General features: G+C 43.3%; 2 protein-coding genes across 5 annotated transcripts in view; both read left to right on the top strand.

The window, feature by feature from the left end:
- ZFAND1 (zinc finger AN1-type containing 1) overlaps positions 1-22,671 on the top strand; it is a 23,830-nt gene extending 1,159 nt beyond the window's left edge. The window contains exons 2-8 of one of the 3 annotated variants that reach the window (XM_056522233.1): positions 3,376-3,418; positions 5,436-5,488; positions 12,445-12,572; positions 13,371-13,462; positions 17,478-17,599; positions 21,939-22,094; positions 22,437-22,670. In XM_056522233.1, the coding sequence (XP_056378208.1) occupies positions 3,376-3,418; positions 5,436-5,488; positions 12,445-12,572; positions 13,371-13,462; positions 17,478-17,599; positions 21,939-22,094; positions 22,437-22,607 (765 nt within the window). In that variant the 3' untranslated portion in view covers positions 22,608-22,670. Of the gene's footprint in view, positions 1-3,375; positions 3,419-5,435; positions 5,489-12,444; positions 12,573-13,370; positions 13,463-17,477; positions 17,600-21,938; positions 22,095-22,436 lie in introns of all 3 variants that reach the window. The other 2 variants (XM_056522232.1, XM_056522234.1) reach the window with 2 other exon arrangements.
- Positions 22,672-37,167: 14,496 nt separating this feature from the next.
- Positions 37,168-55,159, top strand: LOC130274195 (aquaporin-4-like). 2 transcript variants are annotated; one of them, XM_056522231.1, is made up of 6 exons: positions 37,168-37,284; positions 42,661-43,054; positions 45,149-45,313; positions 49,203-49,283; positions 52,816-52,959; positions 55,104-55,159. In XM_056522231.1, the coding sequence occupies exons 2-6, from the start codon at positions 42,689-42,691 to the stop codon at positions 55,125-55,127; spliced, it is 780 nt and encodes a 259-aa protein (XP_056378206.1). In that variant the 5' UTR covers positions 37,168-37,284; positions 42,661-42,688; the 3' UTR covers positions 55,128-55,159. The 2 variants fall into 2 exon arrangements, with proteins under 2 accessions (XP_056378206.1, XP_056378205.1); XM_056522230.1 differs by lacking the exon at positions 55,104-55,159 and having other exon boundaries at positions 52,816-53,312.
- The last annotated feature ends 16,930 nt before the right edge of the window (positions 55,160-72,089 follow it).

Below are 72,089 nucleotides of genomic sequence, written 5' to 3'. Positions count from 1 at the left end.
GTCCACTCTACATCTGGCTCCGGTGGCGTCCTCCTGAGCTGTCACTGTGCGCACTGACGGTAACGTCACGTTGAGGACGTCACTCGTCATAGCGCACAGCGTAACGCAGGAGGCAGCAGGAGCAAGAAGTAGCGCGGACCCTGGGCCCCGGGAACAGGTAATTATAAAGCCAGCGATGGGGGAGGCAATGGGGCCTGGTCAGTGGGGGGGAGGGGGGTGGTCGCGGTGCGGTGGGTGTTGCGGCACGGTGCGGGGGGTGGGGCATTCTCGGATTATCGGCAAGGTAATTGCCGATAATGCCCAAAATCGTGAATATCGGCCGATAATATCGGCCAAAGCGATAATCGGTCGATCCCTAGTTAAAACATCTTTATCCTTAAAACGTGTAATAAATAAATAAAGAAATAATGCTTATATATGTTACTCACTAGGTCATGCAGATGCTTTACATTTCTTTTTTTTTTTATGTGTCTAGGTTCTGTATTTGGCTCACAAATGTCTATGTGCTGCTGCTCACTCATTCTGATATCCACTGTTCAGGAAGAGGCGTGTCTGATGCAAGCACTGAGCCCACCCTCACTCACCATGCATTATCTTCCTCCCTGAGTCTGCTGTGCTTTGCTGGGTCTCTTCATCAATCACTGCAGGCTGCTCTGTAACCCCCTCCTTCTGTTTTCAGACAGGAATCTGATAGAACAGGAGTGAGCACAGAGGAGTGCTAGTCCCACTCTCACTTACTAAACTTTGCCCCTGCCTGTTCTTCAGGTGAAGTGAAAGGAAAGAAAAAAAAATAAGGTCGGGGGGTCTATACAGTATACAGTATAGCTTCAGGTTGATTGATCGATCACTTCAGGGGAAGCTGATCTGCAGTGATCTGCGGCTCTGGAAAACAGCTGATCTGCTGGGGTGCGAGGTGTCAGACCCTGACCTATCCAATATTAATAACCCATCCTCAGAATACATCATCAATAAATTTTTCCAGGAAAATCTAAAAATATGAAAAAAAAAAATTTGATAAAAGAATTTGTAAAGCTACAATATTTTTTGTGGGCATAAGGGGAGATTTATCAAAACCTGTCCAGAGGAAAAGTTGCCCAGTTGCCCATAGCAACCAATCAGATCGCTTCTTTCATTTTTAACAAGGCCTCTGCAAAACGAAAGAAGTGATCTGATTGGTTGCTATGGGCAACTGGGCAACTTCTCCTCTGCACAGGTTTTGATAAATGTCCTGAATTAAACACGTGTGTAGGGCTATAAATAGTGCTTGCAGCACGCCAATTTTAAACAGTATATTGTGTGAGTAAAAATATGAAATAACTCACATTTCTCAGGAAGATTCTTCCCGCTTTATTTTCTTATTTCCTATTGCACTGTGACAGTCTCGCAGGACCAGCGGTCCTGCGAGACTGTCACAGTGCAGTATGAAATAAGAAAATAAAGCCGGAAAAATTTTCCAGTTATTTCATATTTTTACTCACGCAATAAACTGTTAAAAGTTGGCGTGCTGCAAGCACTATTTATAGCCCTACACACGTGTTTAACCCCTTAACGACGAAGGACGTAAATGTACTTCCTGGTGAGGTGGTACTTAAAGGGGTATTCCAGGCCCAAACTTTTTTTTTATATATCAACTGGCTCCGGAAAGTTAAACAGATTTGTAAATTACTTCTATTAAAAAATCTTAATCCTTCCAATAGTTATTAGCTTCTGAAGTTGAGTTGTTGTTTTCTGTCTAACTGCTTTCTGATGACTCACGTCCCAGGAGCTGTGCAGTTCCTATGGGGATACTCTCCCATCATGCACAGCTCCCGGGACGTGACATCATCATTGAGCAGTTAGACAGAAAACTTCAGAAGCTAATAACTATTGGAAGGATTAAGATTTTTTAATAGAAGTAATTTACAAATCTGTTTAACTTTCCGGAGCCAGTTGATATAAAAAAAAAGGTTTTGCCTGGAATACCCCTTTAACGCACCAGGACGTACATTTACGTCCTATGCATAACTGCGAGCATCGGAGCGATGCTCGCGTCATGCGCGGCAAGTCCCGGCTGCTGCGCGGCAAGTCGCGCGGATGTCCGCCATTAACCCCTCAGATGCCGTGATCAATACAAATCACGGCATCTGCAGCTTCGCGGTACTTTGAATGGATGATCGGATCGCCTGCAGTGCTGCCGCGTTGATCCGATCATCCAGCATGGCGGCCGGAGGTCCTCTCACCTTGCTCCGGCCGTCTCCCGGAGTCTTCTGCTCTGGTCTGCGATCGAGCAGACTAGAGCAGAAGATGACCGATAATACTGCTCAGTGCTATGTCCTATACATAGCACTGAACAGTATTAGCAATCGAATGATTGCTATAAATAGTCCCCTATGGGGACCATTAAAGTGTAAAAATAAAAGTAAAAAATAAAAGTAAAAAATTTGAAAAACCCCCTCCCCCAATAAAAACGTAAATTGTCCCATTTTCCCTATTTCACCCCCACAAAGTGTAAAAAAAAATATATATTTTATATACATATTTAGTATCGCCACGTGCGTAAATATCCCAACTATTAAAATGTTAATGATACCGTACAATGAACGGCGTGAACATAAAAAAAAAAAAAAGAGTCCAAAATAGCTGCTTTTTTTATAACATTTTATTCTAAACATTTTTTTATAAAAAAGTTATTAAAAGTTTTATGTAAGCAAATATGGTATCAATAAAAAGTACAGATCACGGCGCAAAAAATTAGCCCTCATGCCGCCGCTTATACAGAAAAATAAAAAAGTTATAGGTCTTCAAAATAGGGGGATTTTAAATGTACTAATTTGGTTAAACAGTTTGCGATTTATTTTAAGCGCAACAGTAATAGAAAATTGTATTATCATGGGTATCATTTTAATCGTATTGACCCAAAGAATAGTCATTTTTACGCCGTGAAAATGAAACCTTCCAAAATTTTGCTAAATTGCAGTTTTCTTTTTAATTTCCCCACACAAATAGTCTTTTTTTTGGTTGCGCCATATGTTTTATGGTAAATTGAGTGAGGGCATTACAAAGGACAACTGGTCGCACAAAAAACAAGCCCTCAAACTAGTCTGTGGATGAAAATGTAAAAGTTATGATTTTTTGAAGGCGAGGAGGAAAAAATGAAAACGTAAAAATAAAATTGTCTGCTCCTTAAGGCCCAAATGGGCTTCATCATTAAGGGGTTAATTCAGTTGGTTTATGTGGAGTTGTATGGAGCTCTGAAGGTATGGGATTTTTTTCCCATGAACTGAATATGAAGGAACTCAATTTAGTTTGTGCCTTGGTGACTTTTTGATAAATCTCCCCCATAATGTTGTTCATAGTGGATTACCCATAAATTTTTTTTTTCGTGTTCTTTTCTAGATTTTCTTCCCTTTGTGTGTGATGGTTGCTCCAGAGTGTTTTGGTAAGTGGATTTCTGTAGACCGGTTTAAAGGTCACAAGTCATCTATCCTATAGTAACGTAAGACACATAGAGGGGCATTTATCAAAACTGAACTTGCTTTTTGTTCAGTTTAGAGGAAAAAAGTTGTGGGGAAAGTGTCGGCCATGCGCGCACCATATTTACCAATTGGCACATGGACTTGAATGCCCGCTGAATGTCGCAGAGCAGTGGTGGGACGTGCAACAATTGTATTAAAAGTTGCACAGACCTTAATACAATTGTCGCATAAAGACACATAGAGCAGGGTTGAATGGCCTGTGGAAGGTTGTGAATCTGGCCCATCTGACTTTTCTGCAACATTTTGCAGAAAAGTTGCACATGATAAATTAGTGACCACTGCACAAAGTAATGTAAATCAGATCACTTCGTGGTCAGAAAAATTAAACAGTCTAAATGAAATGTTGCAGGAAAAGTAGCCCGGTATCAGCCTGCGACTTTTCCTGCGACAAATTTTGATGAAGAAAGCTGATAAATTCTCCTCAAAGGGTGAGAGTTATGAAAAGTGGAGATGATGCCTGTAGCTAACAATCAGGAAGCTGCCTTCATTGAATAGTGAGATGAGAAATCATATTAAAGGGGTTGTGCGCTGCCCGGCCTTTCGGAGCTCCGCACGCAGCGTCCGGAAGTTCATTACTCTGACCGCTGTGTGCGGGCTTCCGTGTTCGCGGCCGCCGGGCGTGACGTCACGCCCGGCCCCCTCGTGACGTCTCGCCCGCCCCCTCAACGAAAGTCTATGGGAAGGGGGCGCGACCGCTGTCACGCCCCCTTCCCATAGACTTTGGTACAGGGGGCGGGTGTGGCGTCACGCCCGGCGGCCACAAACACGGAAGCCCGCACACAGCGTTCGGAGTACTGAACTTCCGGACGCTGCGTGCGGAGCTCCGAAAGGCCGGGCAGCGCACAACCCCTTTAATATGATTTACAATTAAAGGGGTACTCCACTGCTAGACATCTTATACTCTATCCAAAGGATAGGGGATAAGATGTCTAATCGCTGGGGTCCCGCTGCTGAGAACCGCCGCGATCCCCCGCGGCACCCAGCATTTTAAACAAACACCTGGTTCCTGCAGCAGTGGTCATGACATCGCAGCCACGCCCACTCGTAACGTTACGCCGCATCCCCTCCATTCATATCCGACACCCCCCCTCCCATAGACATGAATGGAGAGGGTGTGGCCGCAACGTCATGATCAGGCTCCGGCTCCGAGCATTCTGAATAAAATGTTCAGAACGCTGGAGCACCGGAGTACCCCTTTAACAGGTTTCCGTGAAAGGCGTTGTGTTCCTTCAGAGACCTCCTCAAAGCAGATTCCTCTCTAGTTCTATAGTCATTTTAAAAAAATTGTGTAGATAAAAAAATGACATTATACTTTTTTTTTATTAAATATTTATTTATTTATTTTTGGTCATTTGCCTATGGGGTGATGTATAATTTGTTAAACATGGCCACTGTCGCTTTACCACAGACACAACCCATCCTAGAAGACCTGGTGGGTGGCATCATGACAGAGCATAGGACTGATGTCCTCCCTCCTGTATCACTAATTAGGGTGTCCATTGTATTATATTGGGATAAATGTAGGCTGCTGGATGCCACCAAAATTATCCCAATGTTAAATTATACACTATATCAAAGCCTGTTCATAGGAAAATTTGCCCAGTGGCCCATAGCAACCACTCATCTTTTAGAGACCTTTTCAAAAATAAAAGAAGCGATCTGATTGATTGCTATGGGCAATTTTTTTCCGCATAATTAGGCCCTGTTCACACATTATAAAATAGTCAATTTTTCAGCTGTAAATGGCTTTAAAAAACTGCAGCTTCTTCTCCTTTACTGCAGTTTTTCTTGCTAAAAACAGCTGCAAAACAAAAAGGGGCCAAGTGTTGTTATTCCACATATTTGCCTTATTTTTTAATGTTCTGTTAGATGTTTCATTGCTGCATTAAATCACAAATGTTTGTTGTTTTTTTGTTGTTGTTGTGTTTTTTAGCCTTACACACAGAAGTAGAGATTCCCATGACTGCCCTGAGGTAAGTGAAGATATATAAGACAATGGCGTGTGGTTAAAGGGGTACTCCACTGCTAGACATCTTATCTGCTATCCAAAGTATAGGGGATAAGACGTCTGATTGCAGGGCTCCCACTGCTGCCCCCCCCCCCCACGATTTCCCGCAGCACCCAGCGTTCTAAACAAATGCAGGGTTCCTGCGACAGTGGTCGTGACATCACGGCCACGCCGCCTCGTGACATCACACCAATCCTCCTCCATTCATGTCTTTGGGAGGGGGCGTCTCGGCCGATGAATGGAGGGGGGCATGGTGTGACATCACGAGGGGGCGTGAAAGTGACGTCACGATCACGGCCTCCGGCTCCGAGCGTTCTGAACAAAATGTTCAGAACGCTGGAGCACTGGAGTGCCCCTTTAACCCCTTAAGGACATGCACCGTAAATGTATGTATAGAAACTCTTAGCGCACATCGCCATACATTTACGGCGCGGCTGTGATACGAGGACAGGAGGTGCGCTCGCTTCATTCCCAGTGGGTCCCGGCAGCTGTCAGCAGCCGCGGACCCGCCAGTAATAGCGGACATCAGCGATCGCGCTGATGTCTGCCATTAACACCTCAGATCACGGCATCTTCGGCAGTGTGGCACTTTTGATGGCTGATCTGATCGCCTGCGCCACTGCCGCGGGGATCAGATCAGCCAAGATGGCGGACGGAGGTCCCCTCACCTGTCTCTGTCCGTCTCCCGGGGTCTTCTGCACGGATCTGCCTTCCAGCAGACCAGAGCAGAAGATGACCGATAATATTGATCAGTGCTATGCCCTATGCATAGCATTGAACAGTATTAGCAATCTAATGATTGCTAGAAATAGTTTCCTATGGGGACTAAAATAGTGTAAAAAAAAAAAAAAAGTACAAAAAAAAAAATGGGAAAAATCCCCTCCCCCAATAACGTTTTAAATCACCCTTTTCCCCCATATTCATACATAAAAGCGTAAAAAAACAATAAATAATAAACATATTTGGTATTGTTGCGTGTGTAAATGTCCAAACTATAAAAATATAATGTTAATGATCCCCTACGGCGAACGGCGTAAACGTAAAAGAAAAAAATCAGCTTTTTTTGTCACATCAAACTGCATTTTTTTAAATTTTTATAAAAAGCAATCAAAAAGTCACATATACGCACATCTGGTACCAAAACAAGCTAAGATCATGGCACAAAAAATTAGCCCTCACACATCCCTGAATACGGAAAAATAAGAAAGTTAGAGGTGGTCAAAATAGGGCTCCCACCATCCTTTTTTATTTATTTTTTAATTTTTCAATTTTTTTTCTGTCCCTGCCTATTGGCAATCTATCCCTAACCCCCTCCCTGCTTTTAATTTTAATTTTTACTATATTAAAAATGCCTTTTGTCTGCCTGGCCGTGTGCTCACTACCAGGCAGACTTCCCCAGCAGGCACCACGTCACTGATGCCTGCTGGGGGGGGACTTCCGCCCTTAGTGCATCTACACAGGGTGCCTCCAGCTGTTTCATCACTACAACTCCCAGCTTGCCCTGACATTTATTGGCTGTCAGGGCATGCTGGGAGTTGTAGTATTGAAACAGCTGGAGGCACCCTGTGTAGATAAACTATTAGTTACATGCGGCGCTAGCCGTCCCCTCCGTCTCCCTCCCCCCCCCCCCCCCCCCCCCCCCGCGCCATACCCCGTTCCCTCCATCACAAACCCCATTACACTTACTGCAGAGTCCCAGCGGGCGTGCAGGGACAGCGGCGGCAACGAGGCGGCGGTGGGAGGAGTGGCCTCCCAGCCAGTGACCGGGGAGCCAATGCGCTCGCTCCCTCCCTGTCTGATTGACAGGCAGGGAGCGAGCGCAGGCTGAATGAAAAATGACCGATGCCCGGCCGCATCAGTCCTTTTTCAGGCGTGACGTCGCACCAGGCTGCAGCCGGCCACTAGGAGGGAGACCCCTAGGCTGCAGCCGGCCACTAGGAGGGAGACCCCTAGTGGCCGGTTTTCAAATGTAAATTAAACAATTTTAATAAATAAAAAAATAATAAAAGTATATTAGAGATATGTTGTAGTACATAAGTACTACAACATATCAAAAAATAAAGTTGGTGACGGTGCCCATTTAAGCATACTTATTTTGTAAAAAAAAGTTTGAGATTTTTTTTATAAAGCAGTACAATAATAGAAATGTATCATTTTAATCGTATTGACCCAGAGAATAAAGAAAACATGCAATTTTTACCATAAAATGTACAGCGTGAAAACGAAACCCTCCAAATTAGCAAAATTATGATTTTTGTTTAAATTTCCTTACACAGAAAATATTTTATTGGGTTTACCATACATTTTAGGGTAAAATGAGTGATGTCATTACAAAGTACAACTGGTCACGCAAAAAACAAGCCCTCATATGGGTCTAGCAAGGGAAATATAAAAGAGTTATGAATTTTAGAAGGCGAGGAGGAAAAAACAAAAACGCTAAAATAAAATTGGCTGCGTCCTTAAGGTGAAAATGAGTCCTTAACCCCTTAAGGACCAAGGACGTACAGGTACGTCCTTGGTCCTGCTCCCGTGATATAACGCGGGGTTACACGGTAACCCCGCATCATATCATGGCGGGCCCGGCGTCATAGTGAAGCCGGGACCCGCCGCTAATAGCGCGCAGCGCCGATCGCGGCGCCGCGCGCTATTAACCCTTTAGCCGCGCGCTCAGAGCTGAGCGGCTAAAAGTGAAAGTAAAAGCTGCCGGTTAACTCAGTGGGCTGTTCGGGATAGCCGCGGCGAAATCGCGGCATCCCGAACAGCTTACAGGACAGCCGGAGGATCCCTACCTGCCTCCTCACTATCCGATCGCCGAATGACTGCTCAGTGCCTGAGATCCAGACATGAGCAGTCAAGCGGCAGAATCATCGATCACTGGTTTCTTATGAGAAACCAGTGATCAATGATGAAGATCAGTGTGTGCAGTGTTATAGGTCCCTATGGGAGCTACAACACTGCAAAAAAAAAGTGAAAAAAAAAAGTGAATAAAGATCATTTAACCCCTCCCTATTAAAAGTTTGAATAACCCCCCTTTTCCCATAAAAAAAACCACAGTGTAAATAAAAATAAATATAAACATATATGGTATCACCGCATGCGGAAATGTCCGAATTATAAAAATATATCGTTAATTAAACCGCTCGGTCAATGGCGTGCGCGCAAAAAAAATCCAAAGTCCAAAATAGTGCATTTTTGGTCACTTTTTGTATCATTTAAAAATCAATAAGTCCTTTCAATGCATAAATGGTACCGTCAAAAACTTCAGATCACGGCGCAAAAAATGAGCCCTCGTACCGCCCCATACACGGAAAAATAAAAAAGTTATAGGGGTCAGAAGATGACAATTTTAAACGTATTAATTTTCCTGCATGAAGTTATGAAGTTTTCAGAAGTACAACAAAATCAAACCTATATAAGTAGGGTATCATTTTAATCGTATGGACCTACAGAGTAATGATAAGGTGTCATTTTTACCGAAAAATGTACTACGTAGAAACGGAAGCCCCCAAAAGTTACAAAACAGCGTTTTTTTTCCAATTTTGTCGCACAATGATTTTTCTTTTTCCGTTTCACTGTAGATTTTTGGGCAAAATGACTGACGTCATTACAAAGTAGAATTGGTGGCGCAAAAAATAAGCAATCATGGATTTTTAGGTGCAAAATTGAAAGAATTATGATTTTTTAAAGGCAAGGAGCAAAAAACGAAAATGCAAAAACGGAAAAAACCCCGGTCCTTAAGGGGTTAAGGGGTTAAAAGCAAAACAGCATTTGAATAATTCTAACAGTTGTCAGTTCTTATCCACCAGAGGGCAGTGTCTGCTATCTGTAATTCAGTACTATATACATGTTCAGTTACTTACCTATATATATATATATATATATATATATATATAACACTCAACGTGTGTGTGTGTGTGTGTGTATGTATGTATGTGTGTATGTTCCAGCATCACGTCCAAACGGCTGAAGATATTAAAAGGGTTATCCAGGAAAAACTTTTTTATATATATCAACTGGCTCCAGAAAGTTAAACAGATTTGTAAATTACTTCTATTAAAAAATCTTAATCCTTTCAGTACTTATGAGCTTCTGAAGTTTAGGTTGTTCTTTTCTGTCTAAGTAATCTCTGATGACACGTGTCTCGGGAACCGCCCAGTTTAGAAGAGGTTTGCTATGGGAATATGCTTCTAAACTGGCCGTTTCCCGAGACACGTGTCATCAGAGATTACTTAGACAGAAAAGAACAACCTTAACTTCAGAAGCTCATAAGTACTGAAAGGATTAAGATTTTTTAATAGAAGTAATTTACAAATCTGTTTAACTTTCTGGAACCAGTTGATATATAAAAAAAAGTTTTTTCCTGGAATACCCCTTTAACATGAAACTTGGCACACATGTTACTTAAATGTCAACAACAAACATAGGATAGGTAATTTAACCCTTACTCACCCCCATTTGCGAGAGTCAGGGTTTTTATTTAAGTCCCATACAAGTCTATGGGAAATATATGTTACTGCATAACTTCCAAACAGCTGGAGATATTTCGATAATACATGGTCACATGTTACTTATATGTCCCCTATGTGAAGGATGGAGTTTTTGTTTCAAGTCCCCTGCATGTATATAGGACTTTTGGTGTCTTACTCCACAAGCTCCGCATCTCCTGGTGAATGCGTCAGTCCGGCTGGTAAGCCACACCCTCCCTGCATGCCATTTCCCATCTCACAAATACACGCCCACCTTTTTAAGCCACACCCCTTTTATTTTCAGCTTACAATATCTTTACCACAATGGAGCCCCGCCTGAGGACGGGATATGAGGATTAGAAATGAGGATTAGCTATGGAGAAGGCATATGAGGACGGGATATGAGGTTGGGATATTGGAACGGGATATGGGGTCGAGATATGATGACAAAATATGAGGACAGGATATGAGGTCGGAATATGAGGACAGGATATAGGGACGGGATATGGGGTCGAGATATGAGAACAAAATATGAGGACAGGATATGAGGCCGGAATATAAGAAGGATAAGGTAGGAAAAACTGGGCAGCGCCGGGTACTCAGATAGTATCTATGTATATATATATATATATATATATATATATATATATATATATATATATATATATATATAAAAAACTCAATAGGGGACATGCATCACAGATTTTACACCTGTTTTGTGTCTAAATTTTGGCGCAAAATTTTGCGCAAGCATTTTTTTTTGTGTCTTTTTTTGCGTACATTCTGGTGGAGCATTTCCTCCAGATGTGTAGGTTTCGGTGTACCTTGGAGTGACAAAGTTAGTACGCACGAATTTATTAACTGCGTACATTTCATTTACCCTCAGAAATCTTGCGCAATGACCATATTTTTAACACAAATATAAGCCATCTTGTACAACACGTAGCAAGATGCTCTAAATAATCGATTCCATTTTTCAATGAGTGGATTGCGGAGATTACTATGCTTCTGCCACCAGTCAGATTATCTCTGGGATACTTAAAATCTTTTCCATGTACCTTTTAAAAAAAAAAAAAGCAATGTTTATGGACGCTTGTGATCCCCCTTCACCTGCAGTCTAATTGGATACTTGGGATAATACACCGGTTATAGTGCGGGTGAAATACTTTCCGGCACAGTTCATACCTCGAACTGTGTAAAATTCAAACTCCCCGCTGTTCTTGATGAGTGCAGGAGAATGCACCTGTGTAGTGTTACCATGGTGACCGTACAGCTAAGACTATACTGTAATGTGCCCGGAGGGAGAAGGAGGTACAATCCACTTGTCCCTCATAAAAATCCACTTGTCTTGGGACAAAATAATTTTAACCCAAATAGTATGTAAATAAGGTATTTTATTAATTAAAAACTTGATAGGCAGACCAGTATGTCACCCCATTAGGTGGATAGGATCCTTGATAAGTAAGTCCGCCCCATTAATGGAATACTGCTGTACAAAATAACTTATCCCGACCGCTGGGAAACCCCTCCCCCCCCCCCCCCCCCCCCCCGACCTCTTCTTAGGGGCCCCAGCAGGAATGGGGGCTTGTCCGCATGACGCAGCAGTCGACACGCTACCCCCCCCCCCCCCCCCCCCAATTATCCCATAGATACATGGAGGGGGCATTTCAGCAGCCATGTCATGCATGGATGGAACATTCCCTTCATGCCGTCTGCTGGGGCCTCATACAAGAGCGGTCAGTGTCAGTCCGGCTTGCAAGCCACACCCAATCTCACAAAGACACGCCCACTGTTTAAGCCCCACACCTTTTATTCTCTACCCTTTTTGTGCATCAGTCTGGCTTGCAAATCACGCCCAGTCCCACAAAGCCACGTCATCTTCTATTTTCAGCTTACAATATCTTCCTCACAAATCAGTCCCACCTGAGGACAAGATATGAGGATGGGACATAAGGACGGGATATGAGAACAGGATATGAGATCGGCATATGAGGACAGGATATGAGGATGGGACATAAGGACAGGATATGAGCTCGGGATAGGAGGACGGGATATGGGGTTGGAATATGACAACAATATATGAGGACGGGATATGAAGTCAAAAGCTTCCTCCTTTGTTGATTTTCCTCCCCAACAAGGATTAGGAAGGAAAACTGGGCAAACACCAGGTACTCAGCTAGTATAAATATATAAATATTCATTTTATCCAGCAATAGAAACAAATATGTCCGAGTAAATATAGGTCCCCATCTGCTCCGCTGTTTATTGTACATTTTTATTTCTTCTCTTGTTGGTTTTCTGAAAACAACAACCATTCACAGCCATTACTGCAGCTCCTACAAATGTTGTCACCCTGGTTCCCCATATTCCTCTATATCAAGTCTGGCCTGTGTGTTAATGGTTGCCTACACGGTAGCACATGATTCCCATTAATAGATGACAATGTTTTTTACAGGTGACTACAGGCCCCAGCAGTGCACAGTCTGGAGTCAGCACACAGATCCCTTGTTCTTACACAGGATGCATTGGGAAAGAATTGGTGGAGGTTTTATGTCCTTTCTGCAAAAAACATTTCTGCTTGAGGTTTGTTTGGTCATATACACATAGGCCCAGATTTATCAAAGAATGTCTATGGTAGAGCTATTTTCCCACGTTTATTTGGGTGGTGGGTTTGACTAGCCTGCATCTTATTTATCAAGAAGGTGCAGCAGGATGATGAATTTTGCGCAGCTCTGCTGTAGTGGGAAAAGCTCTACCACATACACTTATTCTAGACGCTTGTGAGGGAGGGAAGTAGACCCTTTCCCGGGGTCCTGAATTTGGCAGGTTAGGTGATTTTACTTACTTACACAGAGCTGCTGGGACATTTTTACTTGTATTTTAGACGATTGTGGTGTCTAAGGGGTTAAAGCCAGGCATCACCGTGATCGGTGATGTCTGGCATTAGAGATGGGTCCTGGTGGCAGATAGCCACCAGGACCACCCAGCTATGACCCGCACTCAGCTCCTGACATGTGTCATAGAAGGGGAGTGGGACGCTGTCGTCCACAAGAGGTTAAAGGTTCAATTGTGGAAGGTAGAAATTATTCTCACGCCTACTGGTAGGTGATGTAGCTTTGCGCCTAAAAAAGTACCTTTGAACACAAAATGATAAATACGTGACCACTGCATGGTCAAAAAGAAAACGTTCTACGGGTAGGCAAAAAGAGTAAAGCTGTCTATATCAAAAGGCGCATAAATGTCTCAAATATGCTGCTTGCGCTTGAACTGCGCCTTAACATAGACAAAAAAAATGCTCTAAAAGCAATTATAAATCTCCCCCATAACGCTGCATGCCCCCCACCACATTGTATTTCATATAGCGCCCTCTTTCTTTTCCAGGCATCGTCACCAGCCAGATCATGAATGTGAGAAACTGGAGGCTCCAAAGCCACGGATGGCAGCAACCCAGCAGCTGGTGAAAGAGATTGTGGGTATGTGAGTGTTCTCTAAGGCTAAGTATCCACTTGGTTATTTTTCTGGCCCAAAAAATGCAAGGAAAAATGACAGAAAAAAAGCCAAGACATTTTCCTGCGTTTGGCGTTTTTTTGGTGCGTTTTTTCTAGCGTTTTTGCCTTTGAGTGGAAATTGCATTTTTGGCCCCTTTGGCGTTTTTTTCAAAATTTGTTGGGTACTAAATAAAAAATAATAATAATAACATTTTTTAGAATTTAATTTTTAATACAAGAGGTATGCAGTAAAAACAAACTTCTTTCCCTGTGCCCCGGCTGTAAAAAGAAAAAAAAAAAAACGGCCAACTCTTTACATAACAGAGTGCTCAGCCTATTGCCGGCCGAGGCGGGACATCGCTGCGGCCGGCGATATGCTGACAGCTCTGTGACGTTCCGAGCCAAAAGAAGCCAGAAGAGCTGCAGCATCGGAGGAACAGGACCCGTCTCTGCAACAGGGAACGTAGGAAGATGAGTGAATTTTATTTTTTTTTTCTTTTTGCAGCCTTGGCACAGTGAAAGATGTTTGTTTTTACTGCATATCTCCTTAAATTTTTAAACCGGGACCAATTTATGTGGGCGGCAGGGACCTAAAAATGTAGAAAGGGGCCATTTAATTGTAAAAATGATATTTTTTATTAGTAATGTATTTTAATAATGTGTTTAATAAAGTGTATGTGTGTTTTTAACTTTTTACACTTTTTTCTTTATTTTTTTTACATTTTTTTAGGTAGTAATACTACTCCCAGCATGGAACAGCCTGTTCCATGCTGGGAGTAGTATTACTACCTAAAAAAAGGTAAAAAATAAAGAAAAAAGTGTAAAAAGTTAAAAACACAGGCTGTTCCATGCTTGGAGTAGTAGCACCTGTACTAATAGACAGATAGCCCCGGGTGTCACTTTTGACACCCGTTGCGATCCTCCTATATAATTTGTAGAAGCCGGCGGAACGGTCTGCTCCCCTGCACTGTACACTGTGATGTGAAGATCACAGATTCGTATATGCTGCTAAGAGTTGTGATTGGCTGGAACCATCCGGCCAATCACAACTCTCAGCAGCATATGCGAATCTGTGATGTGAAGATAACTTCACGTCACAGACTACAGTGCAGGGGACCAGAGAAGAGCGGCCTACTGGCCGCTTCTATAGCTTATACAGGACGATCGGAGCGGGTGTCAGGAGTGACCAGGCGAGTCTCCCTGGGGGGGGATGCGAGGGGACCTGGGGCAGCTCATACACAGATCCCTGGACTTTAAAAGGGAAGGGGTGCAGTGCTACAAGGACAAGAAGTACCGGGAGGCCATCGGCAAGTACCACCGGGCACTGCTGCAGCTGGAGGGGCTCCAGGGGGAGCAGAACAGCACTAGGGTGAGCCTGCAGCCCGGGAGATTATCGGAGGAGCCTTGGACGGTGGCGGAGAGCATCGAAATGGATTGTTATAACAGCTTGGTAGATGGGTGCTGCTGGGCATGACATGTCTCCTCTGTCAGCGGGGACACTTGTCTGCATGTGGTACAGATAATGGGCACTGACACAGTGATGATGTGCACTGGAGCCGGGTGTGATGCCAGTCCTGCCAAGCACCTGCATAGGATGCACCCAGTGCAAGAAAAGACTAGGTGCTATGTTTCCCTGGCTGCCATCCCCTTTTACTAGAGTAAAGATTGGTGCTGTTGTTATGCACAACCTGGACAAAAGTGCCTGGTAGTGATGGTACCTTGGTCAAAAGTGGCCAGCTGTGATTCCCTACTATTGATAGAAGTGTCTTGTTGTGATAGCACCTTGAGCAAAATTGCAGGTACTACTGCTCCAAGCATGGAGCAGAGTGTGCTCCATGTTGGGAGCAGTAGTACTTGCAGTTAAGGACAGATCACAGAATGTGTCACTCCTGACACCCACTACAATCATCCTGTATAAGCTATAGAAGCGGCCGGCCAGCCACACTTCTCTGGTTTCCTGCACTGTATCCTGCTGTGATGTGAAGTTATCTTCACATCACAGATTCGTATATGCAGCTGAGAGTTGTGATTGGCTGAAAGCATCCGGCGAATCACAGCTCTTAGCGGGAAATATGAATCTTCACATCACAGAGTACAGTGCAGGGGAGCGGAGAAGCGGCCGTGTCGTCTGCCTCTATAGACTATAAAGGAGGATCGCAACGCGTGTCAGAAGTGACACCCTGTACGATCTGTCTATTATAACAGGTACTACCCCCAGCATGGAACAGTCTGTGCTACCTAAAAAATTTAAAAAATAAAGAAAAAAATTTGAAAAAAGTTTAAACACACACACACACTTTATTAAACACTATGGGAGAAAAATGCCACGATTTCAGTGAAAAAAAAACGTCATAGGCTCAACATGCTGCAATTTTGAAAAGCTGAAAAAAAAGCAAAGTGGAAAAGGCATTTTTTTATTGACTTGCAGCTAACATCTGGCCGCAGCGTTTTTTCACTGAAAAAATGCCATGGGGCAGATTTGGCGTGGTGGAAAGTTTTTGGAGAGTCAGAGGCTGGAGACCACTGGGATAGATAATGATACCAAAATAGGTACATGGTGCAGGCCAGATGTTTTAAATTCTACATTAGCCTATGTTCACACATGGCAGATCTGTTGCAGAAACTTCAACCAAGCAACTTTTCTTCTGGACAGGTTGTGATAAATCTCCCCCATTGAGATTAACCACTTAACAACCTATGATATGTATTTTCATCATGGGGTCATTTAAGGATGTATGGAGGGGGCTCAGGAGCCGAGCCTGCTCCAGACCTGGCAACCGCTCACTCTGCTCCTACAACCTGCCATATGCCTTCGTGGTTGCCAGCACTGCTCCACTCCTACAGCTTAAAGGGGTATTCCAGGAAAAACTTCATATCAACTGGCTCCAGAAAGTTAAACAGATTTGTAAATTACTTCTATTAAAAAATCTTAATCCTTCCAATAATTATCAGCTGCTGAAGTTAAGTTGTTCTTTTCTGTCTGGCAACAGTGCTCTCTGCTGACATCTCTGCTTGTCTCGGGAACTGCACTGAGCAGAATAGGTTTGCTATGGGGATTTGCTTCTACTCTGGACAGTTCCCGAGACAGGTGTCATCAGAGAGCACTTGGACAGAAAATAACAACTCAACTTCAGCAGCTCATAAGTACTGAAAGGAGTAAGATTTTTTAAGTGAAGTTATTTACAAATCTGTTTAACTTTCTGATATGTATAAAAAAAAATTTTTTTCCTGGATAACCGCTTTAATACATTGTACACTGTAATACATTGATCTGTTTGAGCAATTGAATGATTGTAAATATAAATATATAATAGAAAAAAAGTATATCACAGCGTGGAGAATTGTCCGAACAATAAAAATATTGGCATAAAAAAAATTCCATAATAGGAAAAAAAGTCACATTTACACCATAATGGTACCAATAAAATCTGCAGATCATGGCCCTCAAACATCTTCATAGACAAAAATGAAAAAGATATAGGGGCCAGAATATGGCAATACAAAGCATGTTTTATTTTTGTAAATGTAGTAAAACATAATAAAAACTATACAAATTGGATATTGCTGTAAGTGTACTGACTTGGCCCCAAATTAACCTCACAGTATATTTTATGGTAAAACGAAGAGTGTCATTAGAAAGTTCAATTGGTCCCACAAAAAACAAACCCTCATATGTGTCTGTAGATGGAAAAATAAAAGTTATGACTTAGGAGGCGAGAAGGAAAAAGCAAAAACTCACAAATTTTCTAGGTTGCTAAGAGGTTAATGAAAAAATTAGGGTAGGGTCACACGTGCCATATACGCACCTGATTTTGCTGGCAATTGACTTCAATGGAAAGCAAAATATGCAGCAGCAAATGCAGCAAAATACGGCACCTATGACCCAACCCTTAGGGATGTGATTTATGATGTGTCTGCTATTGTTACCTATGTGTTTTCTGCTGTTTCTCTACACCTTCTGGCTGCTTCTTATTGTATAACATGAATGTGATTTTTTTAGATTCCAAAAATTCCACTCCTCCTAACAAAGTGCGCAGAGGGGCAAAAAACGCAGAGACTGCAGCAAAGGTGGCATTAATGAAGCTGAAGTTACATGCGCTGGGGGATAAATCTTTACCTCAGGTAAGACTATAGGGGGAATTATCATTTATGACTTTTTCAGCCCTATTTTTGGAGCACTTACTCCTGTATGCCAGTTTCAATTGTAGAAAATGTGTCATATTGTTGTGCAAGGTTTGATGAATTAGCTCATTTTTTCCTTGCAGCTTTTCAGCGTGTGGTGTGTACACAATCTATAAGAGAGGTTTTACCATCAAGATGAATAGGTCTAAACTTATGCAATATGTGAAATTAAACATATTTGCATATACAAGTAATTTGTTTTTAAAAGACGTCCCTGCCAATTTAGGCTAGATGTTCTCTTGTTTTTTGCTTGTCATAGGATACCTCCTGTAGGCAGTTATCTCTTCTGCTCAGGCATGCTCAGTTGCTCTGTTCTTATCACACTAAATATACAGCCAAATAGACTTCAGCATATAAAGCTGCTACACTGCATACCATTCACTTACATACTTATGTATGAGGGGGTCTGGCTAAATATTCACTGGCCAAGATGAGGTAAATATACATTATGTAATGCTATAACTTCTATATCACAGTCTGTAACACTAAATTCACATGGTAGGAGGGGAGGGAGGACATTATTCAATATAATAACACTGTTTACTGTATTAAAAGCTGGCAAAAAGAACTTTTACTATTATGGAGATGCAGCACAGGAATATGCATCTGCTCTAATAACTGCTGGGAAATGAAGGTGGTCAAAGGAAACAATGTCAAATGTAATAAGAGAAGGGTCTTGGTAAAAGAGGTGATGAAGAACCAAATGTTCACCCTGGCTGAGCTCCAAAGATCCTGTGTGCAGATGGGAGTAGTTCAGAGTGGCCAGAAAGAAACTTCTCCTCAGTGAAAGACACATGAAGGCCATTGCAAAAAAAATATGTAAAGGACTGTGAGAAACAAGATTTTCTGGTCTGATGAAATCAAGATTGAACTTTTTGGCCTCAATTCTAAGCGTCATGTGTGGAGTAGGGATTGACCGATATTGATTTTTTAGAGCCAATACCGATAACCTGTGAACTTTCAGGCCGATAACTTATAGCGATATTACGTGCATTATCTGGGCACATGACGGGGGGGGGGGCTGTCTTGTGCCCCCACATATAATTCCCCCCTGTCATGTGCCCAGGGCTGTGGAGTCGGTATATAAATGTTCCGACTCCGGAGTTTTCTGTGCTCCCGACTCCTCTGTATTAATATGTGAATGTATTTTATACATTCCTTGAAGGAAAGAAAGGCAACATACATGTCATTACCACAGGACTACTGGCTGGGAAGCCAACAGTCTACTGTATTGAACAGTTTGTGTGCTGATCTGCTGCTGAAGATAGGGCAGTGGGAGGATCCAGGAAGGGGCATTTATTATAAATCATGATTTCCCTAGTAGAATCCCATAGTCAAGTTTAAAGGGGTACTCCGCCCCTAGACATCTTATCCCCTATCCAAAGGATATTTTTATCCTGCTGCTGGGGACCCCCGGGATCGCCACTGCGGCACCGCGCTTTCATTACTACACAGAGAGAGTTCGCTCTGTGCGTAATGATGGGCTATACAGGGGATGGAGCAGCGTTACATCATGGTTCCGCCCCTCGTGACATCACGGTCCGCCCCCTTAATGCAAGTCTATGGCAGGGGGCGTGACTACCCCCACGCCCCTTCCCATAGACTTGTATTGAGGGGGCGGGCCGTGACATCATGAGGGGCGGAGTCGTGATGTAACAATGCTCCGGCCCCTGTATCGCCTGTCATTACTAGCTCTGTGCAGTAATGAGCAAGCAGCGGCGATCCAGGGGGTCCCCAGCAGCGGGACCTCGCGATCTGACATCTTATCCGCTTTCCAAAGGATAGGGAATAAGATGTCAGATCGCCGGGGTCCCACTGCTGGGGACCCCACCGGGATCGCCGATGCGGCACCGCGCTATCATTACTGCACAGAGCGAGTTCGCTCTGTGCGTAATGACGGGCGATACAGGGGCCGGAGCATCACTACATCACGGCTCCGCCCCTAGACATCACGAGTACCCCTTTAAGCTAACAATCGAGTTTACAAGTTTTTATAGCCTTAGCTGAATGGCAGTAGTTTTTCCAATGGTTTACAGCTTCAGTCTTGAACTATTGACCCTCCATTCCCTTCACTTATGCAAGGGTCTCTAGTCCTGCAAAAAACATATTTCCTTAATCCCTTATCAGTGAGAGGCTAGGTTACCCATGGGTTCCCTGTAACAGCAGGACACAACACTATGGAAAGTATAAGTATTGCCGCTCCTAATTGTGCGATGAATGCCAAATAGTAAAGCACATGAAAAGCATGCTACTTCACAGTCACTTAACGTGTTCGTTTTGCGGTTACATGAGGCACTGCATGCATTGGTCTTTATTCTTATAGTAGAGAATTCATTAATAATAACTTTTTGTGAATTGGGACATTTAAACTTGCTTTTTTTTTTTTTTTATTCCAATCTAAATTTAGTAGGAGTCGGAGTCGGTGCATTGTTTGCCGACTCCAGGTACCCAAAATTTCGTCCTACTCCGACTCTCCGACTCTGACTCCGACTCCACAGCCCTGCATGTGCCCCTCATATATAATACCCCTGTCCTGTGACCCCCACATATAATGCCCCATGTCCTGAATTCCTCACATATAATGCCCCCCTGACATGTGCCCCTCACTTATAATTTGCCCGGTTATACCGTGCCCGAGCAGTAGTCCCCTTTCTCACACGCTGCTCCATTCTTGCAGTGTGAGTGAGAGCTGCGGGGACGTGACCTCCGGATGCCGGCGCGATAATGTGATGTCATCGCGCCGGCCTGCCGTGGATGGCGTCCCCCTGGCTCTCACTCCCACTGCAAGAATGGAGCAGCGTGTGAGAAAGGTGAGGGAGTGGTGGAGCGAGACAGCTGACAGCTTCCGCTCCACCATGCTGTCAGCTGTCAGGGAGGGGCAACAATCTCAGGGGGGGGGGGGCATTGCTTCAGGGCCGTCCGGAGCAGCATTATCGGCAGGTTAGATGCCAGTACCGATAACTTTCAAAATTGTGAATATCGGCCGATAATATCGGCCAATCCAATAATTGGTCGATCCCTAGTGTGGAGGCACTGCTCATAATCAGTGAAGCATGGTGGGGGCAGCTCGTTGTGGTGTTTTTCAGTGGCTGGGACAGGGAGACTGATCAGGGTGGAGGAAAAGCTGAATGAAGCAAAGTATAAAGACATTTTAATGAAAACCTTTTCCAGAGTCCTCTGGACCTCAGACTGGGCCAAAGGTTTACCTTCCAACAAGACTATGACCCTAAGCACACAGCCATGGCTACATTTAGGGACAACTCTGTGAATGTCCTTAAGTGGGCCAACCAGAGCCGTGACTTTAACTCAATGGAACATCTCTGGAGAAGCCTGAAAACGGCTTCCACCGACGGTCCCCATCCAACCGGACAGAGCCTGAAAGGATCTGCAGGATCCTGGGTAACTGAGTAAAGTATCTGAATACTTAAAGGGGTACTCCTCTGGAAACATTTTTTTTTTTTAAATCAACTGATGGCAGAAAGTTAAACAGATTTGTAAATTACTTCTATTTAAAAATCTTCATCTTTCCAGTACTTATCAACTGCTGTATACTACAGAGGAAGTTATTTTTTTATTATTATTTATTTTCTGTCTGACCACAGTGCTTTCTGCTGACTTCTCTGTCCATATCAGGGACTGTCCAGAGCAGGAGAAAATCCCTATAGCAAACCTATCCGGCTCCTGGACAGTTCCTGACATGGACAGAGGTGTCAGCAGAGAGCACTGTGGTCAGAAAGGAAATTCAAAAAGAAAAGAAGTTTCTCTGTAGTATACAGCAGCTGATAAGTACTAGAAGGATTAAGATTTTTAAATAGAAGTAATTTACAAATCTGTTTACCCCTTTAATGTTTATGCAATATTTAGTTTTTCCTTTTTTGATTTGCAAAGATTACTAACATTCTGTTTTCATATTCTCATTATGGGGTATTGAGTGCAGAATAATGGGTGAAAATATTATTATTTTTTATTTTTCACAAAATATGAAAAAAGTTAAAGGGTATGGAAACTTACTCAATGACTATATGGGGTAATAACTCTTTGGACCCTACATAATGGATCCATAGCATGACTGTGTGCATGAGGCCTTATGCTCATAACTGGAATCCTTAAAAGGAAACAGAGTTGGTGGTTTAGAAAAATGTAAATGCATAAATGGATCTGTACTGGATTCTATATTGGAAGGGTTTCTACACTAGAGGGCTCGTGGCCTATTTAATCTGTCTGCTCTAAGCTGTTTTTCTTGCCATACATGATTCTCTTCAAATTTCCTACATTTCAGTCTGAAAGGATTTACTTTCAAGTGTACTTGCCTACGGGTGGAAAGGACAAAAGCAAACCCATGTTCTTCTGTAAGAAGTGGAGTATCGGGAAAGTTGTTGACTATGCAGCTTCAATAGCAAGCCTGAAAAATGACAATAACAAAGCCGCTGCAAAGGTACAGTCCACGTTCCTTCTTAAAGTGTACCTGTAAAAAAAAAAAAAAAAATTACTTTTGCAACAGCTGGAGGCACCCTGATTGGAAATTACTGCCCTATCCTATGCATTTAGGGATAGCAAGCTGAAATGGAAATACCCCTTTAATAGAGTAAAATAAATTCAAAAAAATTATTTTTTTGTCCCACATAGCAGACCCTTGAAACATAAGGTAACTTCCTTACTTTTTCCAGTTTTCTGCTCACTGTTAGTGAATGGAACCATTATTCAATAACATCCACAAGATAAAAAATAAGTTCCTATTCAGGTTGTTATAACATCGTATGCCTCCTTTGTCTTACAGAAGCTGCGAGTGTGCCACACAGAGACAGGGGCATCTCTACCAATGGACAGCTCTCTGGAAACATGGCTGTCCAGTGCAGAAAATCCTTTATACAATGGTGGAAATATTATCATTGAGTATTTGGATAATGAGTGCAATGAAATTAAAGATACTAGTATTTATTTATCATAGATCCCCTTCCTACTTATTAAAGTGTGCTGTTTTTAAGTGTGTGACTTGAGATTCAGTGACTTTACATTCTGGGAGTATAAAAGAGTTATTTTTACTTTATTTCTACAGATAATTGTGTTTAGATTCCGTAGAGCTCCATAGGTATAAAATGTCCTCAATGTTTGACAATGTGGTCCAGTGTACATCTTGTGCTATGAATGCGATCCTTAAATGTTTTCAAATCAACTGGTGCCAGAAAGCTAAACAGATTTGTAAATCTCAAGCCTTCAAGTACTTATCAGCTGCTGTATACTCCAGATATACTACAAAGAAAATTGTTAAGTTCTTTCCAGTCTGACCACAGTGCTCTCTCCTGACACCTCTGTCCGTGTCAGGAACTGTCCAGATAAGAAGCAAATCCCCTTAGAAAACCTCTCCTGCTCTGGACAGTTCCTGACACATACAGAGGTGTCAGCAGAGAGCACTGTGGTCTGACTGTAAAGAACTTCACAATTTTCTTTGTAGTATATCTGGAGTATACAGCAGCTGATAAGTACTTGAAGGCTTGAGATTTTGGTATATAGTGTATAGTGATATGGAGGTATAGAACAGGTAGACAGCGAGTTAGGGGGAAAAGTGTCAGGGAAGTTCGCCGTAATCAGGCATACCCCAACAAGTTTGCCCGGTTTGCAGATAAAGGGGATGTTAGTTGAGAACTAGGACCACTGCAGCAAAAATGACAGCCAGGGGGGGTTTGCTCCAGGAAGGAGGGAAGGCAGAGCGCAGGGCTGGCCAGACAGATGATGGTAGTGGGGAACTCAATATTAGCAGGACCGACATGGCGATCTGTCACAAAGACTGGGATCGCTGAACTGTGTGTTGTCTTGAGTTCGGCACATGGAATGTGTTGACAGATTACTGGAAAGGGCTGACTAAGACCCAGTGGTTATGGTACACATCGGCACCAATGACAAAGTAAGAGGTTGATGGAACATCTGCAAAACAAATTAATTCCCACAAGCTCCATAGAGCTTTCAGTTCTTCTCTCTCCTACTGTGACCTGTACTGATGATTTAAGAAAGAAAGAAAGCTCTATTACTTGGCAACTGAAAGGGTGAGTGCTGTACTACAAGTTTTCTATTTTCATTATATTATAGCAAAGAAAGAAATGAAAAAATCCACTCACCTTTCCAGCAGCAAGTCCAATAGTCCCGAAGTAGCCAGGTGCACGGGGCGTGACAGCCACAGTCACATTGTAGACTGAGAGAAAGAGCTCCCTGTGGGAGAAATCCAGCACTCCAGTCAGGATATATAAAAAATAGAAAGCTTTATTTCATCTTCTTAAAACTAGAGATGAGCAGACTTTAGAAAACTATTTGCCGAATTTTTCCCAAAAATTTGTTTTGCTCCAAATTTATTTGCGGCAAATCTATTAGTGTTGAGCGGCATAGGCCATATTCGAATTTGCGATATTTTGCGAATATATGGACGACTATTCGTCATATATTCGCAAAATTCGCATAATCGTAATATTTGCGCTTTATTTTCGCATATGCGAAAATTCGCGTATGCGAAAACTAGCATATGCGAAAATTACCATATGCAATTTCTCGCATATGCGAAAATTCGCATGCCAGTCTCATAAATTAGTATTAGAGCCTTCTTTATACCACACAAGCTGGGAGCAGAGAGGGGGGATCACTGTGATGTGTACTGTGGAAACAAAAAAAAAAAAACGAATATTCGTAATTACGAATATATAGTGCTAAAATTTGCATTGCGAATATCGCTTTTAGAATCACTGCCGCAGAGCGGCACAATGACAAAGCCTGGAGGTGGCATCAGTATGAGGAGACCATATAGTAGCTGAATGACACAGCGTGGAGGTGTTGGCCGCATGAAGAGACCATATAGTGGCTGAATGACATAGCTTGGATGAGACTGAAGCATGAGGAGACCATATAGTGGCTGAATGACAGTGTGGAGGTGTTGGCAGCATGAGGAGACCATATAGTGGCAGAATGACACAGCACAGAGGTGTTGGCAGCATGAGGAGGCCATATAGTGGCTGAATGGCACAGCCAGGAGTTGGCAGCAGCATGAGTAGACACTAGGCCTTCACAATCCCTAAGATTATAAAATGAATTCTGAAATTTAAACCGAAGATTTTGGGTAGCTAGTGCTACCATAATAACATTTTTATTCCCAGGCCCAGCAGCATCAGTAAACCATATATTGCCTGAATGACAAAGCCTGGAGTTGGCTGAAGCATGAGGAGACCCCAGGGCTCCACAATCCCTAAAAAAAAGAGACAAAGTTTGACATTTAAAGTGAAGATTTTGGGTAGCTAGTGCTACCATAACAAAAGATTTTATTCCCAGGCCAAGCAGCATCAGTAAACCATATATTGCCATAATGACACAGCCTGGAGTTGGCAAAAGCATGAGCAGACCATTGTAATATAAGAATTTTAAATAGAAATTTAAGATTTAGAAATTGAGGATTTTAAAATGGAACTTTTAACTCCTGTTAGTGTCCCGGGCCCCGGCGTGTGGGTACAAGGGACCAAATCTAACAAGGAGTCACTTGGCAGCACAATGACAGAGCCTGGAGGTGGCATCAGTAGGAGGAGACCATATAGTGGCTTGGCTGAATGGCACAGCCTGGAGTTGGCTGAAGAATGAGGAGACCATATAGTGGCTGAATGCCACAGCCTGGAGTTGGCAGATGAGGAGACAATAGGGCCTCACAATCTCTAAGAATAAAAGATGAATTTTGAAATTTCCATTTAAGATGTATGGTACCTAGTGCTACCATAAACATATATAGGTAATGTCCTATGCCCAACAGCATCACTAAACCATGAAGTTGCTGAATGACACAGACAGGAGCAGGAAGCAGCATGAGTACACAAGAGGGGTTCACAACCCCTAACATTAAAAGGTGAATGTTGAAATCTCTATTGAAGATGCATGTTACCATCCAAAAATGTAAGGCCCAAGCCCAGCAGCATCACTAAACCATGTAGTTGCTGAATGACACAGACAGGAGCAGTCAGCAGCAGGAGTACACAAGAGAGTTTTATAACCCCTAACATTGAAAGATCATTGTTGAAATCTCCATTACGCATGTATGTAAGCTAGTGCTAACATTCAAATATTTAGGACCCAAGCCTAGCAGCATCAGTAAGCCAAGTAGTTCCTGAAAGACACAGTCAGGAGTAAACAGCAGCAGTACTCAAGAGGGTTTCATAACTCCTAAGATTGAAAGATCAATGTTGAAATCTCTATTGGAGAGGTATGTTACTTTGTGCTTTCATCAAAGAATTTAAGGCCCAAGCCCAGCAGCATCACTAAGCACAGTAGTTCCTGAAACACACAGCCTGGAGCAGGCATCAGCATGAGTATATAAGAGGGCTTCACAACCCCTAACATTAAAATGTTAATGTTGAAATCTGTATAGAAGATGTATGCTAGCTAGTGCTAACATCAGAAAAGTTGCTGACACACACAGCCTGGATCAAGCAGCGGCAGAAGTACGCAAGAGGGCTTAATAACCCTTAACATTAAAAGGTGAATATTGAAATCTTTATAGAAGTATGTATGTATGTTTGCTAGTGCTACCGTAAAAAAAATTGTAGGTAATATCCAAGACAGTCCCAGCAGCATCAGAAAACAATATATTGGCTGAATGACACAGCCTGGAGGTGGGGAGAAGCATAAGGAGCCCATATAGTGTCTGAATGGTATAGCCTGGAGGTGGCTGAAGCATGAGGGGACCATATAGTGGCTGAATGGCACAGCCTGGAGTTGGCAGCAGCATGACGAGACCATTGAAATTTATGATTTTAACATTTAGATTTTGAAATTGAAATGATGGATTTTGTAATTGAAATTTCTATTCTCTGCCTTACATACTTATTCCGTATATGAGGAGAGTACAATACGCTTCACTTCACTTAAAACAGCATTTATCTAGAACAGCAGTAGGTATATACTATTGGCTGTCCTTTCACAGACTTTTGACAGATTAACAGTTACAAAATAGTACACTACTTAGATGTAGGAATGTGGTATGCACTTATGAGGGCAGAAAAAATGTGCTACAGTACACTTAAAAATACATATTTTTACCTGTGTCCCAGATTCCAAAATTCCTTTATAATCAGAAATTGTCAGAATACCACCTGACATTCAAAATAATAAAATGATACATACTTTCTCTGAAGAAAAGGATCCTTCGTTAGATGACAATATGAGTATTGTGTGTCCCAGTGACATTAGCTCATCGGAGGAACAGGAAAACATGATACAACTTAATTCTACAATTGTAGAACCACAACAAAGAATGAATGACTTAAAGCCTACTGGAACTGAGGAACTTCAAAATGGTAAATCTACCACCTGGGATAGTCAGTCAATTCCAACAGCCGGTGGTCAGTATCCACAGTTCCCCATTTCTGCTAGTCCTTGGCAATATTCCTTTTATTACTCGTCTGGTATAAATGTGGCAATAATGCTGGGAGAGTAACTCAAGGATAGTCACATGTTTCCTACAATACACACTCAATATATGGAGACCATATAGTGGCTGAATGACACAGCCTCGAGGTGGCTGAAGCATGAGGAGACCATATAGTGTCTGAATGGCACAGCCAGGAGTTGGCAAAAGCATGAGGAGATAATTGAAATGTAAGAATTTTAAATAGAAATGTAAGATTTTTAAATTGAAATTGAGGATTTTGAAATTGAACTTTTAACTCCCAAGTTTTAGTGTCCCAGGCCCCGGCGTGTGGGTACAAAGGACCTAATCTAACAAGGAGTCACATGGCAGCACAATGACAGAGCCTGGAGGTGGCATCAGTATGAGGAGACCATATAGTGGCTGAATGACTGCCTGGAGTTTGTGGCAGCATAGGGAGACCATATAGTGTCTGAATGGCACAGCCTGGAGTTGGCTGAAGAATGAGGATATCATATAGTGGCCTAATGGCACAGCCTGGAGGTGGCATCAGGAGTCCTGAAAGTGACCCTAATGCAAGGAATTTCTGAAACTGGGGACCAGCATTTTAATTATGTTTTGCAGTATCCATGGCAGCACAATGAGAGAGTCTGGAGGTGGTAGCATCAGCATGAGGAGACCATAGAGCAGCACACTTAGAGAGCCTAGAGGTGGCAGCATCAGCATGAGGAGACCATATGGTGGCACAATGACAGTGCCTGGAGGTGGTAGCATCAGCATGAGGAGACTATATGGTGACACAATGACAGAGCGTGAAGGCGGTAGCATTAGCATGAGTTGACCATAGAGCAGCACAATGAGAGAGCCTGGAGGTGGCAGCATCAGCATGAAGAGACCATATGGCGGCACAATGACCAAGCCTGGAGGTGGCAGCAGCAGCATGATGGCCATGCCAACAGAGGGTTGTGTCTGAGGAACCCACCGACTGTTGACATGTTCTGGTACTACTCTGCCTGACATACTTATTGCGTATATGAGGGGAGTACAAGACGCTTCACAACAGTATTTGTCTAGAACAGCAGCAGGTGTGTACTTTTGGCTATCCTTTCATAGTTTGTAGGCCCTTTACAGATTAACAAGTACAAAATAGTCCACTACTTTGATGTAGGTATGTGGTATGCACTTAAGAGGGCAGAAAAATGCACTTCAATACACCTAAAAACTCTGTATTTTTATAAAACACCAGCCAGTGATTACTTTTGTCTGTCCTTTCACAGTGTATAGGCCCTTGAAAGATTAACAGGTACAAAATAGTACACTACTTAAATGTACGTATGCGGTATACACTTATGAGGGCATAATATGCGCTACAATGAGCCTAAAAACCCTGTAATTTTTTTTAAAACACCAGCCAGTGATTACTTTTGGCTGTCCTTTCACAGTGTGTAGGCCCTTGAAAGATTAACAGGTACAAAATTGCAGACTACTTAGATTTACGTATGCGGTATGCACTGATGAGGGCAGGAAAATGCCATGCAGTACCCTTAAAAAGTATATATTTTTGTAAAACACCAGCAGTACACAACAGCGCTGCAGCCAAAACAAGCTGTACTAAACACAAAATTGCACTGTCACAGACTATTAGGAATAGACAGCTGTGTATTATTCCGTCTACAGACTAGTATAACCAGTAGATGATTTTTTGTGGAACAAAGACACAGAATTGCGCAGAAAAATTATTCCTGCCTCCTCTGCAAAGGTTTATGAAGTTGAGGCAGCTTGTTGAAATGTATGAGGCAACACACAGCTCTCTGCCCCTCTCTGTAATACAATGCCAGGAGGGTAATGCCTGCAGTAAAAATCCTTTTCAGTGGAAAAGATGCACTCTGTCCACGAGATCGCTGATGTGACTGTCAGTGTTTCTATGCTATTTTGTCCTTTCCCCCCCATTTTGTAATGTTTTTAAGAAGATGAAATAAAGCTTTCTATTTTTATACATCCTGACTGGAGCCTGGAGTGCTGGATTTCTCTCACAGGGAGCTGTTTCTCTTATTATATTACAGCCATAAATTTTCCTAAGTAACTGGCGCTCCGAACGCTAAGTTCATCATACTGTTCACATCCCAGCCTTCCCAAATGATCAGGACTTTAACCCTTTTGATGCCGAGTCACTCTGCACCCATAATATTACAGAGGGATTTGGGGAAGCTTGAGTCTTGGGCACAGACAGGGCAAATAAAATGTAATGTGGATAAATGTAAGGTTTTGCATTTGGGCCGTAAAAATTAAATATACAATTATGTGCTAAATAATTAGACAGTAGTCTATGGGATGTATCGGGAGAGGAATAGAGGCTCATGACAAGGAAGTAGTTTTGCCTCTGTGTAAATCATTAATCAGACCACATATGGAATATTGTGTCCAATTCTGGGCACCTGTATATAAGAAGGACATGGCTGAACTGGATATGGTGCTGAGGAGGGCGACAAAGATAATTAATGGGAGGATTACAGGACCAAGACAGGTTATCAAGCTTGGGGTTATTTAGTTTGCAGTAAAGACGTCTTAGAGGCGATCTGATCACAATGTACAAATATATGAATGGACAGTACGGAGATCTTTCTAGTGATCTTTTTATTCCTAGGCCAGTAACTATGACAAGGGGTCATCCTCTACAACTAGGGGAAGGAAGGTTTCCCCATCATCACAGACAGAGATTCTTTACTGTAAGAGCAGTGAGACTATAGAACTCTCTGCTATGTGATGTTGTGATGTCTGACTAAATAAGTCCAATGGTGGCCTGGATGTTTTTCTTTAAAAATATAAGATTACAGTTTAGGGATACTTGATTTATAGGGATAGATCGTTGATCCAGGTTTTATTCTGATGGCCAAATTGGAATTGGGAAGGAATTTTTCCTGTTACTGGGCAATTGGGACCTGCCTCAGGGATTTTTTTTGGCTTCCTCTGGATCAACATAGTAGTGTTATAGGTTAAACTTGTTGACTTTTTTGGTGTCTTTTTTTTTTAACCTTAATAACTAAGTGTGGCCCTGGGCAAAAATGAAAAATGGGGCCCCCAGATTGTGTGAACAAAGATCACTATGTTGCACCCCCTGAATTGTGCTGCATCTCAGCTAATGTGAGTACATGAGATTGCGCTGCAAACCTCAGATGGCTGTGACTACAACATGGCAAATGTAATAATTCCATCCAGGATGAATTTGAGGCTGCCGTAATTTGGGGGTTGCACTGTGACCCCATTTAATGCAGATTAGCTCAGCTCCCCCCTTTGCAAGAATAAAGTGCACGGACAGCTGTGGAGCAACATCAACTTGTTAGGGCATCATAAAATGTATGGTCACAGGAAACCACAGGAAACCACAGAAAGCCATATATTTTATGAACTGATTGGCGCTGGATTTCCCTAAGTGTGACCCCATTTATTTACATTAGCTGAGATTCAGCACGATTGAAGGAGAGCAACATGGCAATCTTTGACTCTGCAACACATTTTTGCCATGTTGCACTAACCTAATATTGTCACCTTGTTCTTGTAATAGTCACTGCACACAGATAAACAGATAACTTCCGTACGGCTGGAGATATTTCAATACCTGGTACACATATTACGGGTCGGGATAGGAGGTCGACATAGGAGGTCGGGATAGGAGGACGGGATAGGAGGACCGGGATAGGAGGTCAGGATAGGAGGTCGGGATAGGAGGACGGGATAGGAGGATGGAAAAGGAGGACGGGAAAGGAGGAAGGGAAAGGAGGTCGAGATATGAGGATGGGAAAGGAGGATGGGAAAGGAGGATGGGAAAGGAGGACGGGATAGGAGGATGGGATAGATGGACGGGATAGGAGGACGGAATAGATGGACGGGATAGGAGGACGGGATAGGAGGACAGGAAAGGAGGACGGGAAAGGAGGTCGAGATAGGAGGAAGGGATAGGAGGACGGGATAGGAGGACCAGATAGGAGGACGGGATAGGAGGTCGGGATATAATGACGGGATAGGAGGTCGGGATATGACAACAATATATGAGGATGGGATATGAAGTCAAAAGCTTCCTCCTTTGTTTATTTTCCTCCCCAACAAGGATTAGGAAGGAAAAACTGTGCAACGCTGGGTACTCAGCTAGTCTATATATATATATATATATATATATATATATATATATATATATATATATATATAGAAAACTCAATGTGTGTGTATGTATGTTCCACAATCACGTCCAAACGGCTGAAGATATTAACATGAAACTTGGCACACATGTTACTTATATGTCAACAACAAACATAGGATAGGTAATTCAACCCTTACTCAACCACATTTGCCGGGGTCTGGGTTTTTGTTTAAAGTCCCATACAAGTCTATGGGAAATATATGTTACTGGATAACTTCCAAAGTGCTGGAGATATTTCGATAATACTTGGTCACATGTTACTTATATGTCCACTTAAAATATAGGATAGTTAATTTAACCCTTAACTACCCCCATTTGTGAGGGTCGGGGTTTTTGTTTAAAGTCCCATGCAAATCAATGGGAAATGTATGTTCCCACTTAACTTCCTTACGGCTGGAGATATTTCAATACCTGGTACAGATATTACGGATCGGGATATGAGGACGGGATGGGAGATCGGGATGGGAGGTCGAGATAGTAGGACGGGATGGGCGGGATAGGAGGGCGGGATAGGAGGACGGGATATGGGGATGGGATATGAGGACGAGATTGGAGGTCGAGATAGGAGTACAGGATAGGAGGATGGGACAGGAGGTCGAGATAGGAGAACGGGATATAAGGATGAGATTGGAGGTCGAGATAGGAGGACGGGATAGTAGGTCGGGATAGGAGGTCGAGATAGGAGGACGGGATGTGCAGGATAGGAGGATGGGATATGGGGACGGGATATGAGGAAGAGATTGGAGGTCGGGATAGGAGGACGGATAGGAGGAGGGGATAGGAGGACGGGATAGGAGGTTCGAGATAGGAGGATAATATGCTGGCGCTGGGACTGCACAGGAATGCGCCGTCTCATAGACAGCTATGCATTCTGTGCGGACTCCGCACAAAGAAAGAACGTGTTAATTATTTTTGCGGACACAGAAAATAGAATTTCTGTGCCTGAAACATCTTGCATGGAAATTCCACCGGGTACACAGAGCAGCAGAATCCTGTTGAATTCAACGGGCCCACATATACTATAAGGGTAGGGTCACACGTAACAGATCTGCAGCGTATTTCATGCTGCGGATCCGCTGGTGACCCGACCCATTTTGTGCCTCCAGCTGTTGCCATGCCCACTTCTCCCGCCTCACCCATCCCTGGTCTCACCCATCCCTGGCCTGCAGTACGAGCAGCCACACAGGGCCTATGAGTTGCTGAGTCCACAATGACATCGCAGAGCAGCCACAATGTCTGAGAGCAGGCCAGGGGCAGGCGAGGCGGGGGAAGGGGGGGGGCAACAGCTGGAGGCAAAAAATGGGTCAGGTCACCGTCGGATCCGCAGCGTTTCAGTTTTACTATAAGGTGCACTGCATTGAAAATAATCCTCCAAAATGTGCAAAATTGCGGTTTTCTTTCAATTTCCCCACAAAATAATATTTTTTGGGTTGCGCCCTACATTTTATGGTAGAATGAGTTATAGCAAAAATCTGAATTAGTTGTGTCCTCATGGGGTTAAAATCTTTATTCAGTCCCCACAACGTGTTATTGGTTCCACACTGGTTACAGCAATGTATGTGCTGTAATTGCATATTTAATACCCCCCCTTATACTTTCCCCTATTACCTTCTTTTGTATTCATTGCATAGAGCCCATACACACACAGCACAGGCTTACTATGGATTTTCTAAGACCTGCGATGACATCATCAGTAGTCCTAGCCTATAAGATTCATCACAGGTCCTAGAAGGTCCATAGTAAGTCTATTAGTGCTATATATGGGCTGTGACAGCCCAGACAGCTTTAGGGCTATACTAACACTACCAATACTGCATTTTGCCTTGATTTTGCGCAAAATGCAGTATTGTTAGTAATGCCCTAAAGCTTTTCAGGGGCCCCCTTTTGGCCCCCACTGCCCAGGTTGCCCTGCCCTAATGCCAGCCCTGTACTTAACTATATTATCAAAGTAAAAAAAATAGATACATTTTATACTTATTTTTGTGTTCAGTACAATAAATATTTTCTCTCTTCTTTTCAGCATGTTTGTTGTATATGACATTGTGGTGTTGGGGTATTGCAACTGTGGGCATACATCAGAGTATATGTTATATAATCATTCCTGCGATAGTTATTGTGGCCTATGATCATGCTAGGCTGATGATAGACTGAGAGATGATATAACTGACTAGAAGTCCAAAGAAAGTCTTCCCCAGGATGAATAGATTATTTCACATATGTTAACATAAGAACCTTGAGATAAATATATGACACTAGCCGAGTACACAGCATATCCTGGTCTTCCTACCAAAACCTTGTGGGAGGGAAAAAGAATCAATGATGCTCTCAACCTCATATTGTCATGAACGGGGGGCTGGGAGAAGTGAGCCCTAAAGCTGTCCCTAAAAATTACTCTCCCTTCCTACTTGCCCATCCACCCTAAACAATGGATCGACAACTTGGAGCTGATCCCTTCCTTGCGCTAAAGTGCATGGGCATTGAAGTCAACAAAGCAAATGGAATTTTACAAAGTTGGGGAACAAGTCAGAAAGATAACTGAAATACAATAACCAACAAACAGTTATATAAATACAAACAAGGCAGGAAATAGCATACTAACAGGTCAGGAAATCAAGAGCACTGTTCACAATGGACACAGAACCAGGAACACACTAGACACCCCACTCCAATCATGGAAGGACATCAATACCAAAGCCAAATAGGCTTCTAACTAGCGGGCACTCTCCACCAAGTGATCAGGATGCTAGCCTAGGAGGAAAAAAGAATCCTAAATACAAGCAAACACGGGTACAGACACAAGAATAACTCACTCCTAGATAGCCGGATAGCACAAGGCTCAGGAATTCTATCCTAAGAGATCCAGTATCAAACAAGGTCGAAACAGGACTGACAAAACGCACAGTGTGAACATGAACTAGGGAACTCAAAGCAGAACAAACAATGCAAGAACACTAAAACTTGACAGAGGTACTAAAACAATGCAGGCTAAAATCTAGATATCAAACAGGACATATAACCATAGTTAAAACTCAGGACATGTGCTCAGACAAAAAAAAGCTAAGGTGCATCAAAAACAAAACATGGTCAGCGTACAGGTCTAATAACCAGCACCTGAAGAGGCCTCATATATCCTCCCAGTGCTGAAGTCAGGAAGGTTAACTCTTCCCATGCCAGGGAGAATTAACACAGAAAATGTTCAGCAAGAAACACAATGTCTGAACAGGAACCAAAGCAGAAAATACAAAATACAAATAAATGGACATTACACATATACTATCCTATCCCGATCTTGTATCCTGTACTCATATCCTGTCGCCAACACTAACTATTCTCTGCACCTGTCTGCCGGACAGTCAGTAGGATGTTTAAATGTCCCGGGCAATCTCTGCAGCTCAAGAGATACACACACATATACTAGTAGAGTAACCAGTGTTGCCCACTATGCCTACCTAAACCTTGTGAGAGAGGAAAAAGAACATTCTTGTCGTGATATCCCATCCTCAGGTGGGACTGAGTTGGGATAAAGAGATTGTAGGCCTGAAATAGAAAAGGGTGAGGAATTGCAGGGGAATTTGGCTTTTGATGTGGCTTGATGTTGGGTGTGGCTTTCAGGCTGGCCTGATTCACAAAACAGGTTGACAATAGAAGGGTGGGGTATTTCTGGAGGGGTGTGTCTTTGTGGGCGTGGCTTGCACACTGGCTCAGCACATTTATCTGCAGATGCGGAGTTTGTGTAGAAAGGTGGGTTTGAGCTGTGATGAAGAGATTATGGTTAAAGGACCCGTGATTTGGGTGCATCGGGTGAAAATTATGTTTTGGGCCTTGAGTCAAAACAAAAAATGACATACAAAGAATATAGAAAAGGCGTGGCTTATGGGAGGTGCATGGCTTACAAGCAGGACTGCACTCACCTAGAGATGCAGAGTACAACTTGTGTGGTTAGGTATCTAAATTCCCATGGACTTTTATGGGACTTCAGACAACACACCCTTGCAAATGGGGGTGGGTTAAAGTTAATTTAACTCTTTAGTTAACATGTAACATGTGTACCAAGTTTTATCGAAATATCGCCAGCCATTTGGAAGGTATGCTAGAACATACATACATTTGGAGTGCCTTATGAAAACCTATGTAGAGGAAGAGTTGTGCAGTTACTCATAGCAACCAGATTGCTTCTGTTATTTAACCCCTTAAGGACTCCGGGCGGGCCTGTACGTCCTGAGTCCACTCTCATTCTATAACGCAGGGCAACAGTGTGGCCCCGCATCATAGCGAATCGGGCCCGGCACGGCTGGGCATGGCGCTATTAACCCTTTAAATGCGGCGTTCAAAGTTGATCACCACGTCTAAAGTGAAACTAAAGTGCTGCCGGTTAGCTCAGGGGGCTGTGAAATCGTAGCATCCCGAACAGCTGTAGGACACTAGGAGGGTCCCCTTACCTGCCTCCTGGTGTCCGATCGCCGAATGACTGCTCAGTGCCTGAAATCCAGGCATGAGCAGTCAAGCGGCAGAATCATTGATCAATGGTTTCCTATGAGAAACCATTGATCAATGTAAAAGATCAGTGTGTGCAGTGTTATAGCCCTGATTGGTTACTATGGGAAACTTCACCACTCTTCCTTCACACAGATTTCAGCTGTCCGGGCATGCTGGGAATTGCAGATTTGCTGGAGACGCACTGTTCAGGAAACACTGCCCTAGAAGCTGCCAGAGACATTATTTTTTATTCATTGTGAATTCAAATAGAGAAAAAACAACAGACATGGTTGCACATCTACAACTTGCACAGTGATCCTAGGCTTCTCAGCCAAATGTAATAAAATAACAGGTGGGAGTGTAAGGTGAGTAATGGTAAGTAGTGTACTTGATGATCATGAAGTGCATGCCTGCTAGCCATGACACGGCCACCTCTACATAGTGGGTCCCTAGCATAAAATGGTGCTGCACTGAGTGGCGAACACCCCCGCCACAACACCAGTGCCCACAGGGGGAACGGCCCACTGGCAGAGCAGCCCCAATGCTGCCTGACCAGTCTCTGGTGGCCGTGACGGGGCTAAATTTTGCTGAGGAGTGTAAATTCACATTTTTATTTTTTATTTTGTATTGACAAGCCATGAGGAAGAGGTGGACACAGCAGCAGTGTGCAGGCAGCATTCCTAATACAAGGTCGACACCACAGTCAGTGTTGAGAGCGCACAACATCCTGTTATTACCCATTAGACAGGCTGCTTAATTGGGGTGGCATTGTGTGATGAAGGGAAGGCCCACTCGGCACCCCCTTCTTCCTCTGCTCCTGTGGTGCCTGGGTGCAGTACACCCACCCAGGATCAGCACAGAATGCTAGAAAAGTTAAAGGAAATCTATCAGCTCTATCTGTTGCAACCACCGTTGAATAGCTGCTTCCTGCAACTGCTGGTGGTGACTCACCTTCAAAATCTCATTTTTTTAATTTGCCAGTCAAGTGTCAAGGAGGTGGGGCCAAACGACTCAAGTGCCACAGCCTGACACGCCTCCCAGACCCTCCTTGATTTATATAAAGAGCCATGTATGTTGGTCAAGGAGGGGCTGGGAGGTGAGGGAAAGCGGGGAGGCATGCCAGGCTGTAACACCTTAGCAGCTTAGCTCTGCTTCCTTGACACTTGGCTGAGAAATAAAAAGATGATTTTATGCATTTGGCAGCTATCATTTTCTCCAGGAATTGTACAGTTTGCTTTAATACCCTCACATCTATGCAACAGTGTCTGCAGCTCCACACAGGGCATCACAGCTTGTATTGTATGTATTTTGTTATTTTAGCACAAGGCCACAAGGTACCAAAATGTAAGTGAAAGGGTCTAAAAACTTTCCAAATGCATTGCGTATTTATATAAATAATTTTAGCTAGTTTTACCTCTCCTTTTGTTCCAGGCACTTTTCCTATAGGCAAGTCATATGTAAAAGGAAAAAAAAAATACCCTGTGTGAAAATCAAGTCCAGGCTTTGCTATGTTATGTAAAGAATGTGAGCTTATAGCAGTCTGATCATGTTAAATCCACAAAAAAGGTAAATGACATTGAGATAGTTAAACAACATTAAACTTCATCTATAGTTCTAGAAAAACTGTAACCACGTCTCATTATTATTGTCTATTAAACTTAAAGGGGTACTCCGGCAATCTTGTATTCGCCACCCACCTGTTTGAGCTGCACACGGCGGTGCCAGCTTACAAACAGCCGGGTGACGACCACGGGGCCGGAGTATCGTGATGTCACCCCCTGCCCCCGCTATGCAAGTCTATGGGAGGGGGCGTGACGGTTGTCACGCCCCCTCCCATAGACTTGCATAGCGGGGGCGGAGTTGTGACATCACAATACTACGGCCCCGTGGTCGCCACCTGGCTGTTTGTGAGCTGGCACCGCGGTGTGCAGCTCAAACAGGTGGGTGGTGAATACAAGATTGCGGGGTCCCCCTTTGGATAGGGATAAGATGTCTCAGGGCCAGAGTACCCCTTTAATAATCATTTGGTGTTCAGTTTCTCAAAAATTTAGGTTAATAGGGGCCATACAGTACAAGGGAATATAGACTAGACCCCCTAGTGGAGGAAGCGGCCACTAACATTTTAAATAGATTGTGGTGATGTTCCATAGAAGTGAACCTGCCAACATTTGAAAAGGCAAAAGAGAAATGGACAAGCTGTTCCCCCACACTTAACCTGCACTATAACGCAGTACATTGGGTTAACAGCTTTAAAAATGGGGTTACTTAATTGATTGCAGGTTAATCCTCTATTCCTATTGTGCAGCTCTGTGCGATAGACGCAGGGAGCTGGATTGTCAAGCTCCCCTGCCTCCTCAGTATTCCCTGTCCGGCCCTGCACCCCCGTAATGAATATGCTAATGTATTCACTGGGCGGTTACCGTTGCCTTCTGGGTGTAGCGAGGCAGCGGTTCCTGCGCTCTGCTCAGAGAACTCACCACCGGTTAATACATTAGCATATTCATTACTTCTGCCATCCCTCAGGCCTTGATAAATCTCTTTCAAGGACCACCCCTGAATCATGGTTTGAAAAGCATGAAAGTGATGTCAGGTTCCCTTTAAGGCTCTTTCTTTAGAATTCTCTGGAGCAGCTTTCTCAATATATTCAATTTACTTTAGTGGAGAGGGTCAAGAACATGCATGGCAACCTCTTCTATACACAGCTTTGCTAGACGATCAAGTGGAGTTTAGGCCCCCAAACTTTTACTTTTTTTTTTTCCATACTTTTTATTTTAACAATTAAAAATTAATTACAATTATCACATTCCACAAAAAAGATAAGACATTACCTTACTTTAACCCCCCCCCTCTCACCCCACCCCTACCTAAGAAGAGGAAAAAAAAAAAAAAGGAATAAAACACTTAAATTAATTATTTTTCTTCCCAACTGACCCATATCGATCTTAGGTTTTTTTGTCTTCTCCTGGAACCACCGCCCCTCCATTCTTCATACCTTTAAATTTTTTAAACTAACTTCTCCCACTTGGTGACACTTGGACCCCCATTACCCAGGAGCCCTCTGAGGATAACTACCTTGGCCAACATAAATATGCGACTTAACAACTCTCGGCCTTTCTGGATCTTACTAAGATCCCCTAATATAACTTCTTTCGCCGACCACTCTTTCTCTAGATCGAGTTTATTCCCAATAATCTGAAAGACTTTACCCCAAAATTCTTTAACCTTTGGACATAGCCATAGCAAATGAATCAGATTAGCGTCCGCTCCACCGCACTTAGGGCAATCGGACTCACTCCAACTCTTCATCTTTTTTAACTGTAACAGTGAGTAATATAGGTGATAAACTATTCCTAACTGCATAATTTGATATCTCTTATTAATTGAGAACTTTTTAACATTGATCAATATACTTTTCCATTCTTCATCAGAGATAATACCTAGTGCGTCCTCCCACTTCCTTTTCTTAATTTCCTGAAAGTTGACAGATATGGTTGTGAGGCGTAACCTATATATTTAGTTTAACCTCCCCCTCCTTCCAAATTCATGTACTCTATCACTGTGTGTGTGCATATCTTAAATTTCTCCTTAACAGTGCATCTATATGCTTCACACAGTTGAATATACCAAAGTTTATGTTCGTTCCACAAACCAAATTCATATTTTAGTGTTTCAAATTGTTTAATCTTTCCATCCTGAAAGATCTGTGCAACGTATTTAACCCCTTCCCTTTCCAAAAATCACTCCCTAATCGTTGGAAGTGTGCAAAATCTCTATTATCCCATAACACCATATTCCTTATGCTTCCCTCTATTTTACATCTCTTTTTAACCTCTTGCCAAGTTTTCCTTAATAGCCCTATAAGTGAAACATACCCCAATTTCTTTTTCACAGGAAGACCAGCTTCAATAAATTCAAAAAAACCTCTCATACTGCCCTTTATAGTCTTTAAATAAATCTCCCCACAGTGCTTCACTCCACCCCCGTCTAATATTCTGGAGGTTTTTTGCCAAAAAAATATAACCTGAATTCCGGTAAAGCCCCTCCAACTTTTCCTTCCAAGTGAACCCACCTAGTATATTTCATATGTACTCTACCCCTTCCCCATATCAATCTAACCATAAGGGCTTCCAATCCCCAAAACCATTTTAATGGAATCCAACAGGGGGCTGCCCCCAAAACATATAATACCTGCGGGAGGACAACCATTTTAATTAACCCAATCCTATCAGCAATTGAAAGGGGCAGTTTAACCCATGCATCTTTTTCTTAAACTTACTCAATAACGGATATAGATTAAGCTGAATAAAAAAATCTTTCGCCAGTGCTAATTTAATTCCGAAATAATCCAAGTTCTCATCTTCTTTCAGAACTTTTACCCCCATGAGACCATTGATTTTACCTTTTACCAAAGGCATTAAAGATGATTTTTCCCAATTAATTTTGAGACCAGAGACTCTCCCAAAATCCTCAAAAACCCTGATTGCTACTGGGACCCTTGTATATGCATTTTCTAAGAATAAGAGATTATCGTCAGCATATATTAAAAATTTGTCTTCTATCCCCTTAATCCGAAATCTCTGCCTAGTTCCCCGTCCTATATTCAAATATGATGAGGTAGTGAAACAAGCTTTTGCTTAGTGGCATCCACAAATAATATATAGTTCTCAATGTATGCAAAGACATTGACAGAATTCAAGCGGCAGACCCCTCCACAACATTTTAAGCAAAGGACCATTGAAATCATTGACAGTTCACTTATATTGATATGTCACATTTCCAGAACACATTTTCTTAGGAATCCTTTGGTAGTCCATAGTCTAAGGCTATGTCCACACAGTATTTTGGTCATTTTATGAGCCATTAAATGTCCCAAAGAGGTCTGGTTTGTGGCTCAAAGTGGACCATAACATTTCCATTTTTGTATATTGAGCTCCATTGCACTTAAAGGGGTACTCCACTGGAACAAAAAATATATATATACATTTTTTTTTCTTTTCTTTTTCTTTTTTAATCAACTGGTGCCAGAAAGTTTAACAGATTTATAAATTACTTCTATTAAAAAATCTCAATCCTTCCAGTACTTATGAGCTACTATATGCTCCACAGGAAGTTCTTTTCTTTTTGAATTTTCTTTCTGTCTGACCATTGTGCATGTACAGAACTGTCCAGAGCAGGATAGGTTTGCTATGGGGGATTTGCTCCTAATCTAGACAGTTCCTTACATGAACAGAGGTGTCAGCAGAGAGCACTGTGGTCATACATACAAAAAGAAAAGAACTTCCTGTGAAGCATATAGCAGCTGATAAGTACTGGAAGGGTTAAAATTTTTTAATAGAAGTAATTTACAAATCTGTTTACCTTTCTCTGGCACCAGTTGATTTAAAAAAAAAAATGTTTTCCTGGTAGTCTAAGGTCCATTTTTGGCTACTTACTGCTGAGAAATGTTTTTTCACTCTTTTTTAAGCCTGGCTGGCTTGCAAGTCGCATACACAAAAGGCCAGGTCATCTGGCGCAGCACCCCATCACTCTCCTTCTTGGTCAAATAGCCCTTACACATCCTGGAGGTATGTTTGGGGTCATTGTCCTGTTGAAAAATAAACGATGGTCCAACTAAACGCAAACCAGAAGGAATAGCAGCCGCTGCAAGATGCTGTGGTAGCCATGCTGGTTCAGTATGCCTTCAATTTTGATTATAACCCCAACAGTGTCACCAGCAAAGCCCCATCACACCTCCTCCTCCATGCTTCACGGTGGGAACAAGGCATGTAGAGTCCATCCGTTCACCTTTTCTGCATCGCATAAAGACATGGTGGTTGGAACCAAAGATCTTAAATTTGGACTCATCAGACCAAAGCACAGATTTCCACTGGTCTAATGTCCATTCCCTGTGTTCTTTAGCCCAAACAAGTCTCTTCTGCTTGTTGCCTGTCCTTAGCAGTGGTTTCCTAGCAGATATTCTACCATGAAGGCCTCACACAGTCTCCTCTTAACAGTTGTTCTAGAGATGTGTCTGCTGCTAGACCTCTGTGTGGCATTGACCTGGTCTCTAATCTAAGCTGCTGTTAACCTGCGATTTCTGAGGCTGGTGACTCGGATGAACTTATCCTCCGCAGCAGAGGCGACTCTTGGTCTTCCTTTCCTGGGGCGGTCTGCATGTTTCTTTGTAGCTCTTGATGGTTTTTGTGACTACACTTGGGGACACTTTCCCCCTAGAATATGACATATTTTCAGTTGTTTCACACTTTTTTGTTATGTATATAATTCCACATTTGTTAATTCATAGTTTTGATGCCTTCAGTGTGAATCTACAATTTTCATAGTCATGAAAATAAATAAAACTCTTTGAATGAGAAGGTGTGTCCAAACTTTTGGTCTGTATATATATATATATATATATATATATATATATATATATATATATATATACATGAAATATGACAAAATTCTTCAGAACTATGTTACCATGCACTATTCCTTTTTTTCTTATCTTGGTTTAATTAGTAACAACTGATACAGTTATTATTAGCTTGCCATATAGGTGTAGTTTACTACAGCCACTCCCTGGTATTAGCTATTAAACACAAGTGTTTGCCTTTCGTGGTATACATCACCAGGAATGTATTACTGTGTTCTGACGTCTGCACTCCTACTGCTATAATACAGTATAATAGGGAAAATACTAGAGAGTCTGGAAGATGATCTGGGTGGGGACCAACTAGGGATCTGGCTTCTCCATCTTGCCCATGCTTTAACAAACCTTCTCTTAATAGATTACACAACACTCCTTAAGGCTCTACGTGAAATAGGTATTTCCTGCAAGAAGTTTCTGGTCTAAAGGAAAGGGGCTGTATAAACAACACGTCACTACTTGTACAACCTGTTTCACTGCTCTTGTGCCAAACCCAAGCCCCCTTCTTAGAGTTTTGTTCACTTACTCACCAGAGTGTCCGTGAACACCGGTGGATGAAAGATGACGGCCTTCAAGGGAATATGGACAAGGCAATTCTGGACCTCCATGGCTGGAGAATTCCTGGCAGTTTTCCTTTTTCTAATTATAAGTTTAGGATCAACGACAGGGATGAACATACCTGGACCCAGTGAAGCCCATATTGCCTTCTGCTTTGGACTGAGCATTGCTATACTGATTCATTGCTTTGGACACATATGTGAAGCTTTCTTGAACCCTGCTGTGGCAATGGCTATGATATGTACCAGAAAAATATCAGTGGCCAAAGGAATATTTTACATTATTATTCAATGTGTGGCCGCTATTGCCGGCGCTGGAGTGGTCGCTCTCATTACACCACAAGAAAAATGGCCGGTAGGAGTCACCAAGGTGAGTGTGACCTATCTATAGTCCACCAAACATAATTCTAGAGAAGCTTGCCTAATTCTTCATGTCTGTGACTAAGAAAATCTATTTTTATAAGTGAAGGTTATGTGAGGCCTATCTATCTATCTATCTATCTATCTATCTATCTATCTATCTATCTATTTATCTATCAGATTGTAAAGTCTAGTAATTTACATAGAATAATGGTTTCAAGTTAACTAATATATGTAATCTTTATAGATATTGATGACACATAATCTGTCTGTTACATTTAAGATGGCCTTCAGATATCTGCAGCCGACAGCTATTCCTCGTGATCACCCCATTCTCATGCATGTGATTTGAATAGTAGGAGTAAAGTAAAAGCCACTTTCAGGCACCTCTGGCAGCATCTTATGAGAAAAGTTGTATCAGGAATGCTGAAATCTAGCTACCCGATGCTTTGCTCTCCCAACTTTGCCCTTCAGTCAAGAGGCCCCCCCAATATACTTTACATGGTCAGCTGGCCCCACCAAACTTTGTAGGTTTAGTGGTCATTAATCTAATTAAATATATATCAGAGCCTACTTACTTAAAGGGGTACTCCGGTGGAATTTATTTATTGTTATTTTTAAATCAACTGGTGGCAGAAAGTTAAACAGTTTGTAAATTACTTCTATTTATAAATCTTAACCCTTCCAGTACTTATCAGCTGCTGTATGCTCCACAGGAAGTCCTGTTTTTTTTTTTTTCATTTCTTTTCTGTCTGACCACAGTGTTCTCTGCTGACACCTCTGTCCATGTCAAGAACTGTCCAGAGCAGGAGAAAATTTCCATAGCAAACCTCTCCTGACATGGACAGAGGTGTCAGCAGAGAGCAATGTGGTCAGACAGAAAAGAAATTAAAAAAAGAAATGAACTTCCTCTGGAGCATACAGCAGCTCATACGTACTGGAAGGATTAAGATTTTTAAATAGAAGTAATTTACAAATCTGCTTAACTTTCTGGCACCAGTTGATTAAGAAAAAAAATGTTTTCCACCGGAGTACCCCTTTATGGGGGCTGTGTGAGATAATAAAGGTCTTTTTTTTCTCTAGAAACAGTGCCACTCTCTAGGCTATAATTTGGTTTTGGAGCCTCATTCACATGTACAGGAATGGCTTACAATACCAGTTACAACCCATGGACATGTGCTCCTACAATGCCCAAGAAAGGATAAGGCTATGTTCACACTTCTGGAATTCCAGAGCAGCAGAGTCCCACTGATTTCAATGGGTTTCCGGAATTTCTGTGTCAGATGTTTCTGGCATGGAAATTCTGTTTTCCTTGTCTGCAGAAAAAATGAAGGTGCTAACTTTTTCCGCGGATACCGCACGGGATGCATAGCCATCTATGAGCCCTCACTCTCCGGAATGTCCGCACATGTGTGAACATAGCCTAATAGTGACCAGTTATCAGCACTGAATGGAATTAAATCTCATGGAGTAGATAATTGTGAGGGCCATGCTGTTTGGTGGTGGATTATCTGGATTTGTGCCAATGGCTACCTCCACAACTCAAATGGGCAAACATCTCCCCTATGCTTGCTGTATCTGAACTAATTATTGGTGGGGAGGGGGGCAGGGAGTTACTAATGCAAAATAGAATTTCCTGTATATCATTTAAAGAACTGAGTTTGTTTATCTTCTTCACTATGCATGATGCAATTTGCGTCAAAGCTAAAGATCTCTGGGTCCTTCCGCCTCCATCGTGCTGCATGGCAGCCATGAAAAGTGAATGCAGTCATGCTGAAATGTGCTGCGACTATGACCAGACAGTTACTAGAAGTCCTAATCTGATGGATTTCTGACAGCTGTCAGGTTAAGGGGACTTGCATGTCGCTGCACGACCGCATCCTTGTGCAAAACAGCGATCTTTGGCCTCAAGACATGTTGCACGGCCATAGCTCCTGTGTAGCCCTAGATTAATAAATAAATTCCAAACATATTAGTTATGGAAAAGTGTTTACATTTATATAGTTAATAAATAAATATATATATATATATATATATATATATATATATATATCACTCATAATATACTGTACACATCATGTTTTTCTTTCACCCACATTTCCAGGAACATGATACTATTTCACATGGACAGGCTCTTCTGGTGGAAACCATTATCACATTCCAGTTGGTCTTCACAATATTTGCTTCTTGTGATAAGAAAAGAAGTGACATCAAAGTGCCAATTCCTCTCATCATTGGCTTGTCAGTCACCATAGGACATCTGTTTGCAGTAAGTCTATTTTATTATTTAGATCTTTGTAGCGGATTACAATGGATATTCTGGAAATAGTGTAAAGCGGGCCATACACATCAGTTAGCTATAAGGTGAAATTGTATTTGGCTCACATCTATGTTCTCCAGCCTCCTATACATATGTACATTCAGCTGGGCCTTCATGTGTTCTCAAGGGAAGAGGGGAGTAAGCTATTACAAAATCTCCAGACTCCTCTGGTAGGTTATCACTCTTCAGAACGAAAGGGTCTAAATCCCTGTTCTTTTTTTTCTTCTTCAACATCTGCCTTTGGGTGAGAGTCTGGAGACCATCACATTAGATGGTTGGCTGGTTCAATCAAAATAATTGGTTTCTGCTTACAAGCAGACCTGTCAGCATGTTTTTAGGATATAGAGTGAGGGTGCAACTGTATAGAGCTTTTTACCCTAAATGCATACATACCTCTCATTAATTAGTTAACCCCTCAAGCGCCGAGATAGAGTTTAAAAACAGATGCAAATTAGGCTTTGGAGCCCACTGGGCGTTCCCCTTGGCCGCAGGATCTCAGGACAGTTTGGCCCAATCACCAATAAGTCACCCCTCTCTGTGTACAGGCCACCTCCTGTGGCTCTATACCAAGGTGCTGCAGAAAACCACATGGGGAGGCTGGTAAGGGTACCCAACACGTGGATTTTTTGTTTGTTCTTCAGGCATTTTATGACCCCTTTAATATGTGTGACTTTGGCAGAATTAAACATGATTGGTCAGCTCTCCTGATATGCTTTTTTAAAAAATAAATACTGTATTTGGTTATCATCAGGAATCCTATAGAAAGTGAATGGAGCAGCAGCCAAGCATGCTTCCTACACCTTCATTCACCTGGAGGGCCCATTCTGCCAACATCCTACTTATTAAAGTGGTTATCCAATGCCTGAAAAAAAAAAATACTTACTCATGGTGTTGGTTACCCTCACCAGCTTTCCTATGTGTTTTTGGCAGACAAATTGGGGTCTGCACCACCTCTGTATATTAATTTCCCCATTCAGTAAATGCTGTTCATTTCCGGATTTGGTAGCACAGCTTGCTCTACCATAAACAACAACTCCCGGCATGCATTCTCCCCCTCTTTCCAGTACGATCTATGCCTAATCCCTTCTACACAACTTTATCTCTGAGGGTCACACTAGAAAACCGGTGACTTCAATCTAGGGGCTGGCTGGAGCACAGACACTAAAGCTAACCAAGCCCCAGAGATGATACAATGTGATGATGCATGGATGATGTGAAGTGATGATGTATCATCCTGTCTGAGAGGGAGAACGATACATCCATGTATTACATAACTTTTGGTAATAAATAAGTTAGGTAGCAATTGTCTGTGTCCAAATAACCCTTCACAAGATTTCATGCCAGTGCACAAAATTTCTACCTGGACCCATGGACCTCAGTGTAGAGGAGAAGGTATTATATCCCCATAATTGGCTCCTTACCATTAGTGCTTCTATGGTTCCCCATTTCAGTCCCTAGGGAATAACCTCAGGAGAAATAAAGTATGTGACCTATTCTACTAAAGAATAATGACTATGGGAGACACTTAACAGTGTCATAACTGCTGCAGTTCCCAAAGAGAGACAGAATTTAATTTGCCCAAATGTATCAAGATGGCGCACAAAACATAATAATTTTTTTCTCTAAATTGTCTACATGTCACAGAACAAAATGAAAAGATTAACGACTTTCTAAATGTTTTTATTGAAAAATTTCCACAAAGTGTGAGTCTGTTACATTTTGACCGGAAACAAAGTTCTACCTATGAGTACAGCTTAAAGGTAGACACCAGACAAGTCACATACCTTATGTTACTAGTTAAGGGACAATTGTTCCCATGAATGGTTCCTTCAGCCCATCCCCTAAATGTAGGCGGTAGACAGAGTTCATGCTGGTGTTGGGTAAGCAGCCTCGTGTGATTTCTGACATTTCTAACTGGTTACATCATTCATTTTCAACCGATACTTCTTAGTCCTGACTATGGCCTCGCCGCAGCAGTGATCTTTTCCCTCACCTTCTAGAAGCCATGATATTTTTTGATTTCTATTGACAGAGCCATGTATGAGCTTATTTTTGTGAGACAAGTTGTCATTTTTAATGGCACCCTTTATTTTAGCATTTAATGTGATGCCAATCAAAAAGACTTCTGCCATGAAATAGAAACGAAACGAAAAAAAAGTGTTTTATTTCATTACATTTTTTAATTCAAGGCTCATACTGAGGAATCTCTGGCTGTAAAAACTCCTTCCAGAGATTCCGAGGGTAACGGGTACAGACGCCCAATAGACAGCAATGTATTCTGTGCAGATTCCTCCAATAGAATGAGCAAGATCATTCTCTCATTGGCAACATTTTAGTGGTGGAAACTCCATAGTGTAGAGTCATATTGATAGCGATGTGTTTCTACTTCACTGGAACCAGTGCAGAATTTTAAAATGGAATTCCACTCGGAAATAACATAGTATGAACCTAGCCTAATAGTTCAGACATTTCCACACGCTGCAATACCAATTAAGGTCAGGATAGGATGTCGGGATAGGAGGATGGGATAGAAGGTCAGGATAGGAGGACGGGATAGGAGGTCGGGATATGAGGACGAGATGTGAGGATGGGACATGAGGTTGGGATATGATGACGAGATAGGAGGTCAGGATATGAGGACCGGATATGGGGTTGGGATATGACAACAATATATGAGGACGGGATATGAAGTCAAAAGCTTCCTCCTTTGTTTATTTTCCTCCCCAACAAGGATTAGGAAGGAAAAACCGGGCAACGCCGGGTATTCAGCTAATATATATATATATATATATATATATATATATATATATATATATATATAACCTCTAACTCCAGTGGGGAATTGTGAAGGTTTCCGGAGGAGTATTTTTCCTACTATTGGCAATGTCCAATACAGGTTATTGTAGCTGACTGGGAATTTTTTACTGTATACTGACCTCCTATCTTAATTACTTAATTATTAATTACTTTATATGATGTTATTGTGATATACCCTATTACGCTTTATTGACTCCTGAAGAAGTTTGGCTTGTCCAGACACTATGGCCGAACAGAAACGCGTTGGGTGTGTTGTATGGGGTTACTTTTTCATGTTATAAAATATATAACCTATAATTAAATACTATATTTGATCAAGAGTTTCATACCATCTATGAATCTGCTATCTATAATTGGTATTCATTATCTAGATGGCGAGCTGCAACTGCATTTTACCAGTTAATTTAAGTTTTTTGGTGATTGTACCACTTTTTTTCGCGTTTTCTTGATATTGGGTGACATTTTATTGTGATTATTATTAAAAGCTAAGTTTTACAGCACCTTACTTTTTCTTTTAAGTATTGCTATAGATCCGTTATGGTGAGCTAACTTGGTCCATGGGAAACCATACATTCTTTCTGTATACAGATTTGTAAATGACTTCTATTTTAAAATCTTAATCCTTCCAGCACTTATAAGCTGTTGCATGCTCCAGAGGAAGTTGTGCAGTTCTTTTCTGTCTGACCACTGTGCTCTCTGCTGACACCTCTGTCCATGTCAGGAACTGTCCAGAGTACAGCTGGAAATCAATGTACTGCATGTTATAGCCCCCTATAGCAGATTTAATTTTCTGGCCTTCAGACACCTTTTAATAAATGTGGCTCATATCTCTCCAGCTTCCTTTTTTTCTTAGACTGGCATAAGAAATAATCAATGAGGGCCATTGTACCATGAGTTTTACATGTGGTTATTCTGAGTATTAAGTTGTACTACTACTACTACTGCACATTAAAACTGTACATAACATTTTATTTAAGAAATGGCATTCTATACACTGAGCTCATCCTGCTGTCTTTATTAGATCCAGTACACCGGAGCCAGCATGAACCCAGCCAGATCCCTCGGAACCAGTGTTGTGTTTGGCAAATGGGACAATCATTGGGTAAGTTATAAACTGATGGCAAATTTAAAGAGTACCTGTCACTAAATAAACTAACTCAGGCTATGTTCCCTAACTACTCCTAATACCCCCCCTTCCGCCCCCCAACCTTACATTTTTTTTGTCCTGCTTGTCCTCACTGCACAGAGCTCTGCTTTTCCTCAGTGTAAAGAGCCCTGCTTGTCCTCAGTGTACAGAGCCCTGCTTGTCCTCAGTGTACAGAGCCCTGCTTGTCCTCAGTGTACAGAGCCCTGCTTGTCCTCACTGCACAGAGCTCTGCTTTTCCTCAGTGTACAGAGCCCTGCTTGTCCTCAGTGTACAGAGTGCCGCTTGTCCTCAGTGTACAGAGTCCCGTTTGTCCTCAGTGTACAGAGCCCTGCTTGTCTTCAGTGTACAGAGCCCTGCTTGTACTCAGTGTGCAGAGCCTGCTTGTCCTCAGTGCACAGAGCCCTGCTTGTCCTCAGTGTACAGAGTCCTGCTTGTCCTCAGTATACAGAGCGCTGCCTGTCCTCAGTGTACAGAGCCCTGTTTTTCCTCAGTATATAGAGCCCTGCTTGTCCTCAGTGTACAGAGCCTGCTTTTCCTCAGTGTACAGAGCCCTGCTTGTCCTCAGTGCACAGAGCCCTGCTTGTCCTCAGTGTACAGAGTCCTGCTTGTCCTCAGTGTACAGAGCCTTGCTTGTCCTCAGTGCACAGAGCCCTGCTAGTCCTCAGTGCACAGAGCCCTGCTTGTCCTCAGTGTTCAGAGCCTTGCTTGTCCTCAGTGTACAGAGTGCCGCTTGTCCTCAGTGTACAGAGCCCTGCTTGTCCTCAGTGTACAGAGCCCTGCTTGTCCTCAGTGTACAGAGCCCTGCTTGTCCTCACTGCACAGTGCCGCTTGTCCTCAGTGCACAGAGCCCCGATTGTCCTCACTGCACAGAGCGCCGCTTGTCTTCAGTGTACGGGGCCCTGCGGGGTATGTGAGTGAGCACAGCGCTCCCGCCTGTCTGATTGACGGGCAGGGAGCTGCGCTGAGCTCGTCACATGCTCAGCCAGCGCTTTGCGATTTCGGCCTGGCAGTGAGTCCGAAATCAATGCAAAAGCTTGTGGCCAGGGACTCCTAGGGAGACCCCTAGTGGCCACATTTTAAAAATGAAAATACATCTAAAAGGAAGCTTTTTTAATTAAATAAAATCCTGTTAGAAAGTTGTTCTATATACAATCAGCTCTAACATAAAAAAAAAAAAAATGATTACAGGTACTCTTTAAGATAAAAATGGAATAAAAAGTCCTGAATTTTTTTTTTATTGTAGACTTTTATTTTATGTCAGTCAAAAATATAGTTGGAGAATTTAGATTCAATAATAATTTGCATGTGTCACATATATATATATAATTTCATATATATGTATTTCATATATTTTGTATTTATTTTCTACATTTTATCGGCATGGATGAGCAGAAATTACAAAAGGGGGTATTTAGAAGCAGGAAGTAAGAAAACAAGAAGACTAAGTATATGTTCACATGTTGATAACTCGCTGCCAGTTTCACTACCATTCACTGTAATGGGTCTGCCGGCAATCTGCAAATCTGCTGCTATCATGACCCATTAATGTAAATGGTAACAAAATTCGCAGCAGATTTCCTGCAGTAAGTTACCCGCTGCAGGAAATCTGCTGTGAGTTACCACTGTGACTTTTCAATGTGTGAATGTACCCATAGACAGAGGAGCTAAGATGAAGGGGGATATAGTGCATAAAAGGGTAATAAAGAAAAGACAATAGGATACAGGAAGATGTTTAATTTGTTGTGATTTTGCTAAAACCAAAATGTTAATCTGAACTTCAACATTCGATGCACGTACATTTTTGGGCTGTGTTTTTGGGACACAAAATGTCTATTTTGCTTCCCAAAATACATTCCAAAAACCTGACTATAACTATTTCGTTATATGTAACTCAATGGTGAAACGTCCCTTTATACCCACAGACATTAATTTTCTTTCGCGCTAGAGAACAGACGATCTCCAATAATCAGTGTGTGTGTGTGTGTGTGTGTGTGTGTGTGTGTGTGTATACAGCATAAAACCAGAGAGGAAAGGGTTACAGAGCAGGGCTGCCAGGCTCCCCAGAGCAGTGAGTCTGCAGAGTGAGGGAGGGGGAGAAGTCATCACAGTGCAGGCAAGAGAGTGACACACCCCCTCCCTCTGAAAAGATGAGAAAGGCAGTGAGCAGCTGTAATATGCATTTTTTTGTGAAATATCAGTGATAGAGACATAAAAATTATATGTATTTGAATTGTGTATATCTGTACACTGATCAATGAGCTATGTTTTCTTACTTGTATTGCTGGTTTTTGTTATATTGTTATTTTATAACGTCTGCCTTCCCTGCGTGAAATCTGCATTTCTGACGTGTATATTTTATGCATAAAATTGAAATAAAGTATGTTTAAAAAAAATAATAACAATTATATGTACATGATTAGGATTTGGTACTGAGTAACATAACAGTATTTTCTTTTCTTTTTTTTTGGGGGGGGGGGGGGGATCTGACAGGTACTCTTTAATTAAAAGCAAAAAAAAATGAAAACTTAAAAGCAAAAAAAAAAAAAAGCCAGACTTTTTTCTGCTTTAAAAAAATGCATGTTTTTTGAGCTGGAAAAGAAGGCTATAAAAAGAATAATGTGCACATTACTGTTCAAGAAGGAGCTTTCATTGAGTCAATACTGCTCTCTCATACTGCATGTACACTAATGCCCAAGCTAAAACGGGCAAAACAATAGTGTAAATAAAGGTCCTTTCACTCCCACGTTGCCACTACATGAGAGCCTGCACCTGCGCTCTGTTCTTAGCAGAGCGCAGGCGCTGACAGGCTCTCACGTCCTAGCAATGTGTGAATTGTTTTGCATATTCATAAGAGGGCTGGGCCGGACAGGGAATATGGAGGAGGCCGGGAGCTCGGCTAGCCAGCTCCCAGCCTCCATTGTGCAGCGCTGTACAGTAGAACTCGAAGACTTAAGATACATAACTCTGAGAATACTTCATCAATTAACGTAAGTGACCCTGCATTTTAATGCTGTTTACCCACAGTATATAACTTAATATATTGGGTTTAGTGTGGGTGAACAGCTTGTCAGTTTTGCTTTAAGGCACAAGGAAGCCTTTCTCAGTTAAAGTAGTTTCAGTCAGAACAGGTTCCCACTGCTGTCTTATCTGAGAAACACTTCCTGCTGCATCAAAATCTAATGAGCAGCAATATGAGCTCCCACTCTTCACATCAATGGTCTAGTCAGCAGACAGGAGGCAACGGGGTGCAGGAAGGGGAGCTTTGCTTTCAGAAAGTGTGATGGGACATTACAGCTACAAGTCAGACAGCTCAGCTGATATGTAGATATCTGTGAACTATGGCTAATAGCACTTCATTAGTAAGTTGCTTTATTATACTTTTTCACACCATACCCAAGTTGTTTTCTTCAATGGACAACCCCTTTAACTGAATTGTTCCTGCCATTATCAATCTTGTTTTTTAATATATGATTGAATTCCCCAACAGATCTACTGGGTTGGACCAATGATGGGCGGCATTCTTGCCAGTTTTGTCTACGAATACTTGTTCTGTCCAGATCCTGAACTCAAACTCCAGATGCGTGCTAGTTTCAGGAGAAGCCCAAATGAAAATGAATCTGTGCAGCTGACAGTGAGACCAGGAGGAGATTATAACAAACTAGAGACAACTGCATAACATTAAATGTTTTTAGTGCTGCTCGTGTTCTAGAGTGCTGCTTGCGCTTTTATTTTTTTTGTATGCCAAAGTGTGTATGTAATGTAGAATAAGAAATTTCTGATTCTGCCATTGGGAGAAAGAAAAGGTGAAATGCTTGTGGTTATTTATTCTGCAAACCTTACCCCATACATAGTACGTCTTATTCCTGTTCAAATGTGATTTAGTGAGAATTTATCATTATTAAGATTTTGGAATGTACAGTGGTCCCTTAAGTTACAATATTAATTGGTTCCAGGACGACCATTGTATGTCGAAACCATTGTGTCTTGAGACCATAACTCTATGGAAACCTGGAAATTGGTTCTGAAGCCACCAAAATGTCATCCAAAAAAAGGAAAAAGTTAGGATTAAAGAGAAATAACTAGATAACTAATATAGATAAAGCAAATCCTTACATATAAAAGTAAGAAAGATCTGCTGGGAGCTGTAAATCACTGTCGGTGTAGAGGACAGGAGCTTCTTCAGGGTCCTGTACAGTACACACAGTGTCCTAAAAAAGTAAAATGGAGTCGCCCTTACTTGGTGTCCAAAGGAGCAGCTAACTTTGGTACAGGTAAAGAATAGTACAGAACATGTAATACCTCCCTGTACTGTAGGGGGCGATACCAGACAGCCAGTCAGTGTATGCACTTCAGTAATACAGGGGTTTTACCAGTGAATGCCCTTTCTGATTGGTCAGATCTTTCAGACATTGACACGCTGGACAGATCTAGACTATCTGTAGCATTGTATGTTGAGTCTGGTTTCAAGTTACAATGGTCAAAAAAAGACCAGTATGTTGAAACTATTGTATGCTGAGCTCATTGTAAGTTGAGGGATCACTGTACTGTACTGTAAAATGTTAAAATGACTGGATGAGTTTAATATGTTCTCAATTTGTGTTGACACCACAATAATATATCATATACTTTAGTGTAAAGCTATCGTCAGGGATGTTTTTATTGTGTTGAAATTTAAGGATCACCTTTCATAGTATATACAAAAATAAACTCTGCATCTTAATATATTTCTCATAAAAATCGGATTAATTTGGCAATACGATTGGTTGTGCCATTAGCTTTCTTCCAACTTATATGCAAAATAATTGGGAGATATATGGACCCAGTACGTTGCCATTACTACTGACCGACACTGTTCTTTGGAGGCATCATTCAATAGTTTTGTGCTACTTTATGTTTTGTAAATATTTATTTACATTTAATTGAATATTTTTTGGTTTGTGTGTTTTTTTATGTTAGAATTGTGAATAATAAATTCACTATAGGTTTCTTAAAAAACATGTATATTGTATGTCTATAAGAATGCTTGAAGAGGTTATTGAATCTGGGCAGGTCCGGCACCTGACACCTCCAGCGATCAGTTGTTATTTTCTGCAAATGGAACCGGTTTTCAGTTCAGATGAATGGAACTGGTTTTTAGTCACAGAAATCTGTTTCCTGTGAAGTGCCCCTAAGGGTTAATTCAAATGTGGCAGATTTGTTAAAGGGGTACTCCGGTGTAAAACTTATTATTATTATTATTATTTTTTTAAATCAACTGGTGCCAGAAAGTTAATCAGATTTGTAAATTACTTCTATTAAAAAATATTAATCCTTCCAGTATTTATTAGCTACTGAATACTACAGAGGAAATTTTTTTCTTTTTGGAACACATTGCTCTCTGCTGACATCATGAGCACAGTGCTCTCTGCTGACATCTCTGTCCATTTTAAGAACTGTCCAGAGTAAAAGAAAATCCCCATAGAAAACATATGCTGCTTCCTAAAATGGACAGAGATGTCAGCAGAGAGCACTGTGCTCGTGATGTCAGCAGAGAGCACTGTGTTCCAAAAAGAAAATAATTTCCTCTGCAGTATTCAGCAGCTAATAAGTACTTGAAGGATTAAGATTTTTTAATAGAATTCCTCCCTTCACTTTAATGGGGCTTACAGAATCCCACTGACCACCTATATGTTGTCATTATGAACAAACCCCTTTAATTCTATAAACCTGAACCGTAGTGTCTGTATGCTTTTTGTACTGTCTTGTTTATATGATATAAAATGTATTTCCTTTCAGATGCACAAATATGCTAAGGACTGATGGATTTAATACAAGACCAAAGTATGTGAACGCCCACACTACAAGCTTAGCATATCAAAACCTTGGACGTTACATGGGTATTTGGTTTCCTCAAATAAATGTTATTCTTTGTATAATGAAAAGTTGGCTCATTTTCTAAAATCATTTTTACATCAATTCTGTAAGGTCTTCAAGATCTCTGCTTGCTGTCTTTTAATAGGAACCTTCATTTTTACTGTTTACTTACAGTGGATAAAAATATCTAAAACAACCAGGTTTGGGCTGTGCTTCCACTTCGCAACTAAAAAGAGACAAAACGCCACTGCAGTTTTTAAGCCAAAGCCAGAAGTGTATTAAAAAGAATGTGTAATCTAAACTGAGGACTTATACTTCTCCTTCCTGCTGGATCCACATCTGGCTTTGGCTCAAAATCTGCTGCACAAACACAACCGTACATATTATCATAGTAAGGTTTGCCGTATGCCCTGGTAAAGCCACTAACATATATCTTAAGCATAATAATAAACCACTATTTGGGTAGGGTCACACGCAGGGGCGGACATATCGCCTGTGCAGCAGGTTCAGCTGCACAGGGGCCCAGCGTGTGAGGGGGCCCGCCCTCACACGCTGGGCCGGTCCTACCATCGGACCCAGTGCACAGGGCCACCATCAGGGGGTAAACCCATACACTTGTATGGGGCCCGGAGCTTCAGGGAGGCCCGGACGTCCCTGTACTTTTTTTTTTCCGGCTAATCAGTGAGTGACTGCGACTGTCACTCACTGACTCCTGGCTGGGTACCTGTCAGAACTATGACCGGGCCTCATAGTCTGGGGGGCCCGCAGGACTATGAGGCCCGCTCTTTCTAGGGCGCAGGCCCCTTAAGAAGTACGGCAGGGCCGGACAGGCCAGGGGCTGATGGGAGTCGACGTGCCCCGCGCAGGCACGCACGTCTACTCCAGTCACCTGACCTGTCCCGGCGCGATCTCCATCCAGCAGCCTCCCGACGGATCCTCCCCGTGCAGTGGAACACTGTGACAGGAGCAGCAGCTGCACCGAACCCCGGCAGGGTAAGTGAACGGGGGGGTTGGATGGGGGCTATGTTGTTTGCAGACTACAATGGTGATGAGAGGTGCTGGGGAACAGGTGCTTGGGGTGTTATAGGGGTGATGAGAGGGGGGTTATGGGGGGTAATGAGAGGTGCAGGGGGGTGTTATGGGGGTGATGAGAGGTGCATGGGGAGGTTATGGGGGTGATGAGAGGTGCAGGGGGGTTATGGGGGTGATGAGAGGTGCAGGGGGGTTATGGGGGTGATGAGAGATACAGGGGGGTTATGGGGGTGATGAGAGATGCAGGGGGGTTATGGGGGTGATGAGAGGGGGGTTATGGGGGCGATGAGAGATGCAGGGGGGGTTATGGGAGTGATGAGAGATGCAGGGGGGTTATGGGGGTGATGAGAGATGCAGGGGGGTTATGGGGGTGATGAGAGATGCAGGGGGGTTATGGGAGTGATGAGAGGTGCAGGGGGTGTTATGGGGGTGATGAGAGGTGCAGGGGGTGTTATGGGGGTGATGAGAGGGGGGTGTTATGGGGTGATGAGAGGTGCAGGGGGGGTTATGGGGGTGATAAGAGGTGCAGGAGGGTGTTATGGGGGTGAAGAGAGGTGCAGGGGGGTGTTATGGGGTTGGTGAGAGATGCAGGGGGGGTTATAGTAGTGATGAGGAGAGGTGCAGGGGGATTATAGTAGTGATGAGGAGAGGTGTGGGGGGGTTATAGTAGTGATGAGGAGAGGTGTGGGGGGTTATAGTAGTGATGAGGAGAGGTGCGGGGGGTTATAGTAGTGATGAGGAGAGGTGCAGGGGTTATAGTAGTGATGAGGAGAGGTGTGGGGGGGTTATAGTAGTGATAAGGAGAGGTGCGGGGGGTTATAATAGTGATGAGGAGAGGTGTGGGGGGGTTATAGTAGTGATGAGAGGTGCCTGGGGGGTTATAGTAGTGATGAGGAGAGGTGCGGGGGGGTTATAGTAGTGATGAGGAGAGGTGTGGGGGGTTATAGTAGCGATGAGGAGAGGTGCAGGGGGTTATAGTAGCGATGAGGAGAGGTGCGGGGGTGGTTACAGTAGTGTTGAGGAGAGGTTTGGCAGGGGTTATAGGGGTGATGAGGAATGATGAGGACACAGAGGATAAGAGGTATTATATTTAGTGGGTATAGTGTGTGGCAGGATTATATTTAGTGGGTACAGTGTATAGCAGTATTATATTCAGGGTACAGTGTGTGGCAGGATTATATTTAGTGAGTACAGTGTATAGCAGTATTATATTCAGGGTACAGTGTATAGCAGTATTATATTCAGAGTACGGTGTGTGGCAGGATTATATTTAGTGGGCACAGTGTATAGCAGTATTATATTCAGGGTACAGTGTATAGCAGTATTATATTCAGGGTACGGTGTGTGGCAGGATTATATTTAGTGGGCACAGTGTATAGCAGTATTATATTCAGGGTACAGTGTATAGCATTATTATATTCAGGGTACAGTGTATAGCAGTATTATATTCAGGGTACAGTGTGTGGCAGTATTATATTTAGGTTACAGTGTGTGGCAGGATTATATTTAGTGGATACAGTGTATAGCAGTATTATATTTAGTGGGTACAGTGTACAGCAGTATTATATTCAGGTTACAGTGTCTGGCAGTATTATATTTAGGGTACAGTGTGGGGCAGTATTATATTTAGTAGGTACAGTGAATAGCAGTATTATATTTAGTGGGTACAATGTATGGCAGTATTCTATTCATGGTACAGTGTGTGGCAGTATTATATTCAGGGTACAGTGTGTGGCAGGATTATATTCAGGGTACAGTGTGTGGCAGGATTATATTCAGGGTACAGTGTGTGCCAGGATTATATTCAGGGTACAGTGTGTGGCAGGATTATATTCAGGGTACAGTGTGTGGCAGGATTATATTCAGGGTACAGTGTGTGGCAGGATTATATTCAGGGTACAGTGTGTGGCAGTATTATATTCAGGGTACAGTGTGTGGCAGGATTATATTCAGGGTACAGTGTGTGGCAGGATTATATTCAGGGTACAGTGTGGGGCAGTATTTTATTTAGGTTACACTTTCTGGCAAGGTTATAATGATTATTGTCTTCATGCAGAGGATGAGGATCTGCTGACAAAGTGAGGAGCCAATGATGTCCGGATGTCAGACTCTGCAGAGAAGATGGAGCTGGAGGAAGACCTGGTCTCTGGACGAGATGAAGAAGAAAAGATTACAGAGAAGATATCACTTAAGTCAGAAGACGTCACTCAGGTCACTGACATCATTATGTGTTCTTATGACTGTCCCATCAGAGCTGTAGTCACTTGTAAGTTCTGCAGTGATGATGGGTAAAACTGTGTCCAATCTGTGTCTCTTCAGCTGTTACAAAACTACAACTCCCATTGCCAGAGGCTCTTCAGACATGATCGGAGTTTTAGCTTTCCAACAGCTGGAGAACCACTTCAACCAAGGTGATCGGTGGGGGTCTCAGGCCTTGAGTTGTGTAAGGGGCCCCGAAATTTCTGATGGCAGCCCTGCCAGTGCACATATGACAGGGAAACCAGTCTTGCCCAGTCACTAAACTGCTACTTACATCTGCCCATGGGGACTTCCTGGCTGAGGTGCGTGCGGTGAGTGACGTCATCGCAAGCACCTGGACGCTGACGTCCAGCGCAGAGCGTTCGATAACGTCACTTATAGCGCGCACCTCTGCCAGGAAGTCCTCTCAGGCAGATGTAAGTAGTGCAGGCAAGGTAAGAGTGTGTGGGTGAGTGAGAGTGTGTGTGTGTTTGTTTGTTGGGGTTATCCTACACTACCTTATGTGGGGAATCTATGCTACCTAATGTGGGGAATATATGCTACATAATGTGAGGAAACTATGCTACCTAATGTGGGGGAACTGCTGCCTACCTAATGCAGATTAATGTGAGTTGCAGTGCAATTTTATGGCATATTACTTTTTTTGTGGGGGGGGGGGGCCCAGGCACATTCTTTGCACAGGGGCCCTCTGTTGTCTGTGTCCGCCCCTGGTCACACGTAACGGATCCGCAACGTATTTTATGCTGCGGATCCGTCGGTGACCCAACTCATATTGTGCCTCCTGCTATTGCCAAAAAGCCACCCGACCCCCTCGCCCCACCCCTGGCCTACTCGCAGCTACAAGGGGCCTGCTAGTCGCTGAGTGCACTCAGACATCGCGGTGTAGCCGCAATGTCTGAGTGCACTTGGCGACTCGCAGGCCCCCTGTGTGGCTGCTCGGAGCAGGGGATTGCTGCTGCGAGTAGGTCAGGGGGCTGGACGAGGGGGTTGGGTGGGTTTTCAGCAACAGCAGGAGGTACAATATGGGTCGGATCACCGGCATATACGCAGCATAAAATACGCTGCGGATCCGTTATGTGTGACCCTACCCCTACTTGAAAATTTTTAAAAGAGTGCCAACATTCAGGTGGTATACATTGGAGTTTGCTGTGTGGATTGGCGCAGTCTGCTGCTCCAATCCATAGAAGAGATAACAGGGAACAAATAATACCACACAATGGGGGAAATTTATCAAAACCTGTTGAGAGGAAAAGTTGCCCAGTTGCCCATAGCAACCAATGAGCTTGCTTCTTTCATTTTTGAAAAGGCCTCTAAAAAAATGAAAGAAGCGATCTGGTTGGTTGCTATGGGCAACTGGGCAACTGGGCAACTTTTCCTTTGGACAGGTTTGGATAAATCTCCCCCAATATACATAAACATTGATGCCTATGTATAACAGATCCTACTGGCATATGTCACAGGGAAACATCATCGAATCATCGCAGCATAAAGCTTGGACAAACACTAGGGTTGGGGTCACCTAGGTAAAGAATGGTGTCACCCACCCATGAACCTGGCTCCTGCGCCGTTCCAAGGCAACCGCGCTCACCCCAAAAATAATATACAGTGATCCCTCAACTTACAATGGCCTCAACATACAATAGTTTCAACATACAATGGTCTTTTCTGGACCATTGTAACTTGAAACCAGACTCAACATACAATGCTATGGAATCTGCGAAACGCGTCAATGACTGGAAGAACTGACCAATCAGAATGGATATTTCACTGGTAAAAACCGGTGTATTCCTAAAGTGCATGCACTGACTGGTGTCTGGTAGCGCCCCCTACAGTACAGGAGGTATTACATGTTCTGTACTCTTTACCTGTGCCAGGGTTAGCTGCTCCTTTGGACACCAGGTGAGGGCGGCTCCATTTTCCTTTTTTTAGGACACTACGTGTTCTGTACAGGACCCTGAAGAAGCTCCTGTCCTCTACATAGACCAGTGTTTCCCAAAGAGGGTGCCTCCAGCTGTTGCAAAACTACAACTCCCAGCATGCCCGGACAGCCGAAGGCTGTCCGGGCATGCTGGGAGTTGTAGTTTTGCAACATCTGGAGGCACTCTGGTTGGGAAACAATGACATAGACAGTGATTTACAGCTCCCAGCAGATCTTTATTACTTTTATATGTAAGGATTTCCTTTATCTGTATTAGTTATCTACTTATTTTTCTTTAATCCTCACTTTTTCCTATTTTTAGATGACATTTTGGGGGCTTCAGAACCAATTACCAGGTTTCCATAGAGTTCTGGTCTCAACATACGATGGTTTCAACATACAATGGTTGTCCTGGAACCAATTAATATTGTAACTTGAGGGACCACTGTATATATATGGAGAGAGAGAGAGAGAGAGAGAGAGAGAGAGAGAGAGAGAGAGAGAGAGAGAGAGAGAGAGAGAGAGAGAGAGAGAGAGCAAGAGCAGTGTCATCAGTACTCCAGTATTCTCTCCCTGGATATTACCCTGCCCCAAATCATGTATATAATTTAACCACAATATAACAGTGTATAAAACTGTCCTGGACTTATACAAGGCCAAAATAATCCCTCCACACCATAACTACATATACTGCATCTACTGCAAAGAACAATATAACCAATATTCCCCGCATACAGTAACCATATAGGGGTAGAATCTAGTACTACAGGGGCTCTTCAGCCTGTATAAGTGGTAACAGGACAGAGTCACCCGGTGTCGATAAACTCAGCACAGTGTGACGTGTTGGGCCCCAGGATGCGGAAGAAGACCAGGCCAAAGGATGGGATGACTGATATCGGCGCTCCAGGGGAACGGCAGGAGGTAAGATAAAGTTTATTATTTTTGTTGTTGCAGCCTGGATAAAATTTAATTTAAAAAAAAAAAAAAAAAGCTCTGGAAAACCACTTAAAGAGCTTCTCCAGGAAAACCTCACAGGTAACTTTCTGCCTCCCCGGGAGCTGCGTTCATTTGTGGTGACCCAGTACAGAATAAGATGTTCTTCTGTACTCCTGCCCATCCTGTGTGGCAGATGCTACTACAATGTCTGTCTTTGGCCCACTCAGAACTCTCTATAATGCTACCCAGGTGAAAGTCAAAGCATTGCGGTAAGCCTTGCAGTCCGGGGATATAATTCAAGTCAAGTCCAGCAAGTTAGTCAAGCTCAAGTCAATAAAGTCTAGCATGTGCTGCATGCAAGTCAAGTCAGTCATATACAGCACAATCAACTATAATTTCCAGCAAGCCGATAAGCTTCGCAAAGTTCTCCCTGCATCTCCTTCACACAAATCTGAGCTGTAACGGATTGTATCATCTTTCCAAACTCAGTAAAGCATACCAGTTATCCTTAACCTTGCGTTGAAGTGATTATTTGCCCTGTGCCTGGCACAGGAGAAGCAGGTCTACCTCGGGTGGTGTGTAGGTCAACCACGCCCTGGCATCACGAAACTGTTAATTACACATTACTCCTTCCGACACCACACATTAGATCTTCTGGTCTGCACTCCTGAACTGTTCTTCCTTCTGATGGCGTCCTGCTCCATGCTTAGCCAATCACAGAGCAGAGAGGGGGAGCCGAATATCATCAGAAGGAGGAAGAACAGCACAGGAGTGTGGGCCGTAAGATATCACAGCTGGGAGCGGAGGAGGTAAGAATGAAGCTTTTCTTGTTTTAATGCACGGAGAGGCCGATAGAAATGTAATGTTTTCCTGGAAAATGCCTTTAAAGCATACCAGTCATTTCAGGTGACTTTTCAGGATAAGGGGGGAGATTTATCAAAACCTGTGGAGAGGCAAAGTTGACCAGTTGCCCATAGTAACCAATCGGATTGCTTCTTTCATTTTTCACAGGCCTTGTTAAGAATTAAAGAAAAGAGCTGATTGGTTGCTTTGGGCAACTGGGCAACTTTGCCTCTCCACAGGTTTTGATAAATCTCCCCCAAGGTGCCCTGTGAGTTCACATAAGGAGCAACACTATTTTTGGTCACTATCTAACTTGTATATGATATTTTTTCACTGATTTCTGCTCTGAAGGCTTCATCTACCATTTGTTGTTCTTCTAAAGCTGGTGGGTGGATTTCCTTCCATAGACTGGTATTGGCTTGTCTTGCTTACAAAAGGACAAAGTTGAGCTGATTATTAGAGTGGAAGACAATCTTACAGGAGAGGAGGGAGAGGGAAGAAGCTTGAGAACAGGAGAAAGAAGCATTTTGTTTAATAACATTTTGTCTATTACAAAGTTTCTTTTATTGGCTTGACAATTGATCTATGCAAAGTTTGTTCAAGTCACAGTGTCTATTTAAGGTTGGCTATCATGCTGGTGTTCACCTGCTGCGGTGGAGAGAAGCCGCGACAGGCTGTATACATTTTGATGATGTTCCTGGTAGGTAATGTCAGGAGCGGGCAGTATTTGTCGAGATGCCTCTTTGTGGGAAACAGGCAACAGTGCAGAAAATAAAACAAGAAGCCTTTATTATAAATCCCTTTATAATTCTTCATCGGGTAGACAGTTCAGATATATTGTATGAATGGGGATCTACCCAAAACACATTTGGACATATGATAAAGTCGTCTCTCTCTGACAATACACTAATAATGATATTTATTGAACATATAGTGGGCTCTTCATTCAGCAGGAAAGGCTTTATATGTTTTCCTAACACCCATGGTGCAAGTTGTGCAGACCTACCCAGCTCACCTGTCTATAGATGCCTGTACATCAGCCGAGCACATAGCTGAGGTGTTACTATGGGTCAGATGGCATTCTCATGACACGTAGTGAGTCAGGCAGATTTTTTTCCTCTTTTGTTTAAAAAAAATTCTTTATAAAATCTTAAAAGGTTAAAGGGGTTCTCCGGTGCTTAGACATCTTATCCCCTATCCAAAGGATAGGGGATAAGATGCCTGATTGCGGGGGTCCCGCCTCTGGGGACCCCCGTGATCTTGCACGCGGCACCCCATTTGTAATCAGTCCCCGGAGCGTATTCGCTCCAGGTCTGATTACCGGTGACCACAGGGTCAGTGGCGTGTGACGTCACGCCCCCGCCCCCGTATGATGTCACGCTCCGCCCCTCAATGTAAGCCTACGGGAGGGGGCATGACAGCTATCACGCCCCCTCTCGTAGGCTTGCATTGAGGGGCGGAGCGTGATGTCACACGGGGGCGAAGGCGTGACGTCACACACCGCCGGCCCTGTGGTCGCCGGTAATCAGACCCGGAGCGAACACGCTCCGGGGACTGATTACAAGCGGGTGCCGCATGCAAGATCACTGGGGTCCCCAACGGCGGGACTCCCGCGATCAGGCATCTTATCCCCTATCCTTTTGGATAGGGGATAAGATATCTAAGCACCGGAGAACCCCTTTAAAGCAATAAAGAAAACATGGTTCTGTTCAATGCAGCACAAAACAGGCATGTTAGGAGATGGGTAAAGTTCTCTATCTGTACTATACTGCCATGTAGTATGTAAAGCCTAATGTCCGACTTCAGAGTCCTGATTTTTCTGCTTTCTAGAACTTCTACACTGGAGTAGAAGCAGCCATCCTGCTGCTAAAGTGTAAAGTTATGGATGTTTCTATAGATCAGTGGTCTCCAACTTGCGGACCTCCAGATGTTGCAAAACTACAACTCACAGCATGCCCGGCAGGGGCGGATCCAGAGTCGAGTCTCGGGAGGGGCACTATTAGAGTATTTTGTGTTGGCGGACAGAAAACAAGATGTTGCTCACGGAACTTACAATATTATTAAATGTATCATACAGTCCTAACCTTGTTTAAGACTCTTAGGCCATGCTCATATGTCAGAATAATAATCAAATATACCAATTGCCACAGAATGGGAAAGTGCTAAAGAGGTTTTTACCATTTAAAACTACAGCTCCCAGTATGACCTAAGCAGTGGTAAGGGGATGCTGGGAGTTGTTGTTTCACCCATCATTACTGCAGAACTTACAAGTGACTCCAGCTCTGATGGGACACACACAGGAGGATACAGAATGATATCAGTGACTACAGATGACGTCTTCTCTATAGTGAGGAGAATACACAATGATATCAGTGATTACAGGTGACGTCTTCTCTATAGTGAGGAGAATACACAATGATATCAGTGACTACAGGTGACGTCTTCTCTATAGTGAGGAGAATACACAATGATATCAGTGATTACAGGTGATGTCTTCTCTATAGTGAGAATACACAATGATATCAGTGACTACAGGTGACGTCTTCTCTATAGTGAGGAGAATACACAATGATATCAGTGACTACAGGTGACGTCTTCTCTATAGTGTTTCCTTATGTAATTAAGCTGGTACATACCGCAAGGAATTGTTCCAGCTATATTTTCTCTCAGCAGAACTTGACGCCCAGATGGTTTCTATGTCAGCGGATTCTGATCCTCTATATGAAAACAATAATTATTATAATACTGCCAGACACTGTATTCTTCTAATACAGTACCGCCACACACCCTCTGAATATAATTCTGACACACTGTACCTCCTGAATATACAACACACTGTACCCTCTGAATATAATACCGCCACACACTGTACCCTCTGTATATAATATTATCACACACACTGTACCCTCTGAATGTAATACTACCACACACTTCACTCTCTGAATATAATACTATCACACACTGCCCTCTCTGAATATAATACTACCACACACTGCACTCTCTGAATATAATACTACCACACACTGTACCCTCTGTATATAATACTACCACACACTGTACCCTCTGAATATAATACTACCACACACTGTGTTCTCTAAATTTAATGCTACCAAACACTGAACTCTCTGAATATAACTTGCTGTGCATTACACCCTCTGAATAAAATACCCAAATGTTTTGTGGCCCATAAAAAACGTACCACCCCAGAAATTCCTCATCATATACACTATACTTCTGAAATGTAGAACACTCTGTGCCTTCACATATAGTAATAATGCCCCATCTTGTGCCCCTACATATAATAATTATGACCCGTCCTGTTCCCCCCACATAATAATAATGCCCTCTGTCCTGTGCCCCTAACATATATTGCCCCCTGTGCTGTGCCCTTCACATATATTGCCCCCGTTCTTTGCCCCTCACATATAATGCCCCCATCATGCGCCCCTCACATATAATGCCCCCTGTGCTGTGCCCCTCACATATAATGCCCCCTGTGCTGTGCCCCTCACATATAATGCCCCCATCCTGTCCCCTCAGGGGGCATTATATGTGAGGGGGACAGCACAGGGGGCATTTTATGTTTAGGGCACATGAAAGGAGCATTATTTGTGAGGGACACAGCACAGGGGGCATTATATGTGAGGGGCGCATGACAGGGGCATTATATGTGAGGGGCGCATGACAGGGGCATTATATGTGAAGGGCGCATGATGGGGGCATTATATATGGGGGGTGCATGATGGGGGCATTATATGTGAGGGGTGCATTATGGGGCATTATATGTGATGGGCACAGCACAGGGGGCCTTATATGTGTGGGGCAAAGCACGGGGCATTATATGTGTGGGGCACAGCACAGGGGGCATTATATGAAATAATGTCTCCTGTGCTGTGCCCCTCACATATAATGGCCCCTGTGCTGTGCCCCTCACATATAATGGCCCCTGTGCCCCACACATATAATTTATATGTGTAGGGCACAGCACAGGGGGCATTATATGCGAGGGGCACAGCACAGGGGGCATTATATGCGAGGGGCACAGCACAGGGGGCATTATATGTGTGGAGCACAGCACAGGGGGCATTATATGAAATAATGCCTCCTGTGCTGTGCCCCTCACATATAATGCCCCCTGTGATGTGCCCCTCACATATAATGCCCCCTGTGCCCCACACATATAATTTATATGTGTGGGACACAGCACAGGGGGCATTATATGTGAGGGGCACAGCACAGGGGGCATTATATGTGAGGGGCACAGCACAGGAGGCATTATTTCATATAATGCCCCCTGTGCTGTGCCCCAAACACATAATTTATATGTGTGGGACACAGCACAGGGGGCATTATATGTGAGGGGCACAGCACAGGGGGCATTATTTCATATAATGCCCCCTGTGCTATGCCCCTCACATATAATGCCCCCTGTGCTATGCCCCTCACATATAATGCCCCCTGTGCTGTGCCCCAAACATATAAATTATGTGTGTGGGACACAGCACAGGGGGCATTATATGTGAGGGGCACAGCACAGGGGGGCCCCCTGCCATGTGCTCTTCCCATATAATGCCCCCTGTGCTTTGCCCTACAAATTAAATATTCCCTTTTTCCAAGTTTTTAAATCCCCCTCCCCCTCCTCCTGTATATAGTTTCCCCAAATCCCCTGGCCCCTGAGCATACTCTTCACTACTTACAGTATGCGGGCTGCGGGGACAGGATCTCCGGGCGCCGGCGCGATGTGACGTCATCGCGCCGGCCTCTAGTGGATCGCGTCCCCGCAGCTCATACACTGTAATCACAGCGTGTGAAAGTTCAGTGAATGGTGGAGCTGGAGCTTACAGCTTCGGCTCCACCATGCAAGGTGGTGGGGCGGGTGCTGCGTGCGGCAATCTCGGGGGGGGCAATTGCCCCGTTGCCCCCCCCCTGGATCCGCCACTGATGCCCGGACAGCCAACGGCTGTCCGCGTATGCTGGGAGTTGTAGTTTTGCAACATCTGGAGGTCCGCAGGTTGAAGACCACTGCTATAGATTCTTTATTACTATCATTATTAGTGTTTTCCTTATATAACTTTTGTTTACCTTAATAGTAGCATTCTTCAGCTTTCATACCTTGTTCCCCATCTCTCCATCAGTATACAGCGAAAAGCAAATAAATAAATATAAGGGGGGGATCAACCTGAAACAAAACTGTGCTGAGGTCTCTGTGTTGCACGATACCCCACGCACCTATATCCACACAGTATACAAAAATGAATTGATGTCAATTAATTAGACAGGGCCTCTAGGTACAGTGTGCTAAATAGTGTAGACAAAAAAATATATCCAGCAATCAAATGAAAACACAATTTAATGAAATGTATAAAAAAAAAAAATATATATATATATATATATATATATATATATATATGTATAAAACAGTATCCCAACAAGAGAAATGATTCACTCAATTATTATTTTACTTGTTGGGATACTATTTTATATAATTTTAATACATTTCATTAAATTGTGTTTTCTTATGATTGCTGGATATATTTTTTAACAACATTTTTAGCCCGAAAAGATTTTCCAATTATTGGATATTCCATTTTATTTTATCATATTGCATTTTATTTAACACTAGCTGAGTACCCGGAGTTGCCCGTTTTTTCCTTCCTAATCCTTCATATCCCATCCTCATATATTGATGTCATATCCCAACCCCTTATCCCGACCTCCCATCCCGACCTCCTATCCTGACCTCCTATCCCGTCCTCCTATCCCGTCCTCCTATCTTGACCTCCTATCTTGACCGCATATCTCAACCTCATATCCCGTCCTCATATCCCGTCCTCCTATCTCGACCTCCTATCTTGACCTCCTATCTCGACCTCCTATCCCGTCCTCCTTTCCCGTCTTCATATCTCGACCTCCTATCTCAACCTCCTATCTTGACCTCCTATCCCGACCTCCTATCCCGTCCTCATATCTTGTCCTCCTATCTAGTCCTCCTATCTCAACCACCTATCTCGACCTCCTATCTCGACCTCCTATCCCGACCTCCTATCCTGACCCATAATATGTGAACCAGGTATTGAAATATCTCCAGCCTTACGGAAGTTATGTGGGAACATACATTTACCATTGATGCATTGATTGCATGGTACTTTAACCCCTTAACGACAAAGGACGTAAATGTATGTCCTGGTGAGGTGGTACTTAACGCACCAGGATGTACATTTACGTCCTAAGCATAACCGCAAGCATCGGAGCGATGCCCGGATCATGCGCAGCAGGTCCCGGCTGCTGATCGCAGCCAGGGACCGACCCGTAATGGCGGAAATCCGCGATCCTGCGGATGTCCGCCATAAACCCTCAGATGCCGTGATCAATACAGATCACGGCATCTGCAGTATCGCGGTCACTAAAATGGATGATCGGATCGCCCGCAGCGCTGCCGCGGCAATCCGATCATCCAGCACGGCAGACGGAGGTCACCTCACCTGGCTCCGCTGCCTTCCCGGTGTCTTCTGCTCTGATCTGCCTTCCCGCAGACCAGAGCAGAAGATGACCCATAACGCTGATCAGTGCTGTGTCCTATACATAGCACTCAACAGAATTAGAAATCGAGTGATTGCTATAAATAGTCCCCTAAATAGTCCGGCAGCGGGCGTGCAGGGACAGCGGCGGCGACGAGGCGGCGGCGATGTGCGGGAGGAGTGGCCTCCCAGCCAGTGGCCGGGGAGCCAATGCGCTCGCTCCCGCCTGTCTGATTGACAGGCAGGGAGCGAGTGCAGCCTAACTGAAAAAGGACTGATTGCCAGGCCAAAATCAGTCCTTTTTCAGGCGCGATGTCACGCTATGCTGCAGCCGGCCACTAGGAGGGTGACCCCTAGTGGCCGGTTTTTAAATGTAAATTAAACCATTTTAATGAAAAAAATAAAAATAAAAGTATATTAGAGATATGTTGTAGTACATAAGTACTACAACATATCAAAAAATAAAGTTGGTGACAGTGCCCATTTAAGGCACAAATGGGCTGCGTCCTTGAGGGGTTAAACAAAAACCCCAACCCTCACAAATAGGGGTAGTTAAGAGTTAAATTAACTATTCTATATTTTAAGTGGGCATATAAGTAACATGTGACCAAGTATTATCGAAATATCTCCAGCCGTTTGGAAGTTATGCAGTAACATATATTTCCCATAGACTTGTATGGGACTTTAAACAAAAACCAAGACCCTGGCAAATGGGGGTGAGTAAAGGTTAAATCACCTATCCTATGTTTGTTGTTGACATATAAGTAACATCTGTGCCAAGTTTCATGTTAATATCTTTAGCCGTTTGGACGTGATGCTGGAACATACACACAAACATACATACACACACACATTGGGGGACATTTCCTAATCTAGTCTATTCTGGGTATGCTTATAGACCAGCGTATGTGGTAGTCTCCTGTCTATTGTGCTCCTAATTTATCAAAGGTCTCACAGCCCTTGATAAATTCTGTGCTCAGACTTCAGGGTCTACAGCTTAAACTGCATTTAAACCTGCTCCAACATGGTCTGACATTTCAGCGTATTTTGGGCAGATGCGACTTGTCGCACAAAAGTCGCACTTGAAAAATTCAGCACCAATGCATTTTCCAATGCATTTCCATCTAAAATAGACCTGCATGCATCATGTTCTAAAAATCCTCTACAGCGAAAGTCGCAGAAAAGTCGCACATATTTAGACTGCGACTTTCTGTGCGACAAATTTAGACAGGAAAAACCAGTCTAAATCCTTTGATAAATCTCCCCCATTGAGTTTTATATAAATACAGTAGATTTGGTTTACACAACATCTTCCCACACTATTTAGCACACTGTACTTAGAGGCCCTGTCTAATTAATTGAGATCAATTCATTTTTTTGTATGCTGTGTATGCAGCAAAAGTTCTTTTAAAAGCCCGCACACATTTTCTTTGAACAGGGTCTCTTATGGGGGTGGTCATCTCAAAGAAAATCCACCTCTATGCAAAATGTATGGTGGACTGAAATTCCATCACACAATATCTGGGATGGATGAAGATGTGGTCTTCTTAGAGATTTGGAGTCTTTTTGAGTCTTTATGCCCAAACACCATCATCAAATCAAACTATTTATCTCAAATTGCAAGGGCGGAGCTGCAAAAAGGTAGTGGCCAAAGTTAGGAGGGTTCAATACACTTGTAACCTAATTGACTCCATTGTGACTGGGGCCTACTGTAGTGTCTTAACCCCTTAACGACGCAGGACGTATATTTACATCCTGCGCCGACTCCCGCGATATGAAGCAGGATCGCGCCGCAATCCCGCATCATATCGCGTCGGTCCCGGCGCTCATCAATGGCCGTGTCACGATGCCGGCTGGCAGGAGGTGGATCCTCTGTGCCAGAGAGGGATTGACGTGGACCGTGCTAGTGGACCGGTTCTAAGTCACTACTGGTATTCACCAGAGCCCGCCGCAAAGCGGGATGGTCTTGCTGCGGCGGTAGTGACCAGGTCGTATCCACTAGCAACGGCTCAACCTCTCTGACTGCTGAAGATAGGCGCGGTACAAGGGAGTAGACAGAAGCAAGGTCGGACGTAGCAGAAGGTCGGGGCAGGCAGCAAGGATCGTAGTCAGGGGCAACGGCAGGAGGTCTGGAACACAGGCTAGGAACACACAAGGGAACGCTTTCACTAGGCACAAGGGCAACAAGATCCGGCGAGGGAGTGCAGGGGAAGTGAGGTATACATAGGGAGTGCACAGGTGAACACACTAATTAGACCAACTGCGCCAATCAGCGGCGCAGTGGCCCTTTAAATCGCAGAGACCCGGCGCGCGCGCGCCCAAGGGAGCGGGGCCGCGCGCGCCGGGACAGGACCGACGGAGAGCGAGTCAGGTACGGAAGCCGGGGTGCGCATCGCGAGCGGGCGCCACCCGCATCGCGAATCGCATCCCGGCTGGAGGCGGTACCGCAGCGCACCCGGTCAGTGGATCTGACCGGGGCGCTGTAGTAGCGAGGATGAGGCGAGCGCTCCGGGGAGGAACGGGGACCCGGAGCGCTCGGCGTAACAGTACCCCCCCCCCCTTGGGTCTCCCCCTCTTCTTGGGGCCAAAGAACCTGAGGACCAAAAACTCAATTTTTTCGTGATGAGGTCCGATGCACATTAGGAGGGGTTCCGTGCGGTAACGCACGGCACAGTCCAATCTTTCATTGTTAACACAATTGATGTAGAGGGGTCTGGCGAGACTGGTCACAGGGATGTTGAACCTGTTGATAAGAGAGGCCAAAATAAAATTTCCTGCAGATCCGGAATCCAAGAAGGCCATAGTAGAGAAGGAGAAGGTAGAGGCAGATATCCGCACAGGCACAGTAAGGCGTGGAGAAGCAGAGTTGACATCAAGAACTGTGTCACCTTTGTGCGGAGTCAGCGTACGTCTTTCCAGGCGGGGAGGACGGATAGGACAATCCTTCAGGAAGTGTTCGGTACCGGCATAGTACAGGCAAAGATTCTCCATGCGGCGTCGTGTCCTCTCTTGAGGTGTCAAGCGAGACCGGTCAACTTGCATAGCCTCCACGGCGGGAGGCACAGGAACGGATTGCAGAGGACCAGAGGAGAGAGGAGCCGGGGAGAAAAAACGCCTCGTGCGAACAAAGTCCATATCCAGGCGGAGCTCCAGACGCCATTCGGAAAAACGCATGTCAATGCGAGTGGCAAGATGAATGAGTTCATGTAGGTTAGCAGGAGTTTCTCGTGCGGCCAGAACATCTTTAATGTTGCTGGATAGGCCTTTTTTAAAGGTCGCGCAGAGGGCCTCATTATTTAAGGATAATTCGGAAGCAAGAGTACGGAATTGAATGGCGTACTCGCCAGCGGAAGAAATACCCTGGGCCAGGTTCAGCAGGGCAGTCTCGGCAGAAGAAGCTCG

This window comes from Hyla sarda, chromosome 5 (assembly GCF_029499605.1).
Source record: "Hyla sarda isolate aHylSar1 chromosome 5, aHylSar1.hap1, whole genome shotgun sequence".
Taxonomy (NCBI): domain Eukaryota; kingdom Metazoa; phylum Chordata; class Amphibia; order Anura; family Hylidae; genus Hyla; species Hyla sarda.
The sequence above is the reverse complement of the archived record's forward strand: the minus strand, read 5'-3'. Positions and strand labels throughout refer to the sequence as shown.

Excerpts from the sequence above, each read along its gene's own strand:
- LOC130274195 (XM_056522230.1), top strand. The coding sequence starts at position 42,689 with ATGACGGCCTTCAAGGGAATATGGACAAGGCAATTCTGGACCTCCATG. Across the intron at positions 43,055-45,148 it reads GGCCGGTAGGAGTCACCAAG|GAACATGATACTATTTCACA; the intron begins GTGAGTGTGACC and ends CCACATTTCCAG. Across the intron at positions 49,284-52,815 it reads GCAAATGGGACAATCATTGG|ATCTACTGGGTTGGACCAAT; the intron begins GTAAGTTATAAA and ends ATTCCCCAACAG.